We start from the raw sequence: 69,907 nt of genomic DNA, 5'->3' as shown, positions 1-69,907 counted from the left end.
TGTGTATGCATAGCAAAAGCCAAACAACTGACTGTGTTCATGGCCAAAACATTTATTTTCTTTATGGAGTGAAAACAGAACCTGAAGTGCAATAAATAGCTTCTGAATGTGCCTTCATCTCTGGACTAGTGCAGGAGGTCTGACAATTTTAAAAGCCTGCTGGCAAACGGGGCTTTGATGGCTGCTGTCAAGGTAGCTGCTGCTTCTTCCAAGGTTTCATAAGAGATGCGTCCTTTGAATTTGTGTCAGGGCCTGAGCACGACCAAGCTTGTCTGGTGTCCACCTGGTTTTCCTCATGCCCGTGGTGTGGTTTCAGTGACGGTGGGGTGTTTTGTGTGCGGGCACGTGTGTGCTGACCTGCAGGTGCTCTGCACCTATGGGTGGGGATGGCTCAGGGAGCTTGCTGGGGTTTAGACCACTTCCTGGCAGGGCCTCCCTTGAGCTGTGTGGATGCAAACAAAATTCATCCAGCTGACCACAAATAGGTATTTTAGGCGAATGCATGTGAGAAACAGTAAATCCTCAATGGTTGCTCATACAATGAGATCTGTCAGATAACAGAGAGCTGATCATGGCAGTGTTATACTTTTTGTAGGTGATCAAGGTAATCATGGTCAATGATTGTCTGGAGCTTCCCAGATTTTTGGTAAAATTTGTAGTGTTTCTGAAACTTAAAAAAGACATTTATAATGATGAAAGGATGAAGTACCCAAAGACGGCAAGGCACATTGCGATCTGGCTTTTTACAGGCACTTAAATTGTCCTTTATATTAAATTTTCAAATTTTAAGGCCAAAGAATAAGTTGCTGTTTTTCTTGCTTGCAAGATGACAAGAAAACCATTGTGGCTTTTTCAAAAATGACTTCTGCAAAATAACGTCTCTCATTTTTCTTTCAGACTCTCAGGCGATACCAAGGTGACAGCAATAGTTATGCTGAAAGGCACAGGGAACATCAAGACTGCTTTGCTGAACTGTTTCGAGCTGTTCAGGGACACAAAAAGTTCACCTGGTCTGCAGGTACATTTCCACCTTGAAGCTGAACTCGTCATTAATTTTCTAAGATGGGAATGAGGTTTTGCAAAGGACCCCACTGTGCATCACTGTCAATATGTGTCGACTGATAGATACGCAGGACCATAGGAGGGCTTGGGTTTGTCTGGCATTCTTTGAAGTGGTTTGTGAACACATTTGGGGACGTCCTATTTCTCTAATTCATCTGAACAGCAAAACCAGTAGCAAATTAGACCACTTAGAACTTATAAATCATTATTTTAAGTAAGAGAAAGACGTCTCCTGGCTTTGGTCAGACTTGTCCTTCCTTCTTGGTGAAAATTTTGTTTCAAGCTCTTTCTAAAAGCTTTTTAATCAGCTACCCCACAAACAACTAATTAGCCCACCCCAACCTGTGTTTTCCTTTGTTTCTTTCTTTTAAATAGGCTGTTGGTGCAAGTGATGTCAGCATGAAATTTGCTGTTAGCATGAAATATGGAAGAATATGTGCAGGGAGAAGAGCCAGGAGAGGTTTGAGCAGTGGAGGCCATGGACAAGAAAAGGGGATTAAAACCCACAGCTGGTGGAAGGGAGAAGCTCAGATGCAGGAGGGATGAAGGAATGGCATAAAGTGCTGTCAGACGAGACCCCTCTTTGCTTCTTAATACTGCACTTTTGTCTGTCTCTGAGCCCTGGGAACAACTTCAGGGATCACTGAAATATGGCTCCGCAAGGCTAGGAACAAGAAAATCTTACCTTTAAGAAGTGATGTCCAAAAAGAGATTCCAGGACAGGCTCAGTTGTGGAATACAGCACGTGTGCCAGTTCTGCCAGGTTAAAATGGGCTAAGAAATAAGTAGGGCACATTTTTTTCACTCTTTAATTCTTTAGGATGTTCTTTAGGTTCCTTCTCCTGCTGCTCTGAAAGCATATTTTTGTTTTAACCCATGCTTTGTGAAATTCTGCGTGCTTTTGCTGCTTAAATAGAAAGTTACAACTAGAGCGGTTAGATCTGATTCAAATCTTCTATATGTTCAGGTGTAATTAACATGACAACCTCGAGAAGGTGGCAAATGGCCAACATGCTCCACAGCTCTGCCAGCATCTGTCACCCTGGTTTGTCAGGAATCAGAGATGTTTCTTTCTCCAGAAGCAGAAGGGCTTTACTGACGTCAGCGCTCTGCGTGGTCCAGGAGGGAGAAACAAGTCACCGAGACTGGTCATTATTTTCAAGGAGATCATTTGGCGGGGTCTTGACTTACTTCCCACCCAGTCTCTGCTGCTCTTCTGCTCTCATCACAGGGCAAAGCAGAAAGGGCAGAAATGTTTCTCTTGTGTCTGAACTCGCAGAACATTTAAAATTTGGATGAGTGCCTAGATGGGATGGGTTCAGGATGATCCCATTCTGCATTACGATTCCAGGCAGGGCAGGGTATGCGCTCACACTGCGCGCTCTCCTCCGGTTCTGGGACACGTGGAGTCACTGCTTGGAGGGCCGGAATAATGTGGTACAGGTTGTCCAGTCTACTTGAGTCTTGTTCTTCTAAGTTCCCCTTCACCGCAGTATCTTAGCAACATGTCTTGTAAAGCACAGAAGGTGATAAAAAAGGGATCCCTGGTTATTAAAGTCAGGGTAGTGCTGACTTCTAACACAGTCTTTTATCATCACCTACGGCCCAGAGGCTGAAACTCCAGAGGGAAGTACATCCTTTGCTAGGCTTTGCATGTTTCCTATGCTGAATGGTGCCTGCTTGGGTTCCTTCAGAGATGGATGCTGAATGAGAGAGATGCTTAGGCCCTAGTGCCTCCAAGGCTCCTCTAAGGTATGCAGGGCTCTTCCTAGTTTCACAAAAGACACCTCCAGGACCACAGGCAAGTAGCCTGCTTCACAGGAAGCTGAATATTGCTCTCTAGTACCCTCTAGGGTTCAGAAGACACAGGACCTGGGAACTCCTGGATGTGGGATGGAGTCCACAGGAACAGAGCCATGGGTTGGGTGAGAGGGCAAAGGAGACACCCTGGTCACCTCTCTACTACTCTCCTCCCAAAGGGCTCGGAAGCACCGTCTTCCAGAGGAGTGTAACTTTCCCTTATCCTGCAGGCCAGCCCAAGGCCCTCACATCACCTCAGACCCACCTACAGGGCTGAGCCTTGCAGCAGATGGGAGGGAGCAAGTCTCCAGCACGCAGCCAAGTTACTGAATCACAGCGTTTAGAGGCAGAGGCGTGGTAAGGATACTTGGGCTAAATCCCAACTCTAAAACAATGAGCCTGAGGGGTCTTTATTGTCCATCACAGTGCAGACAATAATATTTTTGTTACCAGAGCAATTGCCAGTGGGATGTGGGGACAGCAGCCCTCTACGTACCACAAGGCACAAGAAAATATTGCTCAAAAGTTGTGTCATGTTTTGGATTGCTACTCTGATTTATTGCTTCTCACTCCCTCTGGGGATGCCGAGCTGAGGCAATCCAGGAGTAGGGATGCTGCATTTTTGGAGCGCAGTCAGGGCTGGACCATCAGCATTATTTGTAAACACAGCTTAGTTCTCCTCACCAGGAATAAAAGCCACTTATCCTGCAAACAAAGGTTGTTCAACTGTAGGCCCCTTACACTGCCACTTCCCACTTCTCCTCCATTTCCTAAGAAGAAGATAAGCTTAATCCTTTTCATATTTTAATGATAAGGGTAGCTAGCCTTTCAGCCCAGCTTTCCCTTTTCTTGTGTTTGGACTTGTAGCTATGAGCCCAACTCTAAGCTTCTCTACATTAATTCCTTCCTAGAAAAATCAGTCGGGAGGTGTTCCCAGGAAAATTCAGCCTGGGCTCAGGGCAATACAAAAGAACTCTCTGAGCTGGCTCTTTTCCTTTACAGAGTCTCCAGGGAGGAAGCCTGCCTCCGGTCTGCGGGTAGGATCTGCTGGGAAAGGGGTTTTGAGGGAAAGAGCAAGGGAGCACCTGGCAGGAGAGTGCCAAGAGGTTTTGCCACAGGCTAGCAGGATGGAGGGCACTGCAGCAGGGTGAGCTCAGCCCCTGCTGGGAGGACACCCCATATGCCACCAGCAGGACCTATTTGGATGCAGCCTGTAAGGGATTTGGATTGATGGGCTGCTGTCCTTGAAAAGATGGGGTTGCTGGGGCATCATTTCAGTGGAGCTAAGAGAGGGAAATAGCGGGGCTGCAAAGAGCCTCCCGCCCTGGAGAAAGAAGGAGGAGAGACAAGGACTGTGGCTTGTCCCAGAAGTATCGCATTGCCCACGGTTCAGGGCAGCCAAGGTAAACATGCAGCTGGGTCTCATTTGTGCGAGGGGTGGCTTGAAGAGAAGGAGGAAGCCGCAGTGAGGCACAGCAACCTGAAAACTCAAAAAAATACAGGGTGCAACACATGGCAGAGCCTGCCCCAGCACAAGCAGAAGCAGACTGCTCGCTTCCCTGCCTTGTCCGCCAGAGAAGGACTTTCCAAGGTGTGAAAGACCCTGCTGTGCTGCAGGAAATCTTGGGGAGGAGGCAGGGCTGGGACTGAGCCCTGAAACCAGAGAAATTAACTGCTGAAGAAGAGGGAAGCAACACTGAGAAAGAAAGAGCTTGAAACCATGGAAACGGATCTCCCCCCTCCTTCCCTTCACTCCCATCTGTACTTCCCAGAATAGATGCTGAACCCTGGTTTCTTTTGATGAGACAGACACTTGGGTCAGTGCAGCTGTGAGTGAAGTGGTCATCACCAGGCTAGGTGAAGCAAAGAAACGAGGCACTAAAGGTCTTCCTTGCTGCTCCTCCTGAAGCCATCTCATCATCTAGAGGCAAATTAACAGTATCCCTCTAGGTCACCCTCAAAGTCAGAGGCAGGGATTAGTATGAAGGACTTCTAGGCAAGCAGCCTAACTTTCAACATCCCCTGCTTATCTTGTTTGGTGCCAGGGATTCATTTTCTCAACTACATACCTATTGGCCTTTTGAGCAAAATCCTGACGTCTTAGCTTGGCTTCAGGATTTCCCTCAAGACCCCACTGCCCATATCGCAGATCCAGTAAGATTTCAGCAGCCACTCCACCCACTGCTGTTCACACGCATGAGGAAAAAGCTGCGCCCTAAACTTTTAAGTCTGATAGGGGTGGGGATTGTAAGGGCGAATGGCGAGAGAGGGATGGAGAGTATTGCAGGGTAAAATGAGATGTGCAGAGTAATTGATGAAAGAAAGGGCAGATGAAACCAGGGTCAAGGGACAGAGGGAAGTGGAAAAGGAGAGTCTGAGTATGCCTACGTGGAATCAGATGATGCAACTGGAGATTACTGAGGCCCTCTTTGACTCAGCCTTCAGAAGTGGTGTGTTCATCCATAACTACTGAAAAGGATTGGTTACGCTCACGTAATGTTTGAAGAAAGCGGCACTGATGGGCGTCTTGCTCGAAACCATACAAGGGGAACATTGGACTCCTGGGAAGGGCCACCTGGAGGGGGTGTGGTGACTACGCAGTAATGCAGCCATTGTCCCTTCATATTGTTACAACGATCATCTTATCAATTCACTTTCTGGGATGAAGCCAAATACCATTTTCTGGGGACCGTATATCTTCCTTTTCCTCTGCTCGGTTTACATTAGCCAAATACCAAGAACTAAACTTGGTGTTCCACCACAGCCTCTCTCTTCCACTAAAAAAAAATAATAAAATATCATCTATAGACGTCTGTTCAGAACAACCTCTTTATCCTGATGCACCAAGAAAGGTATGCTACTGAAGAGACAAACACATAATCCACATAAAAAGCTTTGCTCTAATTCTTCTCCATTCCCAAGTATGAGATGTAGAGAAAAGAAATCTCCTCCCGGGCAGGTGAAAGGATAAAATCAAAGATGCACGAAACAATCTGAAGGTGAAGCCAGGGATACCATGAGACATGTCTCCATTATTGAGTACAGAGGAAATGTTCCTCATGGAGATTATTGGATGGACACATATGGATATGTGCTTTGGGATGTACCGGATCCTCTAGTGACGACAGACAAACATCTAGAGGGGGTAATTTCTAGTTAAATGAGCTTCCAAACTGCGGCAAGTACGTTTCACTGTGAGCAATGAAGGAGAGGACTCTCTTGCTTACCTCAAAGACTCTGGCACTCAAGAGAGGTAATGAGAACAAGGATAGCTCCTACATATGAAGATGAACCCTACTTCTTAAAACAGCACTGAACACACTCTGTTCTTGGCAGCGCTTGTGCTTCAGCTGTGTTGAGATCAGGCTCAGCTGCACCCCTTTGCAGTAATTGCTAGCGCCGATATGCAGCATACGCCGCGCTGGGACTTCATGAGGAACGCGGCCGCTTAGATGGATGCTCAGATTGCAAAACGCCATACTGAGCCCTCCCGTTGGTTTCAGGAAGTTTAGTGTACAAAGCGCTTTCAAATGCTTTCATCGTGATAGACACTACAGGGGGCTGAGGAAGAAGCCTGTGGTCGCACTAACCTGTGCAAGCTGGGGATCCGTGGAAAATATTATTGCTGGTGTACGGAAAGGAAGCCTTCCTTTTCACAGTGGTATTTCTGGCATCGTTACAACCCCAGAAGCAGCTGAGAGCTCCTGACTGGAATGTTGTGGGCACCTTGATACCGGAGAGAGCAATAAAAACCAGCTAAAAAGCTCTGTTTTATGTTAGAGCAAGCACATGCTGCAGGTGCCTTGCCAAGTCAAAATACAACCACGTTTATGGCCTTGTTTGTTTGTTGACATTGTGTGATCAAGACAAGAAAGAAAAATGGGAAGAGGGAATGGTTTGCTTGTTTCTCAGCTAGAAACAACAAAGTTTTGTGTCTGGGTCTTCCTTGATTTTGATGTATGTTTCAGAACTAACAGATGTCTCATGTCGAAACTCAGAAAGCGATTGTTAACAAAGTTATTATTCTTTTCCTATGTTTATTAGGTGCCAATATTAAGAAAAAGAAATGAATCCTTTAACTTAAACCATCTATATGCTATTGTCTTTTTTTTATGATGTAAGATCTGTCAATAGTTCTCACACCATCTCTTAATATTCAGGTTATAGGAGGCTGAATATGAGAATGAAGAGAAATCATTCTTTTTAAAACCACTATGAAAACATTATTAAACATCTGCCTCTTAAAGTCTATACATTCACACAGCTTATCTTCGGAGGTCACCTTTAAAACATTCTTAGAAGATGATGCCATAATACAGAAATTTAGAAGAAGAATCACGTTTAGAGGCAATCAGAGACTTTGAGCAGTTGTTTTTCCCTGGTTTTGCTTCCCATTATCCTTTTTTTCTTCATATCCTTTCTGTTCTGGTTTTTAATTCCTCCTGGAGGTCAGACATTTGAGGCATCCAATTCTGATTGATTGCTGTGGAAATAGGGATGAGGCAAAAGTGAGGGCGGTGACATCATGGGAGAAACAGATGGCGAGAGCCGATGAACTTCTAAGAAACAAAGACACTTCTGCCAATAAATGTTCCTAGAGAACAAGAAAAAGAAAACTGAGAAAAACAATCTTAGTTCCTAATGCAAAGAGAGTGTGCTTGGAAATTACTCCTTACTGGTTGACTGTCTGAGAGGAAGAACAACTAGCATTGTGGTTAGCTTTTTGGACTCCACTAGGCCTTTTACCCAAACTAAATTAAAGCAGTGTTGAATACTGGAAGAGCAGATAGTAGAAGAACATTCGGGGTGCAAAATCTCCCAGACACTTCCACATGATTAGGAAGGTAGTTTAGAGCGAGCTCACAAAACCCCTCCCTCTTTGTTCAGACATCTTTGGAAAATTTGCTTTTGGGGAACAAGAGTCCTCACAACAAACCATGCTTTTCTGGGTGATATTGGTGTCTTTAATGAACTTGTTGAGATGCTGACATTGTGCAAATGTAGCTACATTTGAAAAGGAATATAGCTAAAATGACAGTCAGCCCTGCTATTAAAGAAAAGAGAAAACAGGAATCTGCACTAGTGGTTGTCTCTTTGTCTTCCAGTGTGAAGAACATGAAGAAAAGGTTGATTTGGGGAGGGGGGTGGCAAGGCTTTTGAGTTTTATTCTACTGCCTGCCATAATGTCTAAATATGAGAGTATTTTCTGATTACAAGCTTGATTAAAAGCCTGCTATCTAGGGCTGCTGGACTGTCTCTGGCAGTCATCAGTGGGGATAGGAATTGCAATGTCTACTCCTGACATGATTTGGAGGGAGTCTGAGTGTGGCCTCCTGTCATGAGGTGGACAAGATGAGGTCTCACTGGTGACAAGCTGCAAACTGTGCTAATGAAGGCAGCTGAGTTGATACACCTTCTTGATATAAATTTAGAGATGATGAAGTATTTTGCCTCACATTTCTTTGGGGAAATATGAGCAAGCATTATGGAAGTCTGCATCTTATTGGCAACTACCCAGTGACACCAGGCAAGCAGCTCTTCCCTCAAATGGAGTTTGCTGTGGAGCCATTCTTCCTCTTGCTGAGCCAGGACAATCTGACTCCACTGATGACAGCAGAAATACTTGAATCAAAGTTGTTGGGTTTGAGGCTGAGGTTTAAGCATAGCTGTCTTTAGACGTGTGAATGGATTCCACCCCCAGACGAGGAGTATAGGGTTGTGATTCTTTCATAGAAAATCCTCTTCCCTATTTTCTGTCGCTATTTGATCACATCACGGAAAGCACAAGCATAGATATTAGTTCATGCACTACAAAAGACCCAAAGCCCCATGGCTACTACAGTGCCTTTGTATTAGGCACTTTGAGGACCATACACTTTCATCTCACCTAACTTTTGATGTTTATGTTTGAGCTTCTGCTCCAGGCAACCTTTATAGCCAATGGAGAGAGATAGGCACTTCCAGGACTTGGTTCATCGGAGCGCTTTTCAACATCTACCTTAAAATGAGATTACCAGTGCCCCAGAATGCCTGTTTCTCTCTGCTGACTGTTAAAGTAAGTCTAGACGTCTAGCTCTGATGTAAATGCCAACATCTGGACAGGTTTATCCCACCAGCAAAATGTCCCCTGGTAAAATCCACAGCAATTACTTTCTTCTCTGGAAAGGACAAACAACTAAATCAAGGGTGAGAACAGAGAAGAGTGAAGCTGAAAGGAAAGCCAGGGAGAAAATGTTAAAGTGGTCAAATTCCCACACCACTTCAGGGCCATTAAGGAACAGAATCGGTGCAGAGGCCCGGCTTGCCCCCTTATCTATGGATTTGGTGGGAAGAATTTATAGATTTCAGAGGGAGGAGACAGGAGGATCTGAATGTTTTGATACGGTCTGTAGAAATAAACTAATAAGTACTGGCCCTGTATGTAAATGAAATTATCCCATTGGCCTAAACTCTGGGAGAGTGTCCTGGCTTTAAAGCATGAGCTGTTATATGCAAAGGATCTGTACATTGTAAAAAAAAAAAAAAAAAAAAAAAGAAAAGGAAAGGAAAGGAAAGGAAAAAAAAAAGGAAAAAAGGAAACAAGGAAACAAGAAAAAAAAGAACGTGCTATGGTGTTCCAGAGGAAAGCAGAGCTGCTACGGGTTAGGTCATCCACAACGGGAGCAAAAAAGGAGTGCTGGGTGGTGCGTCACCAAAGAAGACGGCTTCTTTTATCAACTCCCCCAGAACAAAGGAGCTTATAGACAGCTGCCTTCTCACATACTTGAGAATACTTGATTTTTTAATTTCTTTCTTTTCAACCTCTGCTCTTCCATCAAACCAACGGACACTGAATTCTGTCTCTGTAAGTTGGATCCCTTAAGATATTGCACCTGTGGAGTTGCTGAACTTGACCAAGACAGCATGACACGACATTATTTGACATTCACTCATACGCGAAGACACATTTTTGTTCTTTTTCTGTTAAAATTTCCCTCTCAAACATTAAAGATGCGCCTATTCTTACATTTTCAGTGTCCTGTTGCTGCTTGTAAAGGCAATTACTATTTTGTGTGAGGAACGCTCTCTGTGTGACTGCAGCGTATATTTATTACTGAGTTTTCTCCTGTAATGGAGTCAGTTAAAATACATTTAGTGTGAGGAGTGAAATATCAGTGTGACAAGTGGAAAGTAAACCAGCAAGAAATGTCCTACATAGGTGTATTCATATATGACTTGTTATAAAATGCAACCTAAAATATGAGAGGAAGAATGTTGCCATAATTAAAAACAAAGGACTGGAAGCAAGAATATCTGGTTTCTGCTTTTGTCTGTGTCACAGACGCTCTGTGTGGCTATGGAAGGATCGCTTCTCTCTCCCATGGGTTCTCCATCTGGAAAATGGTCTAATGATACCTTCCAAAAAGGTGCTTGAGAAGCATGACTCATTAATATTTGTAAATATCCGGGGATCAAAGGGCCTGTAGATATACAACGTAACATACTATTATGCCGCTGTTCTTTGCCAATTTCCCTTCTCTGTAAGGATGAGCTCTTTGAATTTATTGCTTTTGACTCGGGAAAATGGCCCCATGGGACTCCGTGTTTTTATTGACTCCAGCTGAAATTTTCTCATGTTTACAAATAAAGCGATAACTTACTGACCTCCAATGCCCACCAGGCAAGCCCTCCCTTGGGTCTGGTTCCCAAAAGTGGTTCTCGCTGGTGCATGGCAATGAGCAAAATGCCACGTTTCTGGTGAGCAGAACCAGTTTTCTCTCTCTCGTAGCCGGACGGCTCCCGTGGGGCTAGCACAGAGGGAAGAGCCCTGGGTGGGATTTTAGAGAGTAAGCAGCACAAGGCAGGCACAGGGAGCTCAGCTCTGCTGTAAGGAGTGGTCACAGCTACAGATATTTTGCAGACCATGATACGATGCTGTTCTAGTAACGATTGGTCCTGTTTTCCCTGTCCTGGGATGCAGACAGTTTACACTTCTTCATACGAGGCAAATCACTTCTGTAGCTGCTCCGCTGTGGGGATCCTTCAGAGCCAGAAGAGACAGAGAGCAGCTCCTGCGATATGTTTTCTCTAACTGAAGAGAACGTATCACCAAACCAAAACAGTCTTGAAAATGCTTGAAAATAATGCCAGAGTTATAAACTTCCAGCTATTGGAGTGTGTGAGAGAGTTTGAATGTGCCGGAGTCCACTGGTAGATAACAATTCCAGAGAGTGGTTCTGCATATAGTTGCAGTCAAAGTGTTTCATCAGCCCTTAAAAGACAGAATTTCCTTAAAAATTTGCTTATTGTTATTTCATTCTCGGGGGACAGCTGAAAGAGTTTGCGATCTGGTAAGATGGATGGGTAGCTTTTACTTACTGGAATACTTAAGTCTTTTGGAGGTGGATGGAAACTGTGTTAAAATAAAGTGTTTGAGCATTTCAGATATAGCTGCATTTCTCCAAATGCACCATACAACCCACTAGAGAAGAAAGAAGTGTGATGGCCTAAAGCCAACATTGGCTAAATTAGGGACAGAAGTTTTACTCAGGGGAAAACTGCTTTAGTTTTGGGTAATTTTTTAAAAAAATTATTATTCAAAAATGTTATCTTCATGGGAACAAGAGGTTGCAGGAGAGGCCAGGGCTGACCACTTTGAGCAGGAAATTATTAACGATTCTTATCTTCTGGAATTTGAGTAGATTTGGTTGGTGATCTTTATAGAACAATATTTATCTTTCCCTGGTGGACTTTCTCTTTGTCTCCACCAGCTATCAGAATTATAACCTGGTGTTCTGCATGAGTGGTCTTGTGACTGTGAGCCGAGGGACCTGGGAGCAAAGACAATAGAATTACGGTTACGGTTGGCAAATTGTGAAGACTTTTTGTTTAAAGGTTGGATGGTAATCAGAAGCGATTGGGTTTTGTTGTTACTAATGGTCCTTCACTCCCCTTTCCCATGTGAGTCTTTGCTTGTACAGAGCTGCAAGAAATTGCATGGAGCGAGGCTTTGTTTATTTGCTATTAATGTGAGTTAAAATTTCAGTGCGTTTTTTCTCTCCCTCCATTTATACTGCTTCTGTGTTTACAAAGGCGAGGAAAACCACAAATGTTCTTTGGAGATCATCTGATGTTTAAAACTTTATCATTCAAATTTGTCGCTTCCTCAATCTCTCAACTGCCCTGGGCAGAATTTCTCATTTTCTTTTCTTCCTACGCCACCTTATCTGTCCTTCCTCACTGTGCTATCTTGTCCCATAAATACCCCAGAATCTATATGTTTGTACGACTTCAACTATTTTTCTTACACTATCTTGAGCTATTCCTGCTGCATATGCAATAGTAAACAATGATAGCACAAACTGATGGCATTTTTTACTCTTTGTATATAAATGCGTCTAATCCCAGTTGTTGGGAGAAGTTGCTCTTCACTTCCCTGCTTGAAAACTAGTAGTGTTGTATGGGCTAACAGTGTGAGATGTGTCCTACCACAGAGGAAATCAGTGCTGGATCCTTTACCAGATAGGCCAGAGATACACTAAAAATTTAACTTATCACTAGTGGGGCCGTGCTGTCCCTGTTACAGCAAGGTCTGTGCTCCTTTTTGTTTTTTTCAAAGTGTTTTGGTGGCAGTGTGCAGATCACAGACCAGACTACACGCTAGTCTGTTGTGTTGGTAGGCGTATCGGAGTCCTTTTGTATTTTCCCCGATGAACCAACTTCTGAAAGAGAGAATGGTTTGGGCTGGAGGCGGAGCTTCAGCTGGAGATGACAGGGTTATTTTGGCAGAAAGATATTGTCAGAGAGATGGAGATATCCCATGGGCTTCTTGAGCCTTGGCTCTCTGCAACAGGAATATAATCCTGGTTTTATTCCTTGGAGTTTAGCAGCCTTGCCCCAAAGTCCTCTACACACAAAGAAACTGCTCAGACTAGCTTCAGCGTGGTCAGGGTCAGGCCTTCTAATGGCCTGATGGGATCTGGGGAGCACAAGAAATATGAGGTGCAAGGCCAGTTGCATTTCACTCTGGAATTTTTCCATCTTCTCGCAGCTAGAATACATTCCCTGGAAAGCCCAACTAACATGCCCCTCCATTAGCCGCATGTTAATTATTACCAGCTATCTCAGAAACGGAAATCTTCACTCATTTTTCTACTTAATCCCTATCTTCAGCAGAAGAGTCTTCAGAGGGTGGCTGGCAGGAGGGGACAGGCCATTCCTTTGAGTTAGTACTCCTGTATCTGTCTTCTTAGTAATAACAACAATAACAACAATACTAATAAGTTAATTTTTAGCAATCTATTCCTGCTGGGGTTATGACCGTACTGTCAGAGGGCGCAGGTAATGGGGATTGCGCTTCCACTTCCAACTATGAGTCATGCAAAGCGTGAGGTAACATTCAAGTTAATGACATTCCTGTTCGCACGCCTGCCCAATAGCCTCTGTAGCTCTTTGATGCTGTTGAGTCTTTCTTACAGTGGCGTTTGCAGGCAGAGGCTTCCTTGGCTTGGGTGACTGTGTTTACACAGGCTTTATTTTCTTGCTAGCCTCAGCTGAAAAAAGAGGCATTCCTCATTGCTCCCTACATCCAGGCTGAAATTCATGCCCTGTCGAAACACATGGGTGAGGGATTTGTAATCCTGTGTACCTCCAGGCACGGGACAAGGTGCCATCGGGATCTTTTTCTGCATTTCATCTCCAGAATTTGAAGTAGACAAAAAACTAAGAGAGCCAGGAATAGGGCAGCCTGCCGCGAGGGCCGAGCGGCAGTGTGACCAGCAGGGGGGAGTGTGGGCAGCTCGAAAATTTAATCGCTTTGCTGTTAGGGGAAAAGCCAAACAACTGACCAAACGTGGTCCAAGGGTTTGAATGCTGGTGCAGGAGATGGGAGGCTACTCTGGGTCCCTTCCCTGCTCAGCCACAAACCTAGGGTATGACCTGGGCGAGTTGTTCGTCATAGGAGTTGCCTTACCTGCTCAAAAGTTGGCTTTAGCTGCCCAAAAATTTGCCTCTGACTCAAATCTGAGGCAGTTGCATAGCTGCTCTCTGTAGCTGAACGGAGAGACACGGACACCTTTCAGGGCATCTGTAGGGTCTTTCTCCAGAGACATCTCTTGGGTTTTCACAGTTGGAGCAGGGCTGGAGGAGAGTGGAGACTCGGGCACACTGGTACGGGAATGGAGCTGTGGGGAGCCAGGAGGGGCCTGTGAGAGTTTGAACCTTGTGGAAAGCAGGAGGGAAGTTAATGAAGCAGTCTGCTGCTTCTGATTACAGAGATGAAGAAGGAAAAGAGGCTGTCAGGAAGGGAATCGTTACTGGATGTGGAGAAACAGCACTGATTGACCAGCAGGAAGGTGTGAATCCCTATTGCAATAAGAGGAAGCAACAAATACACCCACAGAACCCATCAACTTCTATAAGAAATTCAGAAACACAGGGCAGAAGGGACTGTGGTGACCATCTCATCTGATGTGTATAACACCTGCCAAAGAATCTTACCAAGTTCATCCCTGTTTGAACTAAGGAGAAACATTAAAGCTCTTTTGTAGAAAATAAATGACTGAAAGATTTCCAGTTTTCAAAAACTCCCCCAGAGCTTCTTGTAATTTTCCTCAGCTGTATTTTCGCCCCGTTTCTAATCTCCAAGATTGCCTTGCATCATTTCCCCCCATTGGCTCTTTTAGTATTTGTAACTGCTAAACCAAAGAGAACCGTTTGTTATTGCATTGCTATCTCCAGTGTAAGATCCTTATACGCCATGACCAAGTCACCCATGACCTTCTCTTTCATCCAGCGAATAGGCTGCATCCTGGCAGCTCTACTCCATGGCATCTTTTCCAGTGCTGCAGTCATCCTCTGGCTCTTCTCAGCGCCCTCCCGACTCCTCCCCGCCCATGCAGTTATCCCAGCTGCAGTTGTCTTGGTGCTAAAGGCTGGAGTAATACAACCTCCCTTTTCCTGCTTAATATTTCCTGTTTTGCAGCCCAGGATCTTGTTACCCTTGACACCATATTTCACCTCGGCAGATACATCCATGGCCTCCAAGTCCTCTCCAGATTTCTGGCTTGCTTGGGTAGAAATCCCCTTTTGGTAGGAGGTCTCCTGCTTTCTTCCACAGCTGTGAGTCATACATTTCTGCATTAAAATGCATCGTGTTTGCATGAGCCCAGGCAATCTGTATTGTTCTGGACCAAAGACATATCCTCTTCATCACCTAATAGTTCCCTCTTTGTGCTTTCTTCAGACTTCAATTGGAATAATTTCAAATACCTTTCTGAGTTGGATTTGAAGGAGCTGGGTCAAAAGCACCATCTGCCAAATGGTGACTCTTCACTTACAGGATCACTTCCCGAGACCTACTAGTTAGCCAGTTTTTAATCCATTTAATAAGATCTATGCTTATTTTATATCATCCCATGTCATGAACTGAAATGGTCTGAAGAGGTCGAAGTAAATTACATCAACCCTGTTACCTCTGTCAAGCAAAATTGTAATCTCACTGAAAGAAGCGGTCATTATTCTAACCAGATCCATTTTCTCCATATCTAGGGTCACCGATGCAAATTATGCTATCCCATTTAATTCATTCTTGCCAATGGAAAAGCTCAGGAATGGAGGCTCCACCAGCTCTCCCAGTATCTTGCTGCAGTGCCACACAACATTCTTTATACACTCATTGTAATACTGATACAACACCACCCTGTTTCTAGGCCTGTGAAACCCTTTTTCCAAAACTTATCCAAGCATCTCAGGGTCTTTTTTTTCTGCCAGCTCTTTTTAATGCTTTGAGGGCTTTTTTTGTGTGTATTCAATCTAAGTCACTGCCTTCACGTTTCTTACACTTCTGTTAATTTTTTAAAAACCTTCATAGTCTCTATTGGGAAGGAAATACGTGTCGTCACTGTCCAAAGTCTACAACAGTCATATTCGTTGGCTGTATCTGTTCACTATCATTATTGGATAATTATTTCACAACTATTTCCACGTAGAAGTGGAGCAGAAATGATATCCTTTGTTTTGACTCTGCTTGAAAAAAGCTGTTTTACTGCCCTTAAATCTACTGTCCACAAACGTGTTCCTGTCGTTTTGCTCCCTCTATCAATTTTGTACAGTTGCAATCAATTATCAGTCAAATTAATTATTGCTACCAGCTTCTCTCTTCCCCCTCATATTTACACACACACAAATCCATACAGAGAGCGCAACATCTGCATATTTAATTTTTGCGACTGCTTTATTTTCCCTCCAAATTAGCCTTCTTTCTCAATTATGATATTTCAGCACCAATAAAAATATTCAGTTTCCCAACTATTCCATTTCTTCTGTTTGCGTTTCTCTCCCAGCTGATTTAGCTCAAAGCTGAATTGTTTTCAGCTTTGGAAACTGGCCCTTTTAAAACTCCAGGTTCGTGCATTAGCAGTTTGGACTTTATTCTGTTTGCCCATAACAAATCACATTGAGTCACCCTCATTTGACTCTTAACTAATCAATAATTCATTTTCAGTTCTGTAGTTAGTAGCCTTCATCTAGCGCAGAATACCAACAAGGGAATGAGTTTCCACCAAAGGAAGGTGTTTTGGAAGGTCCACCCTGACCCCTCCTACCCAACTCTGCCTCCGTTCTGCCTGCAGATGTGTGCCAGCTGTTGTGGGATCACCTCCCACGTTAGCCTAGGTGCTCCTAGTGCTGATCAGAGTAAAATATGCACAAGTCACAAGTCTCCTGGGATGCAGCTGGCTGTTTTTCTCTTAATCCTGCAGCGCTTTGGAGTTGGACATGTTTTGGTGCCTTTTCAACAGGAGCAGCCTGCCCTGGATATTTTTTTCCCGTTTGCCAACAGGTGACTGTCCCTAAGGTGTCTGCAATGACAGAGCACGGGCCATCTCCTGTAAGATGACACGGAGTCACTGAGCTGGCTGGCTCCAGCCGTGTGCTTGGGTGCCTCTGGATAACTGTTGTCCAGCAGCATGCAGGGACCTCCACGTGGCCCACATCCTGATTCTTGTCTGGTTTCTGCCACTTGGCCATGTCTGGTGAGGAGATTGTTCCTGCCCTTGGGGCCTGCCTCAGTGATGACCCCATCAGAGACCTTCTTTCTCCCAGGTGACCAGATACACACAGGTGGGATGCCAGGAGAGAAGTCCCAGCATGATCCTTCCAGTCCTCCCCTTGCCAGGATGAGCCCTAGACCTGGGGGAGCAGGTAGCCAACCTCATAGCCACTCTCTGAAGCACACATGCAAGTTGTTGGAGAAAAACACAGGCGTCTCAGGCAACCTCAGCAGCTGCTTAATGAGTCTTGGCTCATCCTAGTATGCCAAACATTTGACCAGATGAAATCGTTGCTGGCTGATGCAGCATCTCCATTCCCACTGTTCAGTCCAGAGCAAAATGAAAGGCAAGCGCTTTTGACCGAAACCTGGCACGAGCCCCCAGCCAGCGGCCTCACTGTCTGCGCCATAGGATGGTGTCCAGCAGTGAGGCCAGTCTGCACATGGTCTGCACCTGGGTCAAGGATGTATGTTATTAAAGAAGGCAACTCCCTTGGCAACGACTTTGTTCTCCGAGGTGGTAGCCCTTGGGCTTCTCAATGTCTCTAGTGTGTCAGAGATGCTGTTACATCATGAACCGATGGGTTGTCCTCTTTCCATGGAATCCTCCAGGTATGATCCCTTGGGTGAAGAGCTACAGACCTTCCTCCAGCAGTTCCTCTAGCAGCCTCTGCGTTGTCTCCTCACCGTGCACTCTCTGCCCAGCCCAGCCTTGTGTGCCCAGACCTCTCCTCTGTCCTGGGCAGGACAGGAACATGGGTACACACACAGCCGAGGTGACCACCAGTGAAAGAACTGAAGTACAGAATGAGTAAGGTATTTCTGTTTTGGAAGTCACATCTTCCCTTCAAAGACTGCAAAGCCACCTTCCTTTTGAACTGAGAAGGCCAGCTAAGTCACTGGTGCAAACGCTGCTTCAGCAGAGCTTTGCATTTGCCGTGTCGGGGTCCCTCTGGCTGAATACTCCAGAACCGCAAAGGATCAGAGCAAAGTCCCCAAGTGAAATGGGGTGAAATGGGCCAGTGTGCAAGGGGGAGAGTGAGCAGAAGTGTCAGGGAGCAGGGCTGGCTAGCCAGGCACAGTGCTGCGTGAAACACACTTATTCTTGCATTGAGTTTGCTGCCTGGCTTCGTTTGCTTAATTGTTTGTTTTCACAGATAGCACTGGGTTGTGCAATCATTTTCTTTGAAAACGGGACTCAGCTCACGTTATTTCACCTAAATGGGCTGATGTTGGGTGAAGCAAAAGCTGTTTTGCTGGCAGCCCTGGTCCCCTGCCAGTGACATGTACTCGGGATGTTGCCTCAGAGAACGATTGTCTTGTCCCGATGTCAGGCGTGTCCTGGGGCCCCAGCACAGCACTGCGCATGGCAGCTGGGACACATATAAGCCAACCCCCCAAAAAACTAGTGGCATGCAGCTCCAGCTGTGGCATAAAGGTATTTTGAATGGGCAGGAGGGGCTTTTTGCCATCCAAGCTTCAGGGTTACCAGCATTAAAAGGTAAAGTAGCCTAAGCATTTAGTCCTGGGTAGAGGGGGGGTTTGGAGGCTTTTGAAACTTTTGGAGGTGAGAAAGGAAGGTGGAAAGAAATGGCATGCTGTTATTTCTAAGGGGTGAGGGAAGCTTTATTCCAACTCAGCCTACTCCTCTTGTATTGGCAAACTGGTTGGCTCTGGAAGTGGGCTATCCAGATGTAAATGCACTGCTGTAAGAGTTGTTTTATGTCTCACTTTCATGGAAAATAAACTGATGGGTACTTCATAGCAAGTTTTTTTGGAGCAAGGGCTGTGTATTTTCCTTTGCTGGGAAGGCAGCCTGCTCTTTCCGAATGCTGCTGCCTCATGTTGTAGTGATAAGAGAGCACTGCCCCGTGCAGGTTTGGACCACTGCCCTGATGGTCCTGTGCTGCCTTGCAACATAATGCAGATGGGTAAGATGTGAGTGGATAAGATGCTAGTCCACCCACAGCATAATTCTCGTAAAATGTCCGGGAAGGGGATGGAGTAAAGCTGCTCTATATTTTTTGCTACTTGGGTAGAGACAATGTGTTAGATTCGCTGGACATTTGCAAACTCACATCTCTTCCTCTGTACATCGTCCTTTGGAAGAGTTAATATTGCCCCTCGGGGAGAAAAATAACATATATGGGAAAAGCATATATGAAAAGCAACTTGTCTGTCAAAGTACAGATGTCAGAAGCTAAGCTCTTTGACCTATAGCTTAATTCCAGAAAAAGCACTTCGTTTTGGATGAGCAGAAAATAAGCTGGAAATGATGAAACTGATCATATGTTTGAACTTTAATTTTGTTGATGGATGGCAGTTGTATGAGTAGCTGCCCCTACAGTTCTTGGTTTAAATCATCTGGGCTTTTAATATTGACCTTTCTGTGAATTGGTGACATCAGAAAACCTATTACCCAATTCAGATTTTGCCAATCTTCTTCAAAAGCAGTTTTATTTGTGAATATCATATTTGTAAGAAAGGGGATATTTCTGGCATCTCAGGCATCTTAAGCCTTGGCTATGTTTTGTCCTACTGGTGTAAATGAAGTTTTCCCAGAACTGACACTAGTGAAGTGTTGTCTCAAGCTGGAGCTGTTTGGACCAAAGTTCCTTCCTCCAAGATTTGCCCTAAGAACTCGCTTTCGAAATGCTGAGAGGAAAAAGGAATTTGGGACATTATAATTATCAAGGAGGAGGCTGATGAGCTTGGCCAAGGATGAGGAAGGCGCTCTCTCAAATTCTGTTTTTGAGAAATGTGGAGAAGTACTCCCCCAGGAGACTGAGAGCTGGAGAATTTAGGAACCTCCTAACAGCCTATTTGCCCTTGTTTTGGTATTGTATTAGTTGGAGTGTTGCCCAGCCTTTTTTTGGGTGTGAAGGTGTGGCTCTGGGCAGGCAGCCACCAAGGTGTGTGGGCATCTGTAGAGTCCGGAGACAGAAAGAATTTAAGAAAACTCCCCTGCTTTGAGCAACCCAATGTGCTCTCATGAAATTGCTCACTGAACTGTGTTCAATACGCTCTACTTAATGTCCTGACGAAACTGAAATACTATCTTGTGTAAACTGCGATTCAAAAGAGTTATCAAATTTCCATTTATCTGAAACAATTTGTTGAAGTCTGTTATTTTAAAAAAAATTGCATGTTTTTGGAGTGTAGAGCCAGACATTAATATACCTCTGAGATGGAAGCTTTACAATTGTATGTATGGTTTGTGGTTTACATGTCAGATAATAATCTAATTTCAGTATGGAAATATTTAACTGGCATCCAGTTGTAGATTTGATTGGAACATCCTTTGGTTGGGGTTTATAGCCTGCACAGCTGAGTGGGCAGGATTTCCTGAAGGGATCAGGCCCCAGGTCACTGGTGGAGGTGAGACTGGGATGATCACGAGTTGCTTGTGGGAAACGGGGTGGGAGAAGGAAATGGTACAAGGAGGTCTAGAGTCACCTGTGGGCAAGTGGTGTTTGGGGATGGGGAGGTTCCTTACCTCAGGCCCTAATTGCTGGGGAAGAGGCAGAAGTATTACCTTGGTGCATATACATTTCATACCCCTCTGGTACCCTGGGATGAGGAACCACAAGTGGCTGGCCAGTAGCTCCTCCCCAGCTTTTCGCCCTAAGAAAGTTATAACTCCCATATCTCCCCCTTTCATTGCAAAGTCTTACCAAGCAGATCTGAGAGGAGGTTGGGTCAGCACTTGTTGGCACCATGCCTGCGCGGCAATAATCCCACACTTCCTGAAGGGAGGCAGGAGGGCTTTCTTCTGCCTTGGAAGGAGAAGGAGGCATCAGAGTTTCTGCTGCAGATTCTTCTTTCTAGGGGAGCACTGATGAGTGAGTGGCCAGAGAAAAGACATGATTTGCGACAAGGTGTATCCGTGACCCTGTCCCCGTGTCCCCAGCGTTTAATCCGACTGTCAGATCTGTGGGCAGGAGGGAGTTTTTCCTTAGTCAGATAGACACCACCAGTTGGGATTTGCTACCTTCCTCTTCGGCACTGACAACTCCTGATGGTCGTGTGGGGCACTGGTGAGAACCACAGCCTGCCACTGCCGGGGCTTGGAGGGAACCTTGCGCTCTTCTCTCTTTCTGTGGCACGTATACGTTTGTAGTATTTGGCCTTTGCTACAGCTCTGAAGTGTGGTGTGAGGTGCTGGGAGGGACTTTGTGGCCCGTGGCACGTAGAATAGATGCTTTGTGGGTTCCTCTGGACTGAAGTCCCATTTGCTGACTGTCCAGCTGTTGTGTCCCACTGTTACCATACTCAGTTGATGCGTCATTGGTGTGATTCTGATCCGATTGTTGTGTAGGTTTATTTATTGTTCAAGTCAATATTGCTAATGGCCACTTGATTTGCAGGGGAGGGATAGGCATGCTTGAGTTGAGTTTAGTTTTATTTTTGTTTGGTAGTTACCAGAATGTTGAAAACTGAGGCCAGGTCATACCTCCTTCAGCAAGCAACATGTGTCCAGCACCTGGGACAAACATCAAGTGATCAACCTCAAACAACAGAACAGCTTTTCTGAAATTAGCCTTTGGTTCTTAGACCCATAGCCATGAATAACACCCACTCCCTGTACTGGGAGTGTAAAATACGAGCTCCAGGACAAATGATAATAAATGAGCCCAAATGAATTCTCCCCTCCAGGAAATGATTTAATACATAAGGCTGCCCCATCAGACGCTTCTCCGGGGACTGTGATGTAAGTGTAAGGTGAAGTACTATCGCAATAACCGCATGTGTATATTCCTACCAGCTCTATTAACTGGCGACATATAAGTCAGGGTCAAGATGTCTGTACCCTTAGGCTGACATTACATGTAGTTTCAGCATGAAAAAAGCCGTTTGAATCCCGTGATCTCTCTGTAGATATCAAAACAATCCTGGGGACCTGTCCTGTTACCTCCACTCGTCACTGCCTCTGCCACCTCCTGCAAAAGAATCATACGAAGATCCAGCGAGAGACAGGAAAATGGAGACGGAGAGAAGGAAAGCGGAACAACTCTTCACAACCTGCTGTAATTGTTGACTACGGGAGAAGTGCCCAGCGTACCAAATCAGCTCAGGAGGACAGAGTGAGTGATGGTGCTGCGTGTTCATGAGCATTTTTCTCTCTTTCTAGGAGCTGCAGATCTTTGGGCAAACTCCTGAGTGACAGAGGCAAGTGAAACTGCCAGTGGGTGGTGCATGGGCATCTCTAATGCTTGCAAATACAAGCCTAGCGCTGCCCGTGCCCGCTGCATGTATTCTATTTATACCACAGCAGAGGGAGCGTTGGCAAAGCATCTCGGAGGAGCAACCTTTTGTTATACCTACCGCTGCTCCCTTCCCTCTCCCTGCAACTGACACAAAAATAATCACAATAATAAGGGTCGTGCGGTTAATTGATTCGCTGCCTTGTGACCGTGCTGCAGCCAACTCGGCCATCGCCTGGTTGTTGCATCTTGCGTCGCTGGGATTGCTTACGGGGAAGGGAGCACCTGAAATAGGACGTTTAGGATCCATTCACCTGGCTGCTTCTCCCAACAACTCACTCCATTCTGGCCTTTTTTCCACGTCTGCTAGAAGGCCGGATCAAGATGTTGATTTTCCTCGTGCTGTTCCCCAGGCTTAGCGCTGAGGGACTATATTTGAAATCAGAGAGTGAGCTGTGTGTTAAGAAATAGCTCTGGCACTAAAATGTTTAAAATTACTCTTTGTTTGCCTGACTTCTCTCCTAATTTAGATTATCCAAATCCAGATTCCCCCCAGACTTGCCCACAAGATGGAATTCTAAGAAAATATTGTTTTGTTTCATTTGTTTTTTAACGTCCACATTTCTCACATTTCCTGTTCCAATTTCAAAGTGGGCCTGAGCTCCTCCGCTGACATTGCTCCGGCTGTTATTTTGGGGATCTGAGAGAGGGGAGAAAAAATAAACGAAGTGTGGGGAATGCATTTCTTCCATTTCCCCCTTGTCAGCCACAGGTTCTTTCAGGCGAGTCGGTAAAGAGTTACTGACATTCCTCTCTTTTCAGGTCAAATAGAAGGATTAGACGAAGGGTATTACAAACATGGGTCAAGATATTAAAAAATGGGATGCCTAAATTTATGATCCTGATTTTGTATTTTGAGACCCTAAATAAGGGCTTGATCTTGTGCCCTTTGAAGCCACTGCCAAAGCTTCCACTGAATTCAATCTGCAAGATGAAGTCCTAAATTATGGTCAGGTTCTTAAAAGTTCTCAGCGTCTCACAGCTCCAAATAAGTCATCACTCAGCCTCTTCGCAAATCACGCGTCTTCCCTTAAGTGCCTAAACACGGAGCTCGTGCTTTTAGGTATTCCATATTTAAAATCCTGCCTGTTGATGCCGTCTTTCTTTCTGTCTCAGGAGCCATTGACATGGGGGAGATAACAAGGCTAATAAAGAAGCGTGGCTGGGACACGCATTGATTTGCTTTTTCGGTGAGCGGTGCTTAGCACGAACACTGCGGATTCTATAGCAATGTCAGTATTTATTACGGTGTAACGTTAACATGGAAGGCACATGAATGTCCTTGCCGGCGCCAGAATTCAGGCAAGTACATGACCATTTGCACAAACTTCACATGCACTGCTCTCCTGGTAACAGGATGTTGGCAGGTGGGAAGATCACAGGATCCAGATGAAACCCAAGACAAGATGAGCAATCCTGTAGTGGTAATTTTAGAAGCTGGGTTCTGTACATTATTTACAGTACATTGTAGCTTTAAGGGGATAAGGCTAGCCCTTGCCTTACCTCGTGGATTTAATCTTTTCTGTGAGATTTCTGTGGGGGACTTTCAGCAGCGCAGCAGCCGGAGGGATTTCATCCATCCAGAGGAGTGTTAAAATTAGAGATTGTTTCTTGTAGAGCTATGTTCATTCATAAAATGCCCATGTAGCAGGGGGGGAAAAGGCACCTAGGACCTTCTACCAAATAAAGAGGAAAAAAAAAGCAGCGAGTGAGCTCTCTGCTTGCTGCGGATCTGAAGTGCAGAGGCCTGGCATGAGGAGGGAGCTGCTCACGGAGGCCTGTGACAGAGTCAGAAGCGGCTCCTGCCTCGGGGAGCTTGAATTTGGCTTTACCTTTAGTTAGCGAAATATCCCCTCTTTTTTCCAGGGTGGGGCTTGAAGCCTCCCTATCTCTTGGAGGACATTTTTGGCAATTGCATTCTGAATACGGGAAACTCCAGTTGTTTTGGATGGATATTCGTTTCTTCAGAAACCCTCTGCAACAATCAGTTAAAAAAAAAATAATGGAGAGAGCAAAGAAAAAGGGATTCTTTTGCAATATTTGAACAACACCCACCACTCCTCTGTAGAAACGTGATCCCTGAGGGGAAAGGGATTATATTCTCCTCCAGGCTTTTGTCTAGGCTGGATTTCTCCCCTCGCCCAGGAGGAAGGCAGTGGGCTCTGGGGGTGCAAGGTGTGACCCCGCAGCCGGAGCAGCGGAGGGGCCAGGCGGGAGCAGAAGTCGCTCCTTGCTTAAACAGACTTGTCACTCGTCTCCCAGCCTTCCATGGGATCAGTGTGACCCAGGCGACATCCCCATGCACACCACCAAGGGGTGACACAAAATCTTTAAAAAATAAACAAAGGGAAGAAGAGGTCTGAGATCTACCAAAAGCAAAGATATATTTTTATTTTTTTTGTTTCGTGTGTTTCCCTCAGCCAGCAGGTGCCTCTATAGAGCCAACGCTTTGCCTGTATCAGTAGGAGTCTGTGGCACAGCACTGGAATACCTGCTTTCCAATGATAATGTGGCCTTTTCTTTCTTCGGTGTCTTTTTCCCCTTCCCCCTCCTCCAGCCCATGGAATCTGCCAGCCAGGACTTCCATTCCCGCTGCCACCCAAGGTCCTTGGAGGACGGTGGTAGGAGAGCGATTTATGTATGTTGACACACGCATATTGTTGCTATATATCCCATACAAGGAAATTTAGCGTGTCAGACAAGCGAAGGAACTGACTTGGGGAATGCCTGGGGTAACCCCAATGAGAGAATCTGCCTTTTTGCCCTTCAAATACCTTCCCAGAAAGCAAGGTTCGGGGGAGGTTTGTCTAGCAAAATCTTCACCCCTTCAGCACGACACTGGGCCACTGCTCAGCCAGTGCAGGCAGGCCCCCTGAGCCAAGGCGGGTGGCACTGGATAAAGAGGAATAAAACCCAACTGAGGATGACCCCCCTCTGCCCCTTTAGCACATAGCTGCTAAGAAATCACTGTATCTGAAAAGCGAAGGCCTTGGCCAGGGTAGTGGGAGGGGAGGGAGGGAAGGACAACGACCATGATCTCAGTTTGTCCCCTGCTGTCCCCCTCCCCCCAAATGGCTCCGCTGGACTTTGGAGCAATTCCCACGGGTAAGGTGAATTTTGACCCGAACGTGCATCCATCGGCGGGGCAGAAAGGGTGGAGGAAGCGTGGCCCGTGGGGCGGCCGGGGGCGGAGGAGGGGGGGAAGGCAGGGCGGGGAAGGTTGCGGGGGGGTGTAACGTGGGAGCCGCCGGGGGTCTGCGGTCCCGCGTGGGGCGGGCGGGGAGGACGGCGGCGGGGGCGCGCACCCCTTTACCTCCGTGGCCTTTTCGCCGAGCGCGGAAAGGGATGGATGGGATGGGAGGGGAGGAGGGAGGGGAATCGTCGGGGAGGGTGGGACTTCGCCGGAGCCTCTCTCCCCGCGGCCGCGCCGAGCAGTTGCAGAGCGCCGGCGAGCGGGCGGTGGGGCGGGCGCTGCGCGGGGAGCGGGCGCTGCGCGGAGCCGCCGCTGGAGTGCGCGGAGCGGGGCTACCGCTGCCGCGCCGGGGGCGAGGAGCGCACGCCGCGCCGGCGGGGGACAGCGCGCCGCGGAGAGCAGCCCTCCGCGGGCACCGGGACCTGCTGTTGGCTTCGCCGCCTTGCTTTTATCCTCTCGTTTAATTTATTTTTTTCCCCACCTATACTTTGATCCGCTGGGATTTTTTATTTTATTTTTTTTTCCTCCCTTTCCTGCAGAGCCTCCCCCCGCACCGGTTCCCTCCCTCTCTAGCCAGTTTGGATTTTTTTTTTTTTTACATATATTACTATTCTGATTTTTTTTTTCCCAAAGCGGCGGACAGAGAGAGGGAGAGAGAGAGACAGAGACAGAGAGGGCAGGAGGAAAACGCTCTGTTCGTCCCCTCCGCCACCACCACCCCGATTTGCGGAGAGGGGTCGGGCCAAGCGGCGGCGGGATCAGCCCCTTCCCCCCCCCTCCCCAACCCGGGGAGGCGACCCCGGCTCGGGGAGCCGTCGGAGGCAGCCGCCGCGAAGAGGGGGCGCAGGAAAAGAGATGCATTGAAACTTTCCGCCCAAACTTTGGCGTGAGTGCGGGAAACCGAGCGAGCGAGCGCGGCGCGGGGTGCCTGCCTGCCCCGGCGCGGGGAGAGCGGCCGCGGACGGGCGCCGCTGTGGAGCTCGGACTGCCCGGCGGCGGGGGCCGGGCGGCGGCGGCGGGGCGGCCGCGGAGCCAGCGCTCGGCCCGGCGGAGCGCCCACCGAAAGCAGCAGCGGGGGCCGGCGGAGAGCCGGGCTTATGGAGGGGTGAAACCGGAGACCCCGAAGAGGAACCCCACTTCCCCCGGAGCTCCTCGCAGCGCCCGGCCGGCGGCACCCCAGGAGGCGGCGGCGGGCACGGAGGAGGCGCGGGCGAGAGCGCGGCGGGGCGGCGGCGGCGGGGCGGCGGCGGCGAGGCGGAGCGCGGCGGGCCCCGCTCCGCGGCGTGCGCCGGCAACCATGAACTTTCTGCTCACTTGGATCCACTGGGGGCTGGCGGCGCTGCTCTATCTGCAGAGCGCGGAGGTAAGCGGCGGGGACGGGGCGGCGGTGGCGGCGGGACGGGGGCTTTTGTGCCCCGCGTACGTGGGGGGGGGGGGGGGGCGCGGCGGAAAATACTTTTTCACACACACCCCTTTTCTTTTCCCCCCCTCATCTCCCACCTGCGCGGTGCGGTGCCGCGCTGCTGGCACCGTGTCCGGGTGGGTGCCCGCAGCGCGGACACGTGTGTGTGCGTGTAAAGCTGCAGCGTGGGGAAGGCGGAGGAGGTGGCAGCGGAGGGGGGGGGGGGAAGCGGTGCCCGGCGCTTCGCAGGCCCCCGGAGCAGCCGGCAGCGCCGTGCGGGGCTGCCCGTGCACGTGTGCGCGCATTGCGCGCCCCTGGCGGCGTGGAGCTCCCGCGGCGGCGGGGGACGGGGGGGTCCCGGTGGGGGACGGGGGGTCCCGGCGGGGCCCGTGGCCGTGGCGCCGGGCCCGGGGCGCTGCGCGGCGCTGCGCGGCGCGGGGCAGGGAAGGGAGGCAGCGCGGTGGCTTCTTGCATCAGCCTCGCCTCCCCGTCCTCGGGTCTCCTGACATTGCAAAAGGGTGTTTCAGGCGGTATTTGCCTTGGGTCCCGGCTCGGGTTCGTGCCGCCGAGTGGAGTTCAAAATACCTCGCTGGAAAAACAAATAGAGATCAAAGAGGACAAAATGGATCCTGAATTTCTTCCAGATTGATTTTTTTTTTTTCTCCTTCTTTTCAAAATACATATCTCCCGCACCGAGATTACAAAACCGCGCATTCTTCTCTTCTCTTCCTCCTCAGTCACTTTTACTTTTGCCTCATTGTCATTCCTGAGGGTTAGAAACCAACTCTTCCTCCTTTTCTTTCTCTTTTTTTTTTTTTTTCAAGAAAGGCAGCTTTCTGTGCAAACCTGTCCTATAAATCTGTTTTCTAAAGAGTCAGGAGGGCTGTGTTGCCAAGAGATATTAAGGGGTTTAGACAGAGTGCCCACGTGAAAGTGGCGGTTCGCTAGGTGGGCATGGATTACATTCTAAAGGCTATAACAGGTTAGTTCTCTCCTGCCATTTCCCCTCAGCACTTGGGAGAGAACTCGGGCCAGATCATCTCCTGCAATCGCAAAAAAAAAAAAAAATCCACGTCGCTTGCAAACTAATGTTATTCACATTGTTTGTTCAGCACCGATGCTGGAAGGTAACTCCCCAATTAGGAGCCATTTCAGCTGTAACTGAAGTCATGCAGGCACTGCACGCTTTGTTTCTAGCCTGTTATAGCTCTACTTTCTCCAGTGACAGCCGCACATTAGGCTGTGCTCGATGGGAACCCGAGGTGCAGCTCTCACTGGAGTGTGCCACAGAGCAGCTCCGTGCTTGCTGCCTGCCTGCCAGCCAGATTTGGCTCGTGGGACAATTCTTTCCGCTCTCCAAGAGTTTTTCCACCGTCGCCTAAAACGGGGGTTTCTTTGCCTCTCAGCTTCTCAGTAAACTTGTGCAGTAGCGTCGGTTCCCCAGCTATAGGTTAGACAACTCTGTATTTGTGACTAGTGATAATACCCTTTAACCCTCCCCTTGCTCCTTCTCCCCTCCCCTTCCTCTTCCCCAGAGGAGGAAACGGCGGATCAGGTAGAGTCCAGGTCCGACTGTCCTTAGGAGTCACGTAAAAGCCTCCTGCTGCCTTTTCTCCTAGGCAGGAGGATGGTGCCGATGAGAAAAGAAAGAGGATAACGCTGGGGGAAAAAAAGTAGGGAAGAATTACAGGGTGTCGGTAGGGCTGGGGGGAAATGTTGCGGGGACAGATACATGCGAGATTGCGAGATGTTCAGATAGCTGGGTGATGGCGGGCCATATAAGTGCTCAGGCAGATCGACGGTGAGGTCTGCCCTTCGGTTCTGTCCTTATTTGTCTGTTGATTGCCTGGGCACCACGGTGATGGGAACGTTAGAAATACCAGCAGATCTCACGTAGGCAGCTTGACGATGACTCCGGGCATGGCAGAAGGCATGACTCTTCACGCCGGGACTAGGGTTTTGTGCTTTGATGATAATATTTATCTGTACTGTTAATCTGGCTGTCGTGCTGAATAAAACCTATCTAGCTAGCCAGGCGCGTTGGAGAGCATTAAATAAAAGCCCTGGCAGAGGCTGAGTTGGGAGAGCGGGGTCCAACGCGTGTCAGGCAGCTTTCCTGAAGGCGAAGGAGGAGGGACGCAGGAATCACGGCGCTCCTCTGGTGAAGGTGGCAGGGGGATGGCTCCTTACTGAGGCAGTTGTTACAGTCGCTCCTGCAGCAAGGCTGGGACGGTGGGAAATCATGTCATGGTTGGGGCTGGGCGGCGCTGATGCCACAGGTGTCTGCCTCCACTGGTGGCGGTAGCCTTTCCATGCAGGAGAGGGAGGAAAAGGTGCTTTTGCAGTGCCGCCCTTCCAGCTGTTCACCTGTGCTGAGCTGCGGCGCACAGTCCTCATGCCCCACGGGGTCAGAGAGGTTGCGTTGTCCCCTTCCAGTCCCCCCTTTCCTAAAGAACGGGAGATGCTTGGTCGTTCCCCATCTTCCTTTGTCTGCGGGTCTTGGCAGCAGCCTGGTGGCAGGTCACCCCTGATGAGGGTCTGGGAACTCTTCCCTTCTTGTCCTGAACCGGGGAGGGACCTGGTTACACCAGCTGTATTGCCATAGGGAACAGGCAGCGATCAGGCACGAGGGAGGGAGGGAGAGCGAGCCTGTGACTAGACTGCTAATGATCGCACACCCACCAGGCTCCCTGCCTTTGGTGTGCCTCTGCGCCAGGCCACGATGGGGAGCCACCAGAACCTGCTTCCCCAGCCCGTAGGCAGCCGGGACGCAGTGGGTCACCTTCCCCAGAGCGGCTCCGGGCCTGTGCTCTGAGGACAGGCTGGGAAGAGGAATGCTCCTTTGGGAGCAGGGGAGAGGAAAGCCAGTGCTGACATCCCAGAGGGGCTCGATGATTCCTCAGCAACCCCACATCCCCTCTCCTGCCCGTCCTGCTCCGTGGCAGAGGTGCCTCAGCTGTGCTGGCAGCTTGTGGGATTACTGACCTCTGTCTGCATGTACAATGGAGAAGGAGTGCCGTGAGTCCCGTTCCACCCCCCTCCCCTTAAGTAGAAACCGCTGAGAAGAATTTCTAGCGCCTAAGACGAAAAGTGCCTTAACTCCTGTCCCAGAGTCCCTCTCAAAGTGGATGGATTGTTTGTTCCAGTCCTAAACAGTTACAAAGCTCTTTTAATGAGGCTGCACAGATTAGGGGGAGGGGAAGGGAGAGAAAGAGGGCTGGTGGTGGTGGTGGTGAGGGGGGTGATGGTTGGAGAGGAACGGCTTGATTAACCTTTTCTCTCCCTTCAGAGAATAACTTGCTGCGGACAGGGACAGGGGGAGAAGGGGGACAGGGAAGGTGCAGACACATGGATGGTGTGAAGTGGGTTTATTTGTTAGGGAGGGTTTTACTCCACTGCTGGACGTGCATTTGCTGCGACCTGCAAAGGGCATAGAAAGGAGCTTCCCTTTGGTCAGCCCCATTCCCGGGGTCATTTATCCCACTCTGGAGCCCAGGGGTTGCTTCCACACCTCAGTGAAATGTTGAAAATATATTGGAAGGAAATGGTGTTACCGAGCCGTTGGGTAACACCAAAAGCCAGCAGAGGGGAGTGTGACCTTCAGGCTCCCACCGAAGGGCATGCCAGGCCTGCTTGTCCCTTGGAACGCTTCTGGTTCCCCATTGCGCTGTCTGATACGTACCAGACTGGTTTAAAGTAAGGCACAAGCCCCTGCCTCACCTGCCGTTCTCGTGGCTGGGCTTTGAGGGCACAAGCCACAGGTGAAAGGCACTGCCGAAAGGGCAGAAAAGTTTCTTGGTATAGTGAGCAGAGAGCGTGTTACTGATAGTTCTGGGAAACCTTTTGGGTTTCTGCTCAGAGCTTTCCTGGTAGCGCTCAGGAGCTCTCTGCAGACTTCATACCAATCTTGTTTCCCATCCTCGGGGTGGGATCGCAACCCAGGTCTAGGTGAGCGCTGGGAGAGTGTTCTGGGTCCTGCCCCAGGACATCAGGGGCAGGGCGAGGTGCTGGCCAGGCGCAGGTGAGCTGTGAAAGTGTGTGGCTTGCTTTTACTTCCCCTCACCTGTGCACCATGCGTGCTTACCTGTGAGGAGGCGGCAGGCTTGGCAGCTGTCAGGGCAGCCTCGCATAGAGCACGGGTAGAATGACCCTCAAGGTGTCTCTGAGCTAATTTTGCTCAGTCCATCACGGTCATTCAGTGTGTGAACCAAAAATCCCTCTGCAAAAGGTCTTGGGGGCGTTGCGACTTGGATAAACTGACTTGGCTTGTGATCCTCTTCCTGTGCTACGACAAAGATTGAGGCTTTTCTGCCCTTGATGCGGTTTTCTTTTGACCCATAGATTGTCAGGCGCCGAGTGGCTTTGGAAGGCCACTGCAACCTCTGCTGCCTCCATTTTGTTTGTGCTGTTGCAGTGACCTTCACACTTCAGGAATGAAACTGTTTCTGGGAACCTGCTTTTTAAACTGTTGTCACAGCATTGAGGCTGGGCACGCAGCCCTCTCCTCCCCAGAGAAGAAATAGATCCAGGCATGGGGTGGCTCGGGGTCTGGGCTGGTGAGTTATGCCCAGGTACAGAAAGGCTTTGGTTGAAACGAGAAGCAAGGAGTTGGGTCGGGGGGACCTTAGACAAAGGGAACTGTGCGCAGACACAAAGGAGCAGCTGGGAGAAGGGGCTTCCAGGGCTTTGCTGTCTCTCTTTCCCCCTCCTTTTGAAAGCTGACGTTTTGGGCTGCTGGGATGGTGGTGCTGCCCTGTGCGAGGGGCTGCCTAGAGGACCGTAGGTGGCAAATTCCCCTTGTGAGCTTGAGGTGGACTTTGCCTGCTCAATTCAGTCCGGCTATGAGATTGGAGGGCCTTTTTCAAAGCCTAAATGCAGTGTATCGTGGATGAAGCAGTATTTTGTGTGTATTGCCGCACTCTTTTTGGCCTCTGCTGAAAGGCAGCAGGTTCTGGGGCAGATGGCATCACACAGGTGGAAACATACCTTGGAGAAGTGAAGAAAGCCGGGCATTTTTTGGTTTTGGTTCATAACAGAACAGCAGGGGGAAACCTGACTTGGCTGGAAAAGTTACGTCAGAGCTAAAACCCTCACGCAAAGCAGGAAGAGTGGAGTTTTTGTTTCACCTGGAATTAAAAAGACTTCCCTTAGTAAAGCAGCGTTAACACTTCTCCGACCCCGTCTGGGGGTGGGTTACCTGCTGCCACCCCTGCCTGCGTCACTGGTGTGGCAATGCCCCTGCTCCCAGCAGGAGCGAATACAGAGCTTGGGGCTTTTTTGGGGGGTTTGTCCCAGGGAAGCTGCGGGGGGCTGCAGGGCCGGGGACTGGGCCAGTTGTATGAGGGCGTGGGTGGGAGAGGAGGGGGACCCGGGCGGTTGGGCGGCCTTCGTCGGGAAAGCGGTGCTGTCACAGTTAATCGCCCTGACACCCGGCCAGATGCCGACACCTCGGTGGCCACCACCACTCCATGACAGACATCTGTGACATTGAGAAGGGGAGCCATGTCCTTTCGTGCCTGGACGCCCTTCTCCCTGCCCGAATTCACCTTTACGGGGGGGTGTGTGTGGAAATGGAGGCGCCCAGCCCTGCCGGTCATGTCAGCGGTAGAAGGTCACCCCTGTTATTCTTCTCCCCTGGGCCCAGCTTTGCTTTAAGGTTCTTGACCGTGATCCCTGGAAGTGCCTCTCGAGGGACGCCTTTCTCCCTTCGGGGCCTCTCTCGGTCCCGCCGCGCTGGAGGCCCGGCCGCCTCCCTCCCGCCTCCTCCTTCCCTTCGGCCCGGGGCCGTCCCGCCGCCCGGGTCCCTCTCACCTCCCCGGGGGACGGGGAGGGTGGGGGGAACAAAAGGCCCCTCTGTGCCCGCCGGGCCGGCTGGAGGGGAACGGCCCCACCTCGGGGGTGCCCCCTCCCGCCGGGGCCTCCCTCCGCCTCCTGCCCGGCGGGGCGGTGGCGGCGGCGGGCCCGGGAGCCCTCTCCGCTGCCCGGGACCGCGTAACGGCTCCGCGTTGTGACCCGATTTTCTGTTATCTTTGCAGTTGTCGAAGGCTGCTCCTGCCCTGGGGGATGGGGAGCGGAAACCCAATGAAGGTAAGCGCTGGGCGGCTTCCCGGCGGCGGGTGGGGGCGGCCGGGGGCTCGGGGGAAAGAGGCCCGAGCCCCGGGAGCCGCCGGCGGCCAACACCGCCACCTCCCGGGGAGCGGCGGCGGCGGGAGCAAGGGGGGCTGCCGGCGGGAGGCGCCGCCGCCGCCATTAACCCCTTCGGCCGCGGCGGCGGCGCCCCCCGCGCTCCCCCTGCGGGCTCGCGGCGGCCGTGAGGCCGGGGCGGCCGCGGGGCCGTGGCGGGCGGCAGGGCCGGCCCAGCCCGCCGCTCGCTTCCCACCACGCTGAGGCAAACTGCGTGCGTGCGCTCGTGCACATACGCCCGCTCATTTATATATATATTTATCTCTCTCTATATATATATACACACGCACACACTCACGCACACAAAGAGCTGAGTAGCGGCGAACGGTGGTGCTGGGGGTTCACCACGGTGCCGTAGGAAGGGATTTGTCATCTTTGCTGCCCGCCTCTTCCCCGGCGGTGCCCGGCTGGGTGGCCAGGGCTCATCCCCAAACAAAGGCCGAAGCAGCGCCCCGACTCTCCCCAGGCGGCCGGGCGGCGGGTTTCTGAGGGCAGAGAAGGGAAAAATGGGCAGCCCAGGGTGATTTTACGGAGTCATGCCTCCTGACAGTCCTGGGTACCCGCCCCCCCCCCCCCCCAAGTCAGGATACCGCTAAGCGCTGTGGAGAGCCAGGCTTGAAAAATACACTGTTTTATTCCGGTTTGAGCTAGCGGTCTTTGCAGATTCATGGGGCAGCAGTGTGATCCAGTAGGTTCCACTTAATTCCTTGCTGGTGGTCCAGTGCAGGTGGGGCTATCGCCTGGTGAGGGAACCAGAGGTGGTGCCTCTGCAGCTGTTGTGATTTTTCTGTCACTCCAGCTGCCCACAGGCCAGGCTGTGGCAATGTCCTCTGCCTCCTTGGTTTGTGCAAGCAAATGTAGACCAGAAGAGCAGTGAGCCCCCAGGTTAGTCAGAGACGCCTCCTGCAAGCGCCCTGTCTGGTGGAGCCCTGCGCGTCACGGGAGGTTGTCTTTCTGTCTGCACACCTCAGTTCAGAAGTGGGGTGAAAGGGCTGTGGACTTTAGAGCCTTCAGGCTGAGGTGATCGTCAGCGGCTTTAAGACCATCCTGACTGTGTTTTCCCCATACCTTCATCACAGAGCAGACCGCTTGCTGCATGGCAAGGTCTGGGGAAGTTCTTCCAGGGTCCTCACGGGTTGTGACCTCCAGCGTTATTCCAGCTGGAGGTCAGCAGAGGGCTCTAGCAGTGTGGGCCTAGATTGGCTTTTTTTTTTTTTTTGTGTCGCACTCTATTTCAATTTCTGTTGCACTCTGTTTCAATTTCTGTAACTTTATTGGTGTGACAAGCTGCATGTGTGTTGCCAGAGGTTGGTGGCTGGCTGTGTTTGGGATAGATGTCCATTTTGCATGGGCAAAATTCCTGATTTTTCTGGCGGGCTGCCGCCTGTTGTGCTTGACCCTTGCTCCCGCTGAAGTCAACAGAAGAAGGTTCAGTGACTCCAGAGGGATCAAGATGGAGCCTGCTATGAGGCTTATTTTGGTAATCGGTTCTCTGCTGTTGGTAGAGAAGAGGTAGTGTCCTCATCTGTGCCATTTGTTGTGGTCACCTGTCTTCCCAGGGAGGGGAAGAGTTGAGAATGGTGATGGGATCGCAGGAGAAGTTGGTCTGGCAATGTGAGCGGTGGGACTTTGCTGCTATTGCCTTGGTGCTATTTCTGGTTCTGCAGTACAGATACATCTGTGAGCTAGAAATCAGAACTCTTGGCATTGCCTGCCTGGCTCTACTTCTGTCCTACCCCATGACCTTTGAGGTCCTCTCTCAGTACCTCAGTTTCTCCTCTGTGAAGAGGAGATGATGATGTGCCTCTGTTCCGCAAGGAAAGCCCCGTAGTTCCTTCCACCGAGGCTCTTGGGGCCTTTGGGCTTGGGGTGAAAGGTGATTTTGTGTCTTTGGCCATTTTGTGCTCGTTCTGAGATGTCGAGCTGTGACAGGTTTTTATTTGGGATGGACTTAACTCTGGTTGGAGACTGTAATTTTAGCTTCAGCCCCTACCCTTTTGTGCTCAAGAGAGCCTTCCACATGTTTTGTGGCACGGGAAGTTGTAGAGGAGTCAGACAAACACTCTTTGTTTGTTCCACGGGAAAAGATTTTCTGGTATAAATAAAGGAAACCACCAGCACTTGTGGCTGCGCTTTTATTTTTAAAAGAACAGTGTGTCTGTATTGCTGCTAAGCCATTGACGGGGAGGGAGGCAAAATGATCATAGACTTGCTCCTTTTCTAGTCTAGCATGTTCCCACTTGACTGCTCCAAATTTGGACTTAATCCTGCCTGCTATGGCTATGTCTGCCCTGAAGAGTTAATGTGCGCCCTGACTGGGTTGTAACCTTAACTTCCCCCTCCATTGACAAAGAAGAACCTCTGACTCAAATCTGGAGGTGTTTTGCAGGGTAGGGGTGTGGGTTAAATGCAGGATTAACTTTTAACGTGGGCTGAAGCCCAAATTGCAGGAAGGGAGCAGGCCAAGTGGTGTTAGTCCTTCAGTGACCTTCCTATGTTTCCCCATGAAAGACAGATCTTCTTCCGTCCCTGACACAACCAATGGAAAGGAGGCACAGACTGAATCAGCCCTGCAAAGTGTGGAATATGACTCCCAGTGCATAGGGGTGAGTGTAGGTAGGGTGGCAGGGACAGGGCTTTGCTGTGAGGATGACTACCTCAGTCATGCGCTCCGGTTTGGTTGCTAACTGTGCAAGTGAACTATGGAGCCTGGCACAGTCCCTGTGTGAGCACTCTGTGTCCGGCAAAATCAAGGCAACGCGCCTTTCATGGAGGGATGTTCTGACTGGCAGCTGGAGAAAGATTCCCCGTTTCCTTTTCAGAAGCTGATTCAGACTTTGGAAAATCATCGTATGTTAAAGTAAAGGCAAAAACTCCCAGATTCTTTATGGGAATGATTTGGTCATGTCAGATCTCCCAGATCTCAAGTATAGTATCAGGGGGCAGCTGTGAAAGTAAAGCCTCTGCAAAAGAATTTGAATGTGCTGTTCTGTGGCCAACCTGTAGTCCGGATTCACTGGTGTAATCCAACTGCTTGCGCAGTGCAAACATTTAGAAAGAGTGGCAGACATGAATCAGTTTCACTTCATTTTTTCTACTCTGTTTCGGTTTCTGCCTCTTTATGCCCCAGACTACTGCCATGAGCAGCATTTGATCTGCACAGGTAACTGCCACTTTCCCTCCTCCTCTTCTTCCTTCCTTTCTTCCCTCCCCTCGACATAGGTCTGTAAGCATTTCTATCCTGAACTGTGCCTTTACTGCCAGAGTTCCCAGGTCCTTTGCTGGCACAGCGTGAATAATCAACAGTGCAGTCCAGTGGCTGTCATTGTGCCTGCAGAATTTCCCACATATTAAATTGTTCAACTTGTTGGAAGATAGGCTGTGAATACAGTCACTCCGAAGGGGAATGGGAAGAAGGAGGTAGCCGCAGACAAGATAGGAGAACAGACAGGAGGCATACTGCAGTTAGGGGAGGAGGGAATAGGAAGGGAAGGGTCAAGGAACAGAAACATGCTGTCTTCTAGATGAGGAATACCAACAAGCAGTCCATGCCTGCCAGGCTACATTTCCCTTTCACAAGCCACTTTCTCTTTTAATAGCTGCTCAGCTCTCTGACACTTCAGACTCTCTGGATGGAAGCTCCTCCCCTCTTGTACCCGCTCTCAGCACTGTGGCACTGTCAGCTCTGCATGACCTAGAATTAACTTTCAACAATTAACTGCGGGCTGTGAGCTCCAAGCCCTGCAGCTTTTGCATTTTTGTGGCAAAGTAACCTTTATGCCAGTTTGTCACAAGTTCAGGGCACTTTAGAAACGCTTACTGGAGACCATTTTTTTCCATGATGCAAGCAGTTTGCGCTTATCACTCAGAGTTATCAACCTTGGTGCTGTAGGACTCTGCATACTGTACAGGTGGATCATTATAGTGCATAACAGCGTGCGGCAGGTACTATCTCTTTGTGTGTACTCTTATCCTCTGCTCCATTTGAAACATCCTCCTTTGCCTGCCTGCTGGAAGAGCTAGGAGAGCTGGAGGGTTCCAGGTACTCTGAGGTGTTTGCAGAACTGTACCAGCAGCTGGGTTTTGTGCGTGTGTACTTATCTATCCTATCTCTCATCTCTTTAAATCTCTCCAACCCTTGACCAAGCAGCAAAATGAAGCTTTGGCAAGAGACTGGGAAACATTGAGAAACGCTTGTGAAATCAGTGCAGATCGCAAGCAGTTAGTGTTTGCTCCATTCGGAGGGAAGGCAGGGGATAATGGCAGATCCACCCTGTTCCCCTTCCCACACTGCCTCATTGTGGTTCAGTAGCCAAGTACATGGTCTCGTTAGTCCTGGGGGTGCTGTGGGCTTGCTTTGAATCTTTCAGTCGGTGGCTTGATTCCTTGGGCTGGGAAAGTGGTCAGTGTGGAGACGTGGAGGCTGTGACTTGTAGCAGGTGCTGTTGTGGTTCTGAGGTGGCCTGTTGAGGTGGATATTCTGCTTGGACAAAAGAGGTAGCTGATGAGAAGAGTGAAGATGCATGGTTCAGAACCCGCTGCTTGTTCTCGGGAGTGTCTCTGTGCTGAGGTCTGTAGAAAGGATGCTTCTGCCTTATCCCCTTGCCTTCTAAAGCCCACTGGGGCATCCACTGGCTCTTTTGAAAGCAGGTAAAAGACAAATGGGTGAAGGGCCTTAATCCGGAGTGCACATCATCTGCAGCAGCCTCACGTGCTTTTTGTCTGAGCTAATATGCTTAGTGGGCAGCGTATCTGAGAGTATGGGGGCTAGCAGGGAAGAAGTTTGGGGAGGAGGCACCTGTGGGACACGTCATGGTGCCAGGGAGGCAAATAGTGAGTCTCTCTTGTCTGTCTTGCCTCTGCCCTGAAGCAGCGTTAGGAAGAGATTGTCTCTTTCTCTTCCCCACTTGATTTTCTGTGTGTGAGTAGGACAGAGACAAAGGAATTGGGCCTGCAAGACTGCTAGTGGGGAGCACAGGGTAGATGTGTTGCAATTGTCTGTCTCGTTTTAAGGGGCGAAGCACTAGATGTTCTTGAGCTAAGTTTGTATTAACTTATTCCCTCCATTCCTCCTTTTAGTTATCAAATTCCTGGAAGTCTACGAGCGCAGCTTCTGCAGGACAATTGAGACCCTGGTGGACATTTTCCAGGAATACCCTGATGAGGTGGAGTACATATTCAAGCCATCCTGTGTGCCTCTGATGAGATGTGCGGGTTGCTGCGGCGATGAGGGCCTAGAATGTGTCCCCGTGGATGTGTACAACGTCACGATGGAGGTGAGGGCCCAGCTTGCAAGCTGGCATGCTTGGGTGGAGGAAGCAAGTCAGCCATCACAGCCACCCCAAGTCCCAGGTCCCAGCTAATTCAGAGAAAGGGCAGCCTACCCCAGGGAACTGGAGATTGTCGGATCAGGAGGGCTTGCCTCTATTCCTGACCCTTGTGCCCAGCGTTGCACCATGCAGGGTTAAAAGATGAGTTGCTCATCTCTATTCAGGGCTAAGAGGGGAATCTCTTTTTTGGCTCTGACCTCTATGGTGCCCAAATACAGTAGCTAGGAGCATGCAAAGGGGCATTTCTGCAAAGGAGTGCTTGGTGCTTTTAGAATGCAAAGGAGCATTTCTGATGCCTTTATCTATGAGGCCCCAAAGAACATAATCCTTGGGCCCTTGCTCCACCTTAACTCTGCGTTTGGTCCACACAGCTGTTGCTCTGAAGGCAGCTGAGTAGTGCAAAAGGGGAAAGCCTGTCAGTACTCCCTCCTGGAGGGCATGTGAGGTCAGCCTTTACCAACAGAGCAGGGGATTTGGGTCATTAGCTACATTGGCACAGCAGGGGTGGAAAGGGGCTCTAAGAAACACAGTGCTTCGGTGTCAAGTGGAAAAGCCTTTCTGCCTCTGGGCATCCTCCTTCTTTGTTGGGAGGCTGCTGAATTCATTCCTTGGAAGAGGCCGAGATGGCCGTGATAGCAAAGGCTGGGCACATGGGGAAGATGCAAACTCCGCTTTAGAGAGCTTTGTCAGTGCCCTTGTCTGCCAGCCTGCATCCCAGCATGTGTCCACAATGGTGCTGGTGCCCATTACCCTTAACATGTTGCTCCCTCACCTGCTTTTGTGCCTCAGACTCTTGAATGGCCACTGTAAATATTGCCATCATTTTTTGATATGGATGAGAGACGTGCAGGACTGAGTGATTAACCAGCAAACTCTGTTTACCTGTCATTTGAGCTGTGTTTGAGCTCTGGCAGAGAACCTGTCTGTACCCTTCCATGGTTCCCCATACTGCTTTTCCACTTGCAGGCTCCAGCCTGGGCCAGAGCATACTAACATGGTGTAGCTGGGGTTGGTTTTCTTCCTACCATTCCTTGCTGAATTACAATTTCTGGCTGGTATGCCTGCATGCCTGTGAAGGGTCAGAGGTACCTGAGCAGACCTCTGGTGCAAATGCTAGAGCTAGTGGTCCAGCCGGGTTCTGAGTTGAGAGACTGTGGCGATATATGCATAGCTTCTAATATAGCTTCCCTGGAGGCACCTGGGTTTGGGGGATGGGCAGTGTCTGGCTCTGCAGGACTGTTTTAAGCGCAGATCACCAGGTTTACTTTGCGTGTTGCGTCACTGAGAAAGTGAGATGTCAGCTGGGAAGGAATGGTGGCTTAGGAAAAAGGAGTCGGATATGGAATTTTGCTTTGGGCTTTTTTGTTAGACTGAAGCACGCTGCTACATGAGAGCAGGCTGGATGCTCTGTTACTGTCTCTCTAGCGTCAACCAGGGATGGCTCAGTGAGAACCTTGCTATGGTGTTACGCCCTCTCCCATGCCTGTCTCCAAGGCAGTCCACCAGTGCTGGCACTTTGCATGCATGAGCAAACAGAGCTTTGGCACGAGCCTGGTGTTGCCGCTTGCTTGTGATCAAAGGCCTTCCCTGAGTGGGGGAATGGGGCCTCAAAGCCAGCTCAAACTCTGCCATGCTCTTCCCAGGAGCACCTGGGGTGCAAATGCTTTGCCACGCAGCAGGCTGATTTGGAGCAGTGAGTATAAATAGTGAATGGGCAGTGACCCTCTCTGTTTCTTTCATTCCAGATCATGAGAATTAAACCCCATCAGAGTCAGCACATAGCGCACATGAGCTTCTTACAGCACAGTAAATGTGACTGCAGGTGAGAATGGAGCAGCATTGGTTCCTCTTGCAATAAACTTATTCCAAGCCTTTCCTTTTTTCTGCCATTGGGTTGGGACTATTGTCCAGAGGCTTCTGCAGTCTCCTCAGTTGGTTTGCAGTGGGATGGCTGAGCCTGGGGAAAGAAATACTTTGCTGGCGTGGCTCCTCCATCTCTAGATATCACAAGCGGACAATGCTAGCCTGCAATCTGGGGTCTTTTGGCACTGGCTGCCAGCGAGGTGCAACAGGAGAGTAAACACTTTGAGAAGGACCACTTAACCTGTGCCATGGGCATCCTGCAATGCCAGCTCTACATGTCCTTCCCTGAACTTGGTGGGAACTGGGGATAATACTGAAAGTATATATGGTAAGCTACCTTCTAATGAGGCCTTTGTTCTTTCTTCCCCCACAGACCAAAGAAAGATGTCAAAAACAAACAAGAAAAGTAAGTGACAAGCCTTTCCTCTTTTCTCTTTTGGTGGTTGGTTGGTGTTTCCTCTACCCACTGCCCCTTGCCCTTTTCTTTGGTTGGAGATACTCACTTTGAGGTGTTTTTGGAAATGGCAATACAGTAGTGCATGGGGCGACACTCTGAATCCGTTCCAGGTGGGCACAGAAACCCAGATCTGATGGTCCTTCCTTCATACCCCAGACCTGGAGCTTGCATGACCCACGGCCGTGGCAGTCATTCCTAATGCTTTATCCCGAGTCAGGGAAGTCCCGTCGTGTGTGTCCTACCAGAATGGATTCAAGGTGCAGCCCCCGTTCTCCCTTCCCTCTTCCTGGGGTGTTTCTGGTTACTGCAAATCGCTGCCTTTCTTTAATATTAATTTTTTTCTTGCTGCTTGAGTGAGTATTTGCTGGCTTCTTTCACAGCAGCCTGGGTAGGAACTCTGCTGGCTACAGGGAGAGGTGGCAATAGAGGCCTGGTGGAGGCAGGACTGATGCCATGCAGGATGTGACGCTGGTTGTGGTTGGGTGGGGGCCTGGGAGGGTGTAAAGGGAGGTGGATGTCCTAGCCGGGTCTTGGTGGAGGCTTTCATGAGAGTTTTTTTTCAATCTGATGGATTTTCTCTGGTGACCTGAAGGACGTTAAGGCACAACCTTCCCTTTCCTTCCTCCCCAAAGTAAAAAGGTTGTGAAAGGTAGAGAAATAAACTCTCGCCCTGCAGTAGCCGCAGGGACGATCACAAAACGTGGAACAACATCGAAAAAAAAAAAGAGTGACCTCTCTGGGCGAGAGGGTCAGCTGGACTGCACATGGCTGGGATAGCGACTCTGCCATTTAGAGGTGCGGAGTTGGAGAGGAATGGGGTGAATATTGGGAGATGAGGCTGAAACAGAGAGAGAGAGAGCAAGCGGGAGAGTGAGAGAAATTCTTTCACCCCTCTCCTGGTGGTTGTATATTTCTAGCTGCCTTCCAGCCTCTCCTCCTTCCCCTGGAAATCTGCTCCTGGCTGCATCGGGCTGCGTGCAGCCAGCCCTCCTCTCTGTGCAGGGCGGTGTTGGGGATGGTTGGTCTGCGTGGCTCTGTGGTTTGAAGGTGTGCGAGAGCTGGGTCTGTTTGAACTCTGGTGAGGATGGGGTGTGGGTGAAGCAGCCAGCCCGGACTGCTTTGCATTCCCTTTTCTCTTCTAACAGCACCTTGCCTGCTTTTTGCTGGTTCTGCACTCCCCGGGGAAGGAAGGGAAGGGATGGGAGAGATTGGTGTGCTTTGATTTGTGCTGGATTGAAAGTCCTGTTATATTGGTGCCCCTCTCCTCCCTTCAGGTCGATTTTCCTCCCCTCACCGCCTCTCTGTGACTCCTGGCATGTAGGGCAGAGGCTGGGAGCGAGCTGATGCTCTGACACTCGTTCCAGTGAGACGACTTGAACAGGGCCTAAGAAACACCTATGGTGCTTTCCCTTCTGTCCCCCCATGTCCCCTCGACAGCTCCCTCCCGAGGTGGGCTGCACCAGGGAAGGAGGGAGCCCTTGCTGAACTGCCGCAGTGCTGGGGCTCACTCGCCTGACCAGCCCTGGTGCTTTGCCTAGGGCCTTCTCCTTGCATGTCTCTCCCTTGGTCCTGTGCTAATGTGGCTCAAGGAGCAGCGCAGGCTCCAGCCTCCCTCCGTCCCTGTGCTCTCACTGGCCTGTAGGGATCCACGGTTAGTGTCCAGGCCTGCGCGTCCTAGCCCCTGCCTGTCCCAGCTCCTGCCCAAGAGTCAGGAGCAACTGGTGAATTTTTCAGAAGAGAGTCAGTGCTTTGGCTCCGTCCACTCATCTGTCTGGCAGATCCCTGTGGAAGGTGAGGGGAGGGAGGGAAAGGAGGGAAGATCCTAAAGCTGCTTGCTGGTTATCTCCTGGGTGTCATAACTAGGTCAGGCCTCCCTCCTTCCCCTTCGGCACTTAGGAAGGAGGCTGCCAGAGGGGATGTTAGCAGACATCCAGCGAGGTCTCCTGGAGTCCTGCGAACCACAGGCAGGAGGTGGGGTGGGCAAGCAGAGCCTTTGGGCTAGATAGCCCTCTCCCACACAGCACTGCTGCGTAGACCAGGTCTCTCCCCTTTTCTGTGGGGTGCTGAGGCCAGGCCCCCTTTGCTCCCATCCTAAGGCAGGATTATCACTGGCTGCCCTGCAGCAGAGCTGTTGGAGCGTGGCTGCCCCCTGCTAGGCCCGGTGCCGGGCAGTGCTTCAGGTCAGAGCGGTTTCCCTTTCCCTGGGGAGAGCCCCTCCGCTCAGGTTGCCTCTTGTCAGCCAGTGTGCGTCTGCGCTTTTGTCGCCTGGAACGGTTGTCTGCACTCACTGCGGTTGCGTGATGCTTTCACGAAGCTTTCTATTCCTTCCCCCTCACCCCCTGTCCCTCTCCCACTGCCCCTCTGAGGCTCCAGCGGATCCACCTCTGCTGGCAGCAGCCCTACTGGAGGTGGTCTCTGCAGAATCCCCTGGCGTTGGCTTGGCTGTGGGCAGGCTGGTTGCGGTGCCAGCAGGAGCTCAGGAGGGCCGGAGAACGCGTGTGCGAGGTGGAGATCTGTGCTTCGTCCCTGGGACTTGCCCTCCAGTCCTGCCTTATGTGCTTCCCCCCTCCCAGCAAGGCACATGGCTGTATTTTTTTTCCTTTTCTTCCTTGCGTTTTCTTCCGTTTTCTCTCTATCTCTCCCTTTCTTTCCTTCTCTCTCTCTCTCTCTCTCTCTCTGTTTTTTTTGTTTTTCTTCCAGAAAATCAAAGCGAGGAAAGGGGAAGGGTCAAAAGAGAAAGCGCAAGAAAGGCCGGTACAAACCACCCAGCTTGTACGTTTGTGTCCTCTGCTTGTAGATTCTTTTCCCTCCCTCTCCCCAAACCAATCCGCCTGCTTGCTGCTCACTCAAATCTCACCTTCCCCTCCCAGTCACTGGTGGGCTGCAGATCCTGCAGGGGCAGCGCTGGTGGTGGCACCGCTCTGGCACTAAGGGCGTCTCAGGGAAGGTGGCTTTAGCTTGCTTGGCTCTCTAATCATCAGTGGTGACCATTTTCCCAAGGCATAAGTGTGCGGGTGGGTGGGCGAGCGCCCTGCACCTCTTTTCCACGCTTTCTGGTTGCAGCTCTGTCATCTGCTTTTCCCCCCCACTCGTCTTGTGCCCTCACTGCTACGACGACTGGCGACAGGCAGGCTGGCATCTGCCGTGCATGTGTGCGTGAGCGTGCGTGCGCGCGTGTGCGTGCGTGTCTGGTGGAGTCACAGGCGGAGAGGAGAGGTGGGACGGTGGGAAGCTGAAGAGAGGGTGCTGGGGAACTGGGGTGGGAGCGGCGGGGGGGTGGCTCTCTCTTTTTTCCTCTCTCTGCTGGATTTGGTGGCTTTTCTCTCCCTGTCTCTCTGTCTCTTCTGCTCTGCCTCTCTCACGGTGGTTCACAGAATTCTGCATTGTAAATTCACGGCCCCTTCGTAGGAGATTCCTAGGTGGCAAGGTTGGGATGGGGTTTACAGAAAGGAGGGCAGTGCCAGCTGCAGGGGTAAGCACGTGATACTGGAGCCCAGCTGCTTTCCAGGGGAGGTGAGACCCCGTGTATTTAACTCGTTTAGCCGCTGGCCTCTTTCTACTCGAATAGCCCACTTCAGAGAACTCCTTTCATTGATACGTCAATAGCTGGTTGGGACCTCTCACCTTCCCATCCTTGCTTTCCCCTTCTTCCTCCCTCTGTCCTGTGCCGGTGGATCCAATGCAGCATTTGTGAATACTGTGCAGAGAGCCTGTTTTCTTTCTCTTTTACGCTAATGCAAGGGGATGCTGTCCTGGGGCTGCTGGGGTGCTGCTGGAAAATCCATCAGCCTGCGACGCTCCAGTGGGCAGCATGGGGGCTGCGGGAGGGGGCAAGGGGATTGCTTTGATGTTTAGGGTGTTGCATGTGTATTTTCTTTCTGCTGAAGCGCTGTAGCTTAGACATCTTTCCTTTTGCCTTTTTGCAGTCACTGTGAGCCTTGCTCAGAGAGGAGAAAGCACTTGTTTGTACAAGATCCCCAGACCTGTAAATGTTCCTGCAAATTCACAGACTCACGTTGCAAGTCGAGGCAGCTTGAGTTAAACGAGCGCACTTGCAGGTTTGTGTCCTGAAGGATGAAAGAGAAACACACAAAGAGAAAGCGAGAGAAAGAGAAAGAGGGGGGAGCTTGCTTCCTGCTGACTTCTGGCACCAGTGCTATATGATTACTTCTTTTCTCTGTTCTACGTGGGCCAGAGGGCAGACGGGCTAACTGAGAGGAGGACAGAGTTTCCCTGTGTCAAAGGGCGGCTGCGCGTTTCAGATGTGCTGTCAGGACTTGGATGGGGATGGCTCCCAGAGACAGGGCGTTTGTATCTATGGTATCCTTCCCCGTAAAACAAGATAACGGAGTTCATGTTGCTGAGGTAGCCAGGGGGAGGGTCTGTAACCCTCTGCCTGTATGCAACTCTCAGCGTACTGTTGGACAAAGACAAATCCTTAGCTGCCTAAGATTTGACCAGCACTGTCTTCCAAGCACTTTTTATGTGGCTTGTGGACACTGCTGTGAGCAGAGTGAGGAAAGCCAGGTCAGGAGCCTCCCTCAAGGCTGTCCCCACATTCTCCTTTGCCTCTTAAAAGCCAGGGAGAGCACCCTGTCCTCTTGCACTGTGCTCACAGTTTCCTGTCCATGTCTTGGCCAGAACTGGGGTTTGAGGGGCTGCACTCAGGGCTGTGCTGTGGGATACAGCAGGATTAAGTCTGTTTCTGGGTGAAGGCAGGCAGAGGTCTGTATTTCAGGTGCGAGGTGGGAGGCGCAAAGACACTGTGTGGTTACTATTTGTTCAGAGATCCGTGCTGTGCATGTGTCATCTGAGTGCTCTCTGTCACGCACCATCTGTGGCATAGACGTGCAGAAACTGATTCCTCGTTCTCACCTGAGTGCTTTGGTGAACTCGGTGGGGTCTCTTGACTCGCACCAGCTATGTGTGTGTCTCTGGTGTGGGGTCATCCTGCCTCTCCAGAGAGAGACATAGAAATGGGGTTGCTAGCGAGCCTTTGATTGTGACTCTGAACTCAGGCCCCTTTCAGAGAGATGTAGGAGATTCCTCCCTTCAAGAGTGTTGCAATGGCAGTGGCTGGATGGGAGAGGACAAGGGAGAGAGATCCAGGGTCCTCTGCGGCTACATCCTGAAAGAGGAGACATCCATTTGCCTCCATTTGCCTGCTTAGTATTGGCTAGGTGACTAAGGCTGCTACAACAAGTAGCAACTGCTTCTTTAGGTTTGAAAATGCTTTGTGCCCAAACCAGAGGGGCATTGGCACTGCCAGTGTGGTGGAGACTGCTCTGTATACAGAGGAATTTTCTGGGGTGCTGTAATTTCAGTGGGAAAGTAATTGATGGAAGGGACAGAATAGAGCAGCTTCTGGAGTCAGAGTTCTCCCAGCAAGCATAACCCCTGGAGTGTGACACCAGACCTAACTTTGACCTTTTCCCGCTGTTCCTGTTCCCAAACTGCAGAATAACGGGAAATTACCCTACAGAGTTTCAAGGGTGAGGAATAGTCACAGATATAAAGAAAAAACAAACAATACCCCAAAGAATTCATCATGGCAGAAGGGGTTTGCTGGTTTCTCTTAGCAGTCCCTCTCTATGGTGGGATAATTGGCACTAAGGGAGGTTTCCAGAGGTGTTGTGTTGGCCAGAAAGATAGGAAGGAGTCATAAGAGTGGGTAGCTTATCAGTTTCCAGATAAAAAGCTGGTTAAGTTGAAGTTCCTCATGCTCTTTTGTGGAGAATTAGAATTGGGCCCTACAGGGGAGGGTAAATTCTCACGACTCCTGCTGCTTCTTCAGGCTGCTGCTGCTGTTTTCTGGTGCTAACCCCTGCTCATGGCAGCTAGTGGACTGAGAGGCACTTCCTTTTTGCCTTCTTGCCTGCATGAGGCCTTGTTGCCTGCACTGCTTCCAACCCGAACAGGAGGCTAGGTGGAGAGCTGGGGGAGTGTGTCTTTCTGCATGCATTGCTTAGCCTTGTTTTCCTGTGTGTTTGTGTGTATCTGTGTGTGCATGGTGTGAGAGGGTGCGAACAAGACACTCAGCTCATCTGCGAGGAGGCCTCTGACTCTGCTCCTAAATTTACCCTGGTACCACTATCCCCCCCCTGCCCTGTCTAGGTGAGCCTGGGGGAATAGTATTCAATGACCGATTCGTGGGTCAAGATTCTCAGCTGTTTTGCCCCATCTGCACAGCACTTCACCCCACCAGTGACGTCATGCCATGTCTTAACACCACGTGCTCTTAAACACATTAGCCACCTCCCTTCCTTCCCTTCCCTGTCCTACTTGCACCCCCATCACAAACATTAACACCTCTCTTTTTTTTCCTTCCTCTCCTCTCTGACAGATGTGAAAAACCGAGACGGTGAGCAGCGGAAAAGAAGGGGGAACAGCCCTGTTTCTGGAGCCTGATTTCTCGCCTGGACAGAAAAAAAAACAAAACAAAACACTAATCCAAATGAACCCTAAAAATGAAGGATCGGTAGAGCACAGCACTTTCAGTACGGACGATGGACTCCGGAAGGAACATTCCCCAAGGCACCCGCCGCACAGAATTCACCTTTGGGTTTTGAACTGTTTTATTTTATTTTTCTTTTCATGCTGCTAAATAACAGAGCCAGGAAGACTATAGGGGTGTATTTGATGGGTTTTCTCATGCATACATATATATGTGTGTATACATGCATATACATATATATATATGTATATATATTTTAACCACATCTATATATACATATATGTATATCTTAACCACACACACACACACATATATATATTATATATATATATACTGATTATTTTTTTTAACATTGCTAATGTTATTGGTGTCTTCACTGGATAATACTCGACTGCTGTGGACACAAGCGGGCTACTTGGGGCATAAGAAACAAGCTAAGACTGGACTTGAGTAGAAGCGCTGGGTGTAAACTTCTTAACTCTAACTGACTTGTGCGGCCTCCGCTGTTTCTCTGTAGAGTGTGCTGTACCACAAACCACCTTCTCCTTGCCTGGGACAGGGAGGAGAGGTGATGGAGAGGATGGGCAGGGAGTTCCAAAGAGCGGCATCCTAGGGTGCGATGGGTCAAAGGCCAAGGAAATGGCCGTCTGCGTGATCAAGGATTCCTCCTCCCCTCTCTTCCCCCAACCTTCGCCCTTACTCGGCTCATAACCTGCCTGCCTTGCTGGGACATGGGATGTCAGTGTACATTTTGCGTTGACTTTATTCGCTATAGAAACTTTGCCAGAGAGACATGCTGGCTTCTCTTAAGGATGGTGGGCAGCTGATGCGCGCACTAACTTTTCCATTCGAGGAAGTATCACAGGAGTCTAGATTTCCCGCCCTTGGTGGCTGCAAAAGGACACAAGGCCTACAGTGTGCTGAAGCAAGAATGGGGACCGGTGCATAGCCACACAGTTGTTCAGCACTGTCTGCTTTCTTCATGCACAGAGCTGCCACTCAAGAGCATCCAAGATGCTTACGGAACATTTCTGGAAAGGGATATTAATCAAAAGTATATACACAGTAGGGGGGTGTGTGTGTGTATGTGGATGTGTGCATTTGTGTCTGTGTGTATGTATGTTTGTGTTTTTCTCTCTTTTTTATATATATATATTTATTTTTATACATATATATATATAAAAAAATAATATATATGTATGCCAAGGTTGAAGGGGGGAAAAAGAAAGCAACTTCTGCTGCCTTCAGTTTGCGTGCCCAGTGTGAATGACCCTTAAGAATGTCAAGACATTTTTTTTTTTAATAAGACGTACTGTAAATATCAGGCCCCTTTTCCACGTCTCGGGCTGGGGAGTCAAATGTGAAGGCAGCTGGAATCCCTAAGCCGTGTCTGAGAATCTTGGCTATGTGTGTATCTGCAATATACGCTGTGGTGTATGTGAAACCCACCTTACACACGCGCGCACACACACACCCCCCTGAAAGCGTGTTTGTACATCTATGTGGATATATATAATCTAGTTCTGTGATTAAAATTATTAATAATAATAATAACAATCAAAAAGGTACTCAGTCTGTGTCAGAATGCTGCCAAACATCATCTGCAATTGAATTTTCAACGCCTGATAATGTACAACACGGAAAGCTTCCAAAAAGACAAGACAGTCTAAGAACAGACTCACAACAAGCGACTACTAACCACTAGGAACTCCCCATCCGACTGATGGCTTTCAGAAGGAGAAAAAAACCACACGGGTGGGTGCTTGCATCTGCAATGTATAATACTCATGCTGCATCGTGCGCAAGACAGAGGCTTCCGATGGGGGGGAGGGAAGAGAAAGTGTTTTATATACTTATTTAATATCCCTTTTTAAATTAGAAATTAAACAGATAATTTAATTAAAGAGTAGGGATTTTTCAGTATTCTTTGTTAATATTTAATTTCAACTATTTATAAGCCGTACCTCCTTTTTTTTTTTTTTTTTTTTTATTTGTACTGGTTGTGTATAAATTTAACCTTCCTGTTGTCCCGTCCCATCTCTCCCCAATTGTTGGCAGAGTCAGTAGCATGTTATGGGCAGTTATTTAATTAATTTCTCTAACACCTACCCCTACACATTCCTATTGAGACAAGGGTTAGATATACATCTACATACTATATATATATTTGGCTATGTGTTTGTATATATATATATATGTTTATGTATATGTGTGATTCGGATTAAATAGACGCTACGATTTTTTTATATATGTAAAAAGAAGAAACAGGAAAAATAGAAAATTCTACATCTTGAATCTCTCTCCTTTTTAATTTTAATATTTGTTATCATTTTATTTATTGGTGCTACTGTTTATCTGTAATAATTGCGGGGAAAAAAGATATTAACACTACGTATTGTGTCTAGTGAATTTTTTCAAGATATTCCTTAGTACATATTTATTTTTAAACAAAGAAATTACAGATATATCTTAAAACGACGACGACGAGGAGAAACAAACTTTTTTTTGTATTAAAGAATTTAATTCTGACCTTGATTTCCTTTGCCTTCTCCTTCTACCTTGCATCCTGGTTTTCTTCCATTGTGTAACAGACCCTCCAGCATTGCCTCTGGAGCTACAGGGCACCAGCAACCTGCCGGTCAGACTCTTGGATTTGGGCCCAGAGCCTCCAAAAGCATCTAGGTATCTAAAACCCATTGAAATCAATGGGAGGTAGGCACCAAAATCCTTGTGGCTCACTCAGCCTGAGTTCCCTGCTCGGTGAGAAGAGGGTGGTCTGATGGGCAGGAACGAGGGGGCAGGACTCCTGGGTTTCTTCCCGGCCTCTGACGCCAAGAAGTGCGGCGATGGTCCCAACCCTGCCTTTTGTCTTGTCAGGAGCCAAGCCCCACGTGCTGGGCGCTGTACAGGTATGAGTAGACGTGATCCTGGTGGAGTTTACAATCCAAGATGAAAGTCAAGCTCTGAGCCTGCCCTTTGCTGGTACTGGACTGGGTGTTTGCAGTTGGAGCAGTGTGTATGTAACCCGCTGCTGGTGATGGCTCAGCAAGACCTTACCGACTTGGCCAACGTTGAACAAAGAACTCCAGCACCGACCATGCTCATCACTTCTTGAGGGATTTTGATACTGTTGCATCTTTTGTCATGTGCTTTGGGGTCTTTCGGAGCAAAAGCTCCTTGGAAGCAGTGTCCTTTCCTCATCAGCCATGGAGGTCAGTGTATCACGTGTCAGTCATCTGGCCATGCTGGCAAGGAGCATAGAGGATGTTCCTGGATGTCTGGGAGGCGACTCGCCCAGGTTAATATGGACCACTGAGCTCATGGCTGCCTCGCTTCTGCTCTTGTGAAGGTAATGGATCTGGTTTTTATTTAGGGTGGACTTAGGTAGCTCAACAGGTGGATCTACAGTCGAAGCCTCTGGAGAGGGCAGAGTGAAGGAAAGAGGATGAGTACGTGAGGAGGCTCTTGTTCATCTTGTTCAGTAACATCTTGTGGAGTGCAGCGGTGAGGTGAGAAGGTGAATGGGGGCTGCCTGTCAATGCTGCTGCATGAGGAACCCAAGGAGCTGCTTGCCTTGTGTATTCACCACCAGCTTTTCCTTTGTGAGGATGGATCTATGGGCTGTTTCACAGATGGCTGTGCAAGGTGACAAAGACAGCAAGCCTATCTTCCCTAGACCTGCATTGTCTCTGTGTGACCTGGGAAATGTTTACAAGTCATCAAACTGAAAAGATTGAAACCAGCAGGTCAGTGTTAGTCCCCTGGGCTGAGCTGCAGAGACCTCTCTGGATGTGGAATGGCAGCATGGGGGAACTCAGGATGGATGAGGCAGCTGGTCCCTGCTGTCAGTTCCAACACGTCAAACCCTGCCCGCTGCTGGCGAGCTGCGCTGGCTGCTCCCAGAGCCTGGAGGAGAACACCATGCTGCACCCCTCTCTCTTCCTACCTCTGAGGGCTCAGGAGAGTAGGACATCTGCAGAGCCAGATGGCCTGGTAGCCACCTACTCCAGGAGACAGTGTGGCTGTGCCTGGCTAGGTGGCACGGTTCAGCCGGGACAACTACCCCCCTCAAAGGATTCGCTTGCGTGTGGCTGCAGCAGAACTGATGCAGCTGCCTCAAACCACTGCAGCAAGAACCTGCCCAAGCCAGCTCTGAATGAGGTAACTGGTGCCCTGGAAGTGGTCCAGCTCTTCTCCTTTATCCCCCAGGGCTGTCACCTCTGGTGAGGAGAGCGATCCCAGGTCATTGCTGGAGGGGAGCTCAGCTTCGCTGAGGAGGCTGTGTGTGGGCGAGGACCCGGCTCCTGGAGGGGCTGGGGTGCAGGAGCGTGGCTTCCCCTCACCCTGCCCAGCCTGAGCCCGTGTCTCGCACCTGGCTCACATGTGCCCCATCCCGAGGTGAGGCGAGTACACGTGGAGCGAGGCCAGGTTTGCAGGCTGGCACTCTGATCTCGGCATGCAGCCTTTCACCCTGTGCAGGAGAACTTTCCCTCAAAGGCTTCTGGTCATGTTCATGTCTTGGTGGCTGGCTAATTAAAAAGCTATCTTCAGGCAGGCGGGTGGTGCTTTCCTCGTGCCTGCTTCATTTATTCTGTGGGATTCAAAGAGCCAAAGCACCTCAAGATGGACAAAAGAGTGCCCTGGGCAGACGTGACAGAAATTCCCACTAGCAATGGGAAAAGGGTGCTTTTGGTTGGAAAACCCTTCTGTCTTTCCCATTTGGCACTTTCTAGCTGGTTTAACCCCTTGTTGCTAAAGTCTTATGCTGCTGATCGGGTCTGTAAGTCAGCTGGGCTCTGCCAAACACCTGCAGCGACTATGTTAGAAAAGCCGTTAAAGCTTCAGTCCTCCAGCGTGGTCCCACGAAGGACCTTGGAAGCCCAAAGGAAACCCATCCCACAGGCCGTGTCCTCCACCATCTGCCCATGGGAACTTTGCTAGTGAGAGATGGGTATTTTTATCCCAAACCACGTGGTGTGTGTGCAGGCAGCCCCTCTGTGCTTGGGATGCCTGAAATTGTAGGCTAATCCCAACCATCCAGCACAAGCTCTGCAGTCCAGGTCTGTGCAAGCACCATGCTTGCTCCCAGCCACCCGGTCAGGGCAGCACCAGTGTGATCCCAGCAGCACTGTGCCACCCCACAGGCAGCTGCTGGCCCCCGTTATGCCCCACAGCACCCGATGCCCCACAGCACAACGGCCACTGAGCTGCCGCCCATCCCAGAGGGACCAGGCACTTATGCCTGGACCTCCAGGCAACTCCCCCTTATCTCGTAGGAGGTGGTGAATTGTGGATAAGAGCAGGGAGGTGATATCCCCAACACCAGCAGTGAAGGAGGGTGCAAGAGGAATGTGAAGAGCGCCTGACCACAGCTTTGGGGCAGGCTTTCCCTTTGGTCTGGGGAGCTGAGAGGACCCTGGGGGCTTTGCACTGTGGAGGGGATGAGGGTCAAGTCCTCCCTCAAATGTCAGTGGCTTCCTGGCTGCACATGTCGGGGAGGGGGTCCCAAGGTACCTCCCAGAGGTGCAGCTCGCCATCTCTGTGAGGAAGTTACAGGCTTACATATACAGGCAAACTTGGCAAATGGGCTTGTTGGGCATGTGCCACCTGTTTACCTGCCCAAGGCTAGCCTCCCGAGGCCAAAAAAGCCTTCCCACAAGGATTCCTTTTGACACACTGCCCAAGCCACTTCTATACATCCAGGATGCCTTAGGAATTAACTGCACTTCTGTGCTATATCTGTATGTTGTGATACGGGGCTAATCTTACTGCTTCACGCTCTTTATTTTTACCTCGCTCTTTTGGATGCCCCAGACACTTTTTTGGGGGTAAAAATAAAAAAAAAAAAAAAAGCTCGATCCCTCCCTAACCTGGGATTGCCCAAGCCTCTCTTTAGGCATCAGGGCTGCCTGATGCAACCTGCTGCCACAAGCTCCTATGTGCTTTTAGCACCCAGGTACTCCTGTTGCCCTCTCCGAGCTGCCCCTCTCCTGGCCAAGCCTGGTGCACCCAGCAGGGGGAAGGCATTGTGCTGCCAGACCATTGCCAACACGGCAGGGGTTCAGCCGGGGGTTACTTCAACACCTCCTTTGCCAGCTATTCTGGGAGCTGTCGGTGCGCTCCGTTCTTGGAGCACGTCGCGTGGTGGGACCCGGGCTGGGAAAGGCGTCTGGCCCCGCTGAGCGCCCTGCCAGGATTGCTGATGAGTGGCAATTCCTGCTGAGCACTCCCCATGGAGGCACGTGTAATGCCGAAATAATCTGGGATGCGGGTCAGGATGTCTTGCTCCCAGCCTGTGTGGTGCCTTGGAGGTAAGAAGCTTTGGCTGCGGATGGCAATACCTCTTGAATTTTGGTTGAATGGGTCTGTGGCGAAGGAACGGTGTGTCTCACGCAAGCCCTTGGGCCTTTTGTGTGCAACCATGTTCTATGGCAGCTTTATCTAAGCACAAGGGGAGAGACCTAACCCCTTAGCTGCAAGCCCTGTGGACAGCTTGGGAGAGGTGGCACAAGATGAGTACAATGATCAGCTTAAGCAAATAACCCTGTTCCATCACCTCTTCAGTGATTTTAAGGCCAGAAGTGTGATCTGCCTGAAACGACCAGAGCCCTTCTCCTTCGTCTTGCCCATAAGTCCTACCTGAGGCATGGTGTACACTTTGCAAAGGCATCCAAGCCGCCATCTCACTGCCTGGCCTTCCCGTCCTGGCACTGGAAGCAGCCTGTGCCACGAGCATATTGATACCTGGGGAGTATGTGTTTGTGTCGTCGGCCTCTTCTCCAGAAGCTGGGCTCCCGCTGGCACCCCTCACTGCCCTTCCTGCCTGTGCTCGGCTCTGGCTCCGTGAATACAGAAGCAAAAGCCCCAGCAGAGCTTTATGGTGGACTCATTCCTTTCAAAGAAACCTCTCACCTGGGTGCTCAGAGGCCGGCACAGGTACTGACTTCTGAAAAAGCAACGTGCTGTCAATCACCTTCACTATCTTTTTTTCCAGCTTAAATCACCTTGTTCCTCTACCAAGTCCCCTTCCTTACGTTGGGCAGCTTGATGGAATGTTCATGCCTTCTTTTTTTTTTTGCATTCCAAGGACCTCACATCTGGGAGAAGCAGCCTGGAGACTCCTGAGCAGATCACGTTTCTTCTAAGGTGTTGTTGCTCCTAGGGAATAAGAAGCCAACTCCTGCCTACTTTTGATTTATCTCACCATTGGAAGTGTGGCGAATCGGGGGGGTCAACAGCACTGGATCTGATTGTTTCCAGCCCCATAGGCACCACAAATTATGAGTCATAGGCTCATCCTGAGTTATTCGGTGACTAATCTCAGGCTGGTCTTGAGGCTTGGGGCCAATTTCTTGCTTGCAGCCAATTTCTGGCTTGCCAGAGCTTCCTGTTGTGAATGTACAGTGTAGACCTAGTCAATACACGGCACCCAGGAGAACTGGCTGAGCTGCCGGAGGTGGTGCTGATGAGTCAGGGAGTGGCACTGCCCTCTGCACCGGCACCTCACTGGGGTGGCGGGACGTACAGTGCGAGAGGCTGTGACATTTGTGAGTCACCTTGTGGGACGGAGTGTGATCCACGCCCCTGCTGAATTGTTGGGACGGACAGCAATTGTCACGGACTCAGAGACAGTTCAGGAGGAACAACTTCTGGGTTTAGGTTGTCTTATCAACCAGGTGCAAACCTGCTGCTCTTCTGAACATGTCTATCTTTGTGCAGGTTGTACCCCACAGCCTAACACGTTGCACTGCCTGGACTCACTCCTGCTCTTTAGCTTCTGTTTTCTCTGCCTTAATTTCACCCTATTGGTCTAAGTTTGCAGCCGTGTCAGTAGACGTGTTTCCTACTTTGATGTAGACTCCTCAGATGCTTGTGGAGCCCCATCACGTCTCCTCTGCAGACGTTTCTTGGCCACTGATATAAAAAGGTTCTTCAAAGCACCTGGCATCAGCTCATCGAGCTCTGCCCTCGGTCATTCCTGTTCCTCATCTCCTGACACCTTTCATATATAACAATAACACTCCTTTCCCCTCAAAAGGTGTCTGCTGCTGAACACACTCAAAGGTGGACCACTCCAGAAACACAGAAGAGGAAACAGGCAACTGGCTCTGAACATATCCCCTTGTGTCCCTCTCTGGATGCATCTCTCCAGGGTTGCTCTTTCTCAACATCTTCTGGCAAGTTCTGCTTTCCAGGGTGCCCCCTCCCACCACAAAGCAGCTTTGCCCCAGATACATTAGCTTATCTTTTCCCAAGTTAAATCTCATTTTGTTTCCTGCTCATTTCTAATCTCTCTAAATCCTTTTGGAGGATTTCTCAGTTTGCACTGGAATTCGCAACCACTTCTGCTGGAGGTGGCAGCTCAGGGAGTTCACGGGGAACCTTCTCCCTGGTGCTGCTGAATCAGGAGGGTGCTGTGGCTCCCAGTGCTGGGGTGTTGGTGGTGGTGCTGCCCCACGGTGTGGGCGCAGGTGTGGCCCTGCACGCAGCCGTGTTCAATCATCTGGTGAGCTGTGTCTCTCCCTCGCCATCAGATAGGAATTGCCTAGGGCAGCTGGAGGAACCGCGGGAGTCAGCGGGTCCTAGTCTGTAGAGCGGAGCAGAGGTGTGGGAAGTGAGGGAGGTGGGTTCAGTTCTCATCTGGGCCATGGATGCTCTGCTTTCCCTCCCTGCCTCGATTTCTCCATGCGTAATGCAAATCCCACCCTCCTCTTTTTGGACCCTTGACAGACGATCAAGTGCCATTCACTGCTTATTACTTTATTGCCAGTTAGTAGAAGGCTTCCCATCTTCCCGAAACTGTTAGGGATCCCTTTCCCCAAAGCAGGTAAGTCGTTGTCCCTTCACCACCCAGTCCCAGCCTCAGTCATGGTTCCCTACTCCTCTACATCGTTTGAGAAAGAACTTCAACAGGTATTTTGGTACGGATAGCACGTCCTTCCATCTGCTCCTTGGGAAGCGGACAGGAGCATATGGGGGTATGGGGGTGCAGGGGAGGGGAAACAGCAAGGCACAGCTCAGGAGGGGCTTTGCTGGCTGGGAGAGGTAGGGGACAGCGGAAGGCCGATGAGGGCAGAAGGTGAGGGATGCCCTGTGAGGTGGGAGGATGAGGAGGAATAGTCTGTGTCTCAGGAGTGGGGTGGGGCAGGCCTGAGATTATCTGGCAGCCCTGGGTGGAGGGAACCCTCCCAGTTACAAAACCTCCTGCGCTCCCATGGACACATCTCTCGCTGGCGTGTCTTGCTTGGAGAGCTGGAAAACTCGTGGTTGGAGTTTGCAGGAGTGCCTGAGCTGCCAGCTTCACCAGCACCTGGGGAGCCTTCCCTGGGCAGGGCCTCAGCCTCCCCAGGCCATGGAGAGCTGCAGAAAGGGCGGTCGTGAGAGATGCTGCATGGCTGCCTCCATGGCTATCGGATCCCTGGAGTCTCCCCTCTCTGTGGGATGACCACGCAGGGGAAGAGGCAACTGCTGGAGCCCAGGGTGGCCAACGCTGAGAATCTCACGCTACTTACACCAGCACAAGAGCCGTGTGGTGTGCACGGCTACCTGCTTTTAGTCAACCCAAAAAGCTTTCAATCCTTCATACTTATGAAAAGATAAAATCCAGAATGACCCAAGTATACTCCAAAAGCTCAGAAGGCAAACGCCCCCAGATTGCTGTGGGGTTCAGCTGGGCGGGTGATTTGCCAGCAATGACTTTCCTTCCTAGCTTTAAATCCTGCCAGTGAGTCCTCTCGGGCACGCTTCAGACACTGCTCCCCAGGCCCTCGCCGTATCCCTTTACGTCCAGGTTCCACCCTATTTTTAATCCACTCCTCGTCTTCTGGTGTTGTCAATCTCAGACCTTTCCTAAGCCTGGCAGAGGATTGTGTATACGTCCTTGTCTCGCTGTGGATATTTTTTACAGTTTCTCTCCCAATTTTAAGTCACTTGAGCCCTGTTTGCCTTTTGGGTTGTAGATACACACAAACCCCAGGCATCCAATCAGAGGTATCCACAGCAACTACTAAATATTTTTTTCCAGGGGGAAACCTTCAAGGCGTGTTGGTGGAGAGGTGAAGTTCTGGCTGTTCTGTGCCAGGGTACGTCACCTTGCACCTATCCAGGGGCCGTTTCAGAGGGCTGTTGCGCTGCTTCACTCTGAAGTATCTTTACATCCCTTTCAGGCTCCTCAGACATCTGAGCACCATGAGCCAAACCCATTAGCTCCTCATCCTCGGTGTCCTGGGATCATTCAGCAGCGACCAGAGCACCGGCACCCTGCGGCTTCCTCACTGGAAGCCCTGCTCCGAGCACTGAGTTTTCACTTTTTCTTTAATCACATCACCAAGTTTTAATGCCCAGCAAGAACTTTGACCCTTATCCAGGGATTAGTTGTTATCCTTAAGAGCTTTCTGTGGCAAGCCTTATAAAAGAACTCCAGCTTTGGAGAATGCGGGCAAATCATGTCCACCAGGTTAATTTTCTTTATTAGCTGACTACCTCGTTTTTTCCATCCACAGCCCTTGGATATTGTCTCCTCGTTCCGGGAGAAGGGCCGTTCCCATCAGTTCACAGGAAGTTCACTGCCGGGATCTTTGTGACCACCAAGCCACCCTCAACAAGAAGGGGAAATCTGGACCTTGGTGAAATTAAGGGAAAAACGTTATGTTCCCTCCTTGGGCTTTTTCGCATCCCGCTCCAGCAAAATTAGGCAGTGATGGAGGGCTGCCAGAAGGATCCTGTAAAGAGGCAAAACGTTTTAAGTAGGGGGGTGTAGGGGCAGCTGGGATTAAACAGAGGTAGCAAAATCCATTCAGCTGTTTAGCAAGTTGTCTTCATGAAAAGAAACGTGGGCATCTGTCTCTTTCCTTGTATCTCTATCACAGCCTATTTCAAATATAATCCTGTTTACTGAGCAAGATTTTCGTAAGGCATAAAAGGGGATTTTTGTTCTGGCTATTGCCTGTTATTTTCCATGTGTCTGCGACGTACTGGGGTACGGGAAAACCGAGAGCACAGTGGTTTTTGCTCTAAGTAATTAGAGGCAGGATTCACAGGTATATTCTGGCTGCTTTCAGCCTTTCCCGTGACAGAAAGCAGCTGCACACCCAGCATTAGCCAATCTGCTAATAGGCTGTGTCACAAGACACAGCATCACCATGTCTCACAAAGCAACTGCATTGTCCTCCCTAAGCTTATTGTGCGAAATATCACGGGAACACCACCAAATCGTGTCCCGCAGACCGTTCCAGACTAAACATCCACGGCCCGGCTCCCTGACCCGGATTGGGGTCCTTGAAGGAGGGGAGGGGAGGGGAGGAGAGGAAAGGAGGTACCTCGCGTTTACTGTGCTGGGGGCACGGGAGGTCCGGGCGGTTGTTCGGCACCTCCAGGCAGACCTGCCGGTGTGCATGGACTCTGACGCATCCAGAGGCTCCTCATTTTCTCGTTCAGACGATGAGCATGTGGAACGTGGTAGCGACAAAAGCCGGTCTGTGGGTACGTCTGAACCAGGGTCTTGGCTCTCCCAGCCCAGGCGGCCAGGCAGACTGAGCCCCGCACCAGAAAAGTGCGGATCCTTTGAGTCCAGAGTGCTAGCTAGCACTGGATGACCGGTCTGAGGATGAGGAGGTGTGGGGAAAGACGCAAGGCAAAGTAATGACAGGAAACCTGCTTGGAAGCTGCTACAGAGAATGAAGGCAGTTTTGGATAGGATCTTTTAGCCCAGACGAACAAAAACTGCAGCCTCTATGGAAGTTTTTATTGCCATACCCTGTGTTTTGGCTTGCTGTAAAAGAAACTGGCTACAAGTTGCGGGCTTGTGCAGTACAGGAGATCCTGTACCTTGGTGCTGTGCCAGATCTGTGACTCCGGGGTCCTCTTCTCAGCCCTGTGCCTCGCTTGCTAATTAGGACGGTGTCAATCACTACTCTGCTCTCTGCCTCAGTTTCCTCGTCTGTTAGTGGCGATAACAGTACTCTGGTGATAACAGTACTGAGCTACCCTGGGGGATGGCGGGGAGTTCGAGATGGATTAATTGGTAGCCTCTGTCGGGTGCTCAGAGATTCCATGATAGCGGGCAGTGAGTGATGAGCCAAAGTTTGGCATGATGGGCAAAGCACGACTTTTGCTTACATTGCAGCCTGTCTTTGCTCCTCTCCGTGTGGCTCCAAAGGTAAATCACGCCTTGATTAAGACAAGCGCTCATCAGTCATGTAATGTTATTTCCAGGTGTGCAGCAGTCTGTGTGGGCAGGATGGAGCAGCTTCCCAGCTGCAACTCTCTGCCCCTGAAGCAAGACGTTAAGAGATACTGCAGGGGTAACGTGCTCTAGGAGACCCCCACATGTTACATGTGACAACAGAGAAAAGGGAAAAAAACAGGAGAAAAAGAGCAAAGTGGGCTGTTGCTTGTAGCATACTAGGTGCTGTAGTGTTTTAACCGTAAACTGGTAAAAGCTAGGAAGCACAGCTCTGCAGGAGAGAAACCTGGAGAGTGCAAAGCATCACACAAAGTCTGCTGGCAGGGTAAGATCAAGGACTGGCAAGAAATGTCTGTTGAGAGCTGGATTTGGCCTCCATCTCCATAGTATGAACTGTGACTCTGGGGTATGACAGCTGCTTGTTAGGTTTCAAGTTTTTTCAGCCTGAGCCCCTGCTCCTCTCCCAGGGGAGTTTCAGAGCTCTTCAGAGAAGTCAGATGCGCAGATCTCTGCAGAACACCCAAGGAAGTGCCCTGCTTCGTCACTTCTTCTGGATCGCTAAGACGCAGTTGCCAGAGCCGCGATCACCTCTGGAACACAGGCAGAAGATCTCCCTTGGTGGACCATTTCACCTCTTTGCGCCTCGGTTTCCTCCTCTGTGCAACAGGGATGTTAAACCAACGTCCTCCTAAACAGCAGCATGGTGCCCAGAGGCTGGCAGGGGCCACGGGGCAGGAGCCAGGGGCAGGGGCAGAGCTGGGGGACCACGTGTCGATCTGAGTGAGACCCTAGAGGATCGAGACTCTTCATGGAGAGGGGTTGGTGCCTCCAGCGAAGGAAGCGGATGCTCAGCGCTGGCACGTCTGCCCTGCACCCCTTTGCACGAGCTGTGCTGTGCGTTGGGCAGGTCGCCCAAGGGACCTGGGGTCTCCCAGTCCAGGGGGGCTGCCCTGCGCCTCACTTTGGGATGCTCTCTGCTTGTAACCCCCTCCCCTGCCTGCAGCAGGTCCCCGAGGCAGCCGGGCACCCACCTCGCCCCCCCCCCCCCCCATCCCCGCAGCTTCAGCCTCCAAAGATGGAGCCTCTTTCCCCTGAGAATGGAGCAATGTGGCAACGCTCTCAGACCTTGGCTCGTACCAGCAGTAACCTCCGAGCTGCTGACTGTTGCTCAGCAATAAACACCACTCGTGCTATTAATAAACACTATCTGTCAGCCTTGGTATTTTTAATGCCGGGACACGGTGCCCTGGCATGCGGAGCCACTCAGAGGCTGAAGGCCGGATTCAGAGACGAGTCCAAAATGGCGTTAAGGGCTGCATCGTGCAGCCCTGCAGCCCAACCCTGCTGCAAGCTGGAAGGTCCCTGCTCTCCTTGGTGTATTCGACAGGATCCAAGTTCCTCCCCAGCAGGGATTTCCTCTCCCGCCCGTTGCAATCCCAAGGCACTGAGACTCCAAGACAGGCTCTACCCCAAGACAGGCTCTACCCACTCTCAGAGCCTGGGATAGATCTAACAGGATCTCTGGACTCATGTGAGTCAGTGAAAATACTTCAGCTTTTCCCCCGTGATGTGTCAGTAGGTTTAGCTGAATCAGCAAGGGAACACTGCCTACTTACGCAGTGTCTTTGGACTCACAGTCCAGGTATAAGAGGTGTCAAGCACCAGCTTGAGACGTGCTCCCCTGTCCACAGAGGTCCTCAAGAAAGTCCCAATGGGATTGGTGGCTCTGGACGGGGCCCCTGGATCCTGCCCGCCACGTGCGACACCTCCGCTGGCAGCCTGGAAGAGAAATAGGAAGGAAAAGGAGGCGTGTATGGGAGCTGGTCATGTTGTACTGAAGCTCCCGGCTGCTTCCACCTGGCTGGGGTGTGAGCCATCCCTGCAACGAGCTGGTGTGTTCTCTGCTGGGGTCAGTCTGTACCCAGGCAGGGACAAAGGGGGCTGGTGTGATGCTGTGAAGGGGCAAATCTGCTTGGGAGAGGGTCCGGGGCAGCCGGGAAAGAGCCAGTTTCATCTGCAGCCTTAGCCTTTGGCCCTGGCAGTGCCCAAGCTCGTGCGGCGGGTGGGTGGGTGGCTCCTCCCGTGCTCAGGGGCAGGGAGTGGGGATGTCAGGGAGGGGGACACACACTGGGCTGGCTGGGGCTGCACCCCGGGGGTGCTTTGCCCTTCGCCGCTGTGAGCTGGGCAGGGGAGGGGGGTGTGCAGGAACAGCCGAGCAAACACTGAGCTGGCCAAGCAAACAGCCGCCAAAGCGAAACAATCAGGTCCCGTTCTGGCAAAGCTCAGCAAATACTGCGTAAAACCTGCTGCTGGCAGCGGTGCTTGCCCTAGTCATCAGGTATAGCACTATCAGAGGGCAGATACAGAGCAACCTGGGGAGGCAGGGAGAGGTTGTGCAAGAGAAAGCTGGGGCCAGCATGACTCAACACTCAACAGTGGCACACCTACCAGAAGCCCATTAAAACTGAACGGAAGAAGCTCAAGCACCTTGTTTCTCCTTGTTTCTTCTCTTTGCTGTAAACCACCTCTTTTCCCATGTGCACGTCTCAGTGTCTGCAGCGATGGCAGCGGAGAGAGGAGCGCTGTGGATCGTAATCTCTTGTTCTTGGAGCTGCACGGCATTGCTGGAGAATTTGTCCCCGGTCTGAAGAGCTTCCAGCATCACTGGAAGCAAGTCATTATAATGGAGGGCACGAGAGGAAAGGGAGGTGGGAGAACAAAATAACAGAGAATCCCTTACCCCATCACTTTAACCCCTCCATTAAATTCCCCTCAAGCCTGGCCCCAGCCCCCTGGCTCTGCCTCTGCCCCTCTCTCTTGCCCCATGGCCCCCATCACCCCAGCCCCCAACAGCTCCCTCCAGCCCAACGGGCTTGTCAGTGAGGTGACCCAAAACATCACTGCCTTGGACTCTGGTTTCTTCAGAGCCATCCTCCCCGATGTCTGCGAGCTCTTATAAAGGCTGAAGTAGCTGAAGGACATCACTGCCCCTGGGCGCTGTGCACAGCCCCGCGCTGGGACGACAGCGTCCGTAGCACAGTCGTAGATCTGCGCCTGGGAGGTGGCCTCCGCTTTTAGGGTGAAACTGTGCTCTCTGAACACCATCCGCTTGCCAGTCTTCCCTTGCCTGCTGGCTGGTTTCTTGGACATGCCCTTGAAGAAAGCACCAAACTAGAGAGAGAGGGGACTTCTACATGTCTAGGTATAAATACCGTGACCTGGGGTGTGCAGAAAGCACATCTGCAGCACAGCTCCCTGACACCAGTGTCCCTTACTGGTACATCACTGGGAAAATGGCTTCATTTTTCTGCTCCCATTAAAGACACCAAAATGTAGGTTTACTCTGAAGTGCTTAGTATACAGCTGTAGGACTGGCCTTGGAGTAAAACTTCCTTAAGCCACTTCTCCATTAGTATTTTACAAGGAGATAGCTAAATCCAGTCATGCTTTGGGTATGTCTGCATTGCATTCCAGAGGTGGGATCGCAGCTTTGTAAACACACCCTGACGATCTTGGGTTTTAATCTGAGTTTTAACCCAGTTTTCTGCCTGTTAGCATGGGTACCAGCAGTGGCGTGTCACCAAGAAATCTAGGTTACAGACCCCTCCTAGGCCAAACTTGGCTGTCTGCTGCTGCTCATACTCTCCCATTAGTCCCCAGCTACTTTAAAGCTGGCTCCAGGATGTCTTCCCGAGCCATCCTCATGATTTTGGACTGCTGTTTTGGCACCTTATGTTACTCTCAAACTCCCACTACATCCTCCGGTCTGGAGACACTGAGAGTGCTCCCCTTCTGCCCTGCTCCTCCCCATACGTGTCTGAGCTCTTGAGCTCGCTGGTTGGGACCCAGGTGGGCAGCCCTCTTGCAGTTTGGAAGCAGGGGTCTCTCTGCAAAGGCAGGGGCTCCCGGCAGCGTGCTGCATGCTGCAGCAGGGACGGAAGGTCCCAGCCCTCTGCGCAGACGATGGCTTTGCTGTTCCAGACAACTATCTGCTGCAAGGGAGACAGGTCCTCCCACCCCATCCTTCCTCCCTGTGCCCCTCTCTCCCGCCCTGGTGGTGCCCACAGCAAGTCCTTAGGAGGGGTCTTCTCTCTCAGAAACACCATCCTAAGCCTGCTGTCTTTTATCTGATTTGGATTAGGTTTCTTTCTGCTTTTCTCTTCCCTCCGTTGACACACAGAAGAGTGATACCCCCACAGGGGAAGGTCCGGACGTGCTCCAAATGATGTCAGCTTTGATTTATTATTGTTTAATATCATGTTGCTTACAGTTGCTGTTGCATGGAGTTAGCTCGGTTTGGGAAAGACTGCTCTTCTTTGGACAGGACAGATGGTCTGAAAATTATTTTTTTCCCTGGCCTACCTAAATACCCAAAGCAGGCTGCTCTGTCATCAGAGCTTTGCTTAGGCAAGGTCTTTCCTCGGCAGAGGCGGCGGGGGAGAAGGCAGGGTTAAGGGGGAGAGCAAGAGGGGGATGCGTGCGCTCTACCACAGTTGAGGTTTCTCAGATTGTCTCCTCGTCTCCCCTCCGCAGAGCCTCCTTCCACTCCTGCCAGTTTCCCAGTGGTCTAATTCAGAGTTGCGTCTGGGACGGGGCCGGTGCCAGACACTGCAGGGAAGAGGGGCAGGAAATGCGGCTGCAGGTAATTACGAAACAACCTGCTCAGATGTGTCGTTTTGTCTTAATCCCTGTCAGTCAGGGCTGGTTTGTATCCTGGAGCAAGAGGGCTTAGATCTCTTACGTTTTCATTCTACCTCGCGTAGCTCTGGATGTTCTTTTTTATCCATTGAAACATCTGATCCTTCTGTGCTTCCTGCAAAGCTCTTGGCCTCCCCGATGACAACGATTTCCATCTGTGCTCTCCCTCAGATCATTTCCAGGCTCCTTTTGGTGAGCGTGTGGGTTCGCGGGGATCTGAGCTCCTGTTTTGTGAATGAGCTCAAGGGCTTGCTGGGAAAACTGCATGAGCTTTTGCTGCCTCACAAGCTCCACAAAGCTCGGCACCCTCTCCTGCAGTCGGCAGGACTGTGTGGGTCCTGGTCAGTGTAGATGGATCCTGACCAGTGCAGATGGGTCCTGTTGTGGTTCTTGCCAGGGGCACGAGCCAAACTGTCGGGTTGTTCAGAGCAGGGAGAAGATGACTCCATGCAGGAGGAGAGGAAGGGAAGATGCCCAGAACCCACATGCTCAAGCCCGTTCCAGTTTCATTCTTAGCAGGGACGCTACCTGACACACACTTTACTTCTTGTATGTCCACCAAGCAGATGAAGAACACTACGTTTGTTGCCGCTGCTACTTTTAGTATGCAGCTCTCAAATGCATAGGCCTATATCGTCTCAAACTGTTCGCTTATTTTGTTTGGCCTGAATCCTAGAGGACATAACTGTGGGTTTCCGAATATTTAAGGGCAATGTGTTATTTATAAGCCATGTCGGAAACATCCTGAGCATGTGGATTTTTAGTGAGGAGAGTCTGGGTTTGGTATGTCCATACACCTCGGGTTTGCCATTCTGCAATGCTGTCTGTGGTGATTGCATTTGAGGTTAGCAACGTCTGTTGTTGTGCTAGTCTCATGACATTCTCTTAACGTCTTCAAATCTACTGGCAAACAGCAATGAATTAATAGGGTAGCGAAGGACTGAAGGAGACCTTGTGTGCTTTTGGATCCCTTGCAAGTGCCCCTGTTTAAACTCCTAGCAGCCGTCACACTCCTCTCTACCCTCCTTTGTCCCCTTAACAGAGCCCTTGCCCTTTTCTTCTGAGATGGTGACCACCATCCTCGACGTAGCACCCCAACCTGCAGCCACCTCCCCAGGGAGGAGCAGGAGACAGAGAACTGAGCCGCCTCCTCTCAGTGCTGCTCCATCCACCCATCCCTCATGGTATTTAACGGATCTCATCTCCATGCTGGCTGCCCACGGTGTCCCTCCTCAGCAGCCTTTCTTCTGAGATACACAACCCTGGCAGCACAACTGCCCAGCAATTAGCTGAGAGCCAGAGTGGCTCCTGGGGCCCATGTTTTCCTTCTCCGGCAGGAGCAATTAGGCTGCTCCGAGGCTGTCTTCAGTAGGCTGATGTTATCTCCACCATGACGCAGGCAAGCAGCCCTTGTAATAGCCATGCCAGGGTCATTCTCTCCCCGCTGCCTGTGTGCCTCTACCTGCGAGATAGGCTGAGCTCCAGGACTCTTCCAGCTATCTTCAGCCAGCAGGCAAAGCCTCTCCTTTAGCAGCACCAAAGCTTGAGAAAGCCTCTCTGCTCTGTGCTTGAGGCAAGCCTGCAAGGCTTTTCGCAGGGGAGATGCATCCCAAAGCTCCTGCAAAAGCCATGCTTTGCTTGGCGTGTTGAGGCCAAGGAGCTGCTCCGACTGGGGACTGGTTCTCCAGGGGAGAGCCTTGTCTTTCCGACCAGAGCATAGAAGGTCTGAGATTTTTCTGCCCGCTAATTGAGACAAGATAAAAGTTTGCGTCAGGGACGCCTGCTCCTGCTGACACCGCCATATCCAGTGGGCCGGCTCTGCTCGGGTGTTAATTGTGTCTAGGAGTGCTCCCAGCTGCCCTGTGTCATTGCCCAGGGAGAGGCAATCTCTACCCTGGAAAGCTTTTACCTAATTAGACAAGACAGATAGGGAGGGAAACAGAAAGGAGGAAGTGGCAAAATGGCTTGCCCAGGGCCACAAGTGGGGTGAGTCGCAGCAGCAGGATGTGAAGCCAGGTCTTGTGGTGCCGGTGCCACAGGTACATGTTGCCTCCACGTCAGGGCTCTGGCACAGCGCGGTACCGGACCCATGCAGGTCACATCTGGGCCAATGAGGAGTATGTGGTCCTGGAGCTGGGGACAGGCAGCTGTTGTGGCTGATGCCAGTGGTAAAAATGCGCAGCCACAGGAGTGATGTGGTGTCCCTTCCATATGGGTGGGTTCCCCTTGCCCAGAGAGACCGTGGTATCGACCACCAAGCCCGGGGCCACCTCTCTGAGGATGTAGTGTGTGGTGCTGCATCAGTCACAGGAGAGAGAAGACCACAGGTCAGGCTCCACACAGGGCACCAGTCCCATCGTGCTCTGTCCTTGGGGACATGGGGCCTGGACCAGCACCAAAACCACCCCCCTGATACGCGCCTTGCCTTGAGCGTGGTTCCAAAGTAAAATTAAACCAGACACACTACCTACACTTCTCTGTATGCTGCAGAACTCATCCTTCCAGGCCAGTGAGACCCCTCAGCCCTGCCCTGATCTCACACTGACCAAGGCTCTACAACGTATTGTCCAGTTTTGCTGCAGAGCTGAGGGGTTTGAGGGGCAGGACATCCAAAGAGACCAGGGCCCATCTTGCTGAGCTGTTTTATTCTACCCATGATTATTTGGGGTACATCAAGATCTTTAGTTATACACCCTGGCAGAACACTTTATATCTTATGGTGATTGCAAGTTCTTTAAACAGCAAGCCAAGGTCTTGCAAAAGAGGGGAAGGGCAGGGGTGAGAGAAAATGGCCCTGAACTGGGAGACATTGAGTGGAAGAAAGATCCTTAGTTCAGCTGTTTCAGCAGACAGAGTTTCCTCTAGATACCAACAACCATTTAGGAGCTGCTTGTGGCTCCCCAGAGCCCTGAAGCATGAATGGGAGGTAAGTTAGGAACGATGTGCTTCCAGCGAGCTGGGAGGACCATAGCTACTGGGATTCAGGTTCAGCCTGGTCTGCTAGCCATTTGAGCACATGCATGCTCTCATGTTATTGCGCACAGGATTACATTAGTGGGACTAGTTTTGCCCCATTCAGCTATTTCTGATGTTGGGGGTCACCTGGCATTTTGCTCACAGGCTTTATTCCTTGAGGAAAGTCAGCTGGGGCAAGCACTGAGGTGTCTCACCTTTCTCCCTGATTAGACGAGCCAGTCCCATGCAATTAAGCAGCTTAGCTCAAGGCAACAGAAGCCATTATCGCTGGGCTCCTCTGCTCTGCTTGAACTCTGTTATCCACGCTAAAAATGTCAGAGAAAGAAAACATTTCCTTCTCTCCCCGGCGTCTCCCTGGCGCTGGCTGAGTGGCAGGTGCATATCTGAGATACCTATATGCGCATCTATCTGATCACCCTCTCTCCCCACTTCAGGCTGTTTAATTTGCGGTGGGGTGGGAGTCGGCCTCATGAGAGAGCAAGAACACCTGGCCAGGTGTGACTCTCAGCCCTCCTTGGGGAAAACCTCTTTGGTTTGGCAACCTTCCTACCTCTCAGGGAGAGACCTCATCTTAGCTGCTGAGGTCACCATGCAACGCTCTCCACCTGCCCCTTAGGAAACAACAAGGGTTGAGGAGAAGCCCTCCTCTGAGTTCTTCTGTGCTTCTCCATCCTTCTCCACCGTGCCTGCACTGGGCCTGCACTAGTGGTTCCTGGTCATAACTCGTTGTGGGTTTTCACATTTAGGTGCTGTTATCATCCATTCATGTATTAATAAAGACAATTAAAGACCTGGTTTTAGAAGGAAACCTTTTTCCAGAGGTTAGAAGGATGCCTCTAATCCATCTTGCTGGTCAGAAAGTCCTCAGTGTCCATTGGCACAACAATAGCCGTGTTACGGCCCAGTGTTTACTTCCAGACAAATAGCCTAAGAAGGTGTCTGAGGCACTTGGGGTAGCTCTGAAAGGGTTGTAGGCACTTCCATAGCACTTCAAACACCACTTTTCCTACTGGATGCGAAGTGGCCCTCCAGGAGACGTTGGTGTATATCATAGCAACTGGAACATGTGCTGCTTAGGACAGGACAGCACAGCTGGGGAGTCAGGGCGTGGAGGGCAGAGTCTGAACCCGGGCAGGAAAGAGTAGGGAGATCTGTGGAGGTAAACTGATCCATCTTGTACTGGATGCCGAAGCACGTAACCTCCAACAACACGGACTACTGTGGACGTAACTGCAGAGAGACCTCTCTCTTTTAGGAAACACAAGTCTCATACTATCACCCTGACTGAGGGAACATCAGAATGAACTGGTTTGGCTCCCAGGTGGGTAGCTACGCAGGGTTAGGTAGAAATATGAGCTTTTATCCTTATGAAAGACCTCTGCTTAGAATTGAAGATCTCAGCCCCTGTTCTTGAAGAGATTGCATGGGGTTTAAGAGAGAAGCTGCATAAACAAGCAATAGAATTTGCTGCCAAACGGGGAAAGCTCCTCTGTGCAGGGAGGAGAACTTTCTGGTGGGCTAGATAACCTTCTGCAGGAACAAAGAACCATTGAAAGCCTTCCCACCTTCTGTCTTTCACATGAGAGCACTTCAAAGTTTCTTTCTCTAGCTATGATACCTGGTGAGCAAAATAAACCACTTGCATTACCTGTGTACTTCTGCCTGTGGGAGAAGAATGAGGAAAGAAGGAGTCCCACAGGGCAGATTTTGGTCAGACTGCCTTAGGTGCTATTGGGAGGTCTTCAGATAACACCATGATACGTTCATGTAAAGACGGGAGCAACTCCAAGGTTGCGTTACTGTGGGCTGGGGGCCACAGCTGCTGGCGTGGAGTCTGACATTTGGGTAAGAGTCAAACAAAGCATCAGAAGTGAGAGAAATGTCTGGTCCTATAAAAATAAAATGACACATGGACGGGGGTAGAGAAAGGAGGACCTCTTCTTCTGAAGTGGTTTTTCATTTTAGCAGGTGATACGTCACCTTGGGATGGGCAATGATGGACTCAGTTCTGAAGCTGCTCTTCCCCATGTTCCTGCAGACACAAATATTCCCCCCAATGCTTTTACAACACAGAGGGGAAAGTGACTTCATGGCATTCCTTTTCTGACTGTTTCTCTGCCATGTGCTTTCTAAACATAGATCTAAAAATCAGAAAGCACCAGGAGAATTATGGGTTTCTACACCCTATTGTGCTTTATAATAATTATAATTATTGTAAATACGGCCCAGACACTGTAATTTTCTGCTCTCCATTGGGTCTTTCTTTTTCATTTTCTTCTTCTTTTTATGACTGTTTTCTAAGAAAGTTTTCATATGTCACCTTATAGATGGGAAATGGCAGAGTCAGCTCTTAAAATAAAAGGAGAGGAGTGGCTTGGGGAGGGGGGAAGGGGATGGAGAGAGGGATGAGAAGGGAGTGAGGAGAGAGGAATGTCATATAGTCTGGTGAGGGCACCAGTGGGGACAATCAGAACACCTGGTGCTGTACCTAATCTAATGCTGACCTGCTGTGTGATTATAGGCTCCATCTTTGTACCTATTTTTGGTCGTGGGGGCCTTGTCTTGTCTCTTATCTCATTGCTTGGCTCAGCAACTACTTGATCTTCAGTTTAGAGGTGCTGAGCACTTCTCATATGCAATGTCTGGTTGAAGTTATTGTAAGAAGGTCTGGTATAGATGTTTGAATAGGTAGAGTTTTTGCAGCATTGTTCAGGTACGGTCAGGAAAACCTGGTTTACACAATGGATAGATGTACACTATGGTATAGACTCTGGTCCTATGCCCTATGAGTATCCAGAGCAGAGAGGTGGCTGAGGTGTGTCTTTCTACCCAGGCAACTCAGTCTTATTCCTGTGGACATTAAGGCATGGGGTAGAGTGGAGAGAAACTAAGAATCAAGTATGCCCAAGTTTTGTCCCACCAGGAAATCAGGATTTGGCCAGGATATGGACAGACAGGTAAAGCGAAAAATACTCCTACACCTCAGAGAACAGACACAAAGCTTTGCACGGG

General features: G+C 50.3%; 1 protein-coding gene and 1 long non-coding RNA gene across 13 annotated transcripts; both read left to right on the top strand.

Annotated features, from left to right (window-relative positions):
- The first annotated feature begins 18,289 nt into the window (after nt 1-18,289).
- LOC128907123 (uncharacterized) lies at nt 18,290-25,247 on the top strand. Of its 2 annotated transcripts, none has more exons than XR_008465477.1 (3): nt 18,290-18,392; nt 21,770-21,949; nt 22,023-25,247. It is a non-coding gene; the product is annotated as an uncharacterized LOC128907123 (long non-coding RNA). The 2 variants fall into 2 exon arrangements; XR_008465476.1 differs by having other exon boundaries at nt 21,770-21,918; nt 22,023-25,246.
- Nucleotides 25,248-25,968: 721 nt separating this feature from the next.
- Nucleotides 25,969-49,572, top strand: VEGFA (vascular endothelial growth factor A). 11 transcript variants are annotated; one of them, XM_054195933.1, is made up of 9 exons: nt 25,969-26,711; nt 32,786-32,837; nt 38,013-38,209; nt 40,009-40,085; nt 40,500-40,532; nt 40,694-40,840; nt 43,284-43,355; nt 44,510-44,641; nt 46,927-49,572. In XM_054195933.1, the coding sequence occupies exons 1-9, from the start codon at nt 26,646-26,648 to the stop codon at nt 46,946-46,948; spliced, it is 798 nt and encodes a 265-aa protein (XP_054051908.1). In that variant the 5' UTR covers nt 25,969-26,645; the 3' UTR covers nt 46,949-49,572. The 11 variants fall into 11 exon arrangements, 8 of the variants coding, with proteins under 8 accessions (XP_054051908.1, XP_054051911.1, XP_054051909.1 ...); XM_054195939.1 differs by lacking the exon at nt 25,969-26,711 and adding an exon at nt 32,138-32,361; XR_008465544.1 differs by lacking the exon at nt 46,927-49,572 and having other exon boundaries at nt 41,858-43,355; nt 44,510-44,646.
- The last annotated feature ends 20,335 nt before the right edge of the window (nt 49,573-69,907 follow it).

Source organism: Rissa tridactyla, chromosome 3 (genome assembly GCF_028500815.1).
Source record: "Rissa tridactyla isolate bRisTri1 chromosome 3, bRisTri1.patW.cur.20221130, whole genome shotgun sequence".
Taxonomy (NCBI): domain Eukaryota; kingdom Metazoa; phylum Chordata; class Aves; order Charadriiformes; family Laridae; genus Rissa; species Rissa tridactyla.
Note: the sequence above shows the minus strand (reverse complement) of the source record. Positions and strands in the feature narration are given on the sequence as shown.

Bases quoted from the DNA above. Each gene is read 5' to 3' on its own strand.
- VEGFA (XM_054195933.1), top strand. From the start codon at position 26,646: ATGAACTTTCTGCTCACTTGGATCCACTGGGGGCTGGCGGCGCTGCTC. The intron at 32,838-38,012 runs GTAAGCGCTGGG...TCCTCCTTTTAG, and splicing joins GGAGCGGAAACCCAATGAAG to TTATCAAATTCCTGGAAGTC. The intron at 40,086-40,499 runs GTGAGAATGGAG...CTTCCCCCACAG, and splicing joins CACAGTAAATGTGACTGCAG to ACCAAAGAAAGATGTCAAAA.